This window comes from Dendropsophus ebraccatus, chromosome 5 (assembly GCF_027789765.1).
Source record: "Dendropsophus ebraccatus isolate aDenEbr1 chromosome 5, aDenEbr1.pat, whole genome shotgun sequence".
Taxonomy (NCBI): Eukaryota; Metazoa; Chordata; class Amphibia; order Anura; family Hylidae; genus Dendropsophus; species Dendropsophus ebraccatus.
The window spans coordinates 105,448,313-105,505,377 of record NC_091458.1 but is presented as its reverse complement, the minus strand read 5'-3'; the positions used below and the strand labels follow the sequence as shown (position 1 = coordinate 105,505,377).

Here is a 57,065-nt window from a genome sequence, read left to right as displayed (position 1 = left end):
GCGATTATCGTTCAAATTTTTACAATAAAGATCGCATTTGAGTCATAATCGGCTCATGTAAACAAAGCTAATGCTCAAGCGATGAGCGAGAAATCGTTCATCTTGGTCTTTCAACATATTCTTAAATCATTGTTGGTCGTTCGCTGAAAATTCTCAGATCGCTTCATTTAAACAGTCTTTCACATATTCACCCTATGTGTGAGATGGGCTTAAGCGATCTTAAAATGATCGCAGTAACAATTTTTTTGTCGCAATAACAAATCTTTTTGTCTGATTGCTGATCATTATAAAAATAAAATTGTGTCCTTAGAATTGTTAAACGACGTTAAAAGGACCATTAAAGGGGTAGTGCGGCGGTAAAAAATTTATTCACAGACTAACACACATTACAAACTTATACAACTTTGTAATGTATGTTATGTCTGTGAATGGCCCCCTTCCCCGTGTCCCACCACCCCCACCCGTGTACCCGGAAGTGTGGTGCGCTATACTCACCTGTCATGTGCCGACACCAGTCTTCGACCTTGATTCAGCGACATCTTCTCCGGGCGGACGGCGAACAGCTCCCACTGTTCCGAATGCCGGCCACCCTCTGCAGCGTCATCCGATGCTCAGCCGTGATTGGCTGAGCATAACTGTGCTCAGCCAATCGCGGCTGAGCACAGTTGTGACGCGGCGGAGGGGGGACGGGCGGCAGCGACTGAAGATGACGTTTGGCACAAGATGGCGGACGGCCCTCGACACGGATCAGGTAATGTGTAATGCACCACACTTCCGGGTACACGGGTGGGGGTGGGGGGACATGGGGAACGGGGCGATTCACAGACATAACATACATTACAAAGTTGTATAACTTTGTAATGTGTGTTAGTCTGTGAATAATTTCTGAGCGCCGCACTACCCCTTTAAGGGGTAAAAAGTGGTCTCAGTACTTGAACTCGCTCTATACATGGCTTCTGCAGGGTGCTATCGGCTTCTGCTGACTAGTGGTGCGTTTACACAGAGAGATTTATCTGACAGATTTTTGAAGCCAAAGCCAGGAGCAGACTATAAACGGGGAACAGGGCATAAAGGAAAGACAGATTTCTCCTATTTTCAAATCCATTCCTGGCTTTGGCTTCAAAAATCTGTCAGATAAATCTCTCTGTGTAAACACACCATAATAGCCAGCACAAAGCAATCTTTGCGCTGGCCATTTAACCAATCAGATGCTGCTGTAAAAACTGAGAGTGGCATTCGAATGGCTTTAGGCCGCCTTTACACAGAGAGATTTATCTGACAGATTTTTGAAGCCAAAGCCAGGAATGGATTTGAAAAGAGGATAAATCCCAACCTTTCCTTTATGACCTGTTCTCTGTTTATAGTCTGTTTCTGACTTTGGCTTCAAAAATCTGTCAGATAAAACTCTCTGTGTAAAAGCAGCCTTACAGATTGGTCTAGAGGTCAATGAGATGTGTAGGGGTGTCATTTTTTTTACATAGAATACTTTTCTTAGTTGTGTTGTTTATTATATATTTTTTTACACGCTTAGTAGTGAAAGCTGTCTGATAGATGGCCTAGTGTTAGCTGGTATAAAATGGCTAACACTAACTCCCACTTTATTAGCCCAGTTTGCCCAGTTCCCAATGGTAACAGTAATCCTTGAGCATCTTTGGTTCTCCTGGACTGGGTGGTAGTAGGCTGGAATTATTAGGCTGGGGAGGGACTACTAGGCGGCTGCTGCTTGTTTTTTTTTATAAATAATTTAGAAAAAACCTTATAGTATGCAGAATCTTGCCATATGCTGCTTACAGCCTGGCACACAAGGGGTTAAGTGAGGATGCATGCCATCAACACTTAATCTTCTGGGGGGCCATATAGATCACACGCTGTACCTATCCCAGCAGGGATGGGGTGAATTGCCCCTCCCCCCTTCTTAGCTGGGGTGAATCTTTATACTCACCACCGACATCTTCATTCTTCACCAGAGCCTGGCACATTGGACTCTGAGGGCCAGTTAACACTGAGCAAGATTGTCGGAATTCCGCTGCAGAATCCCGCCATGCTCAGTGTGCTGCTGTAAGTGAATGGAGAGGGCGCGCGCTCGTCCGCTGCCGCTGCTCTCCGCTCAATTACTATCATGTTAAATCTTTGAGAGGAATGGAAGCGGACGAGCGTGCGCTCTCCCATTCGCTCAAAGCAGGAGGTGTTTCCTCAGTGTGAACTGGCCCTAACTCTTCAAACGTGTCCTCAGCCAGTCAGCAACTGCAGATGGGACATTGCTGTAGCAGCTGATCAGCAGCTAAAGCAGTGTCTGTGCTCAGCCACTAATTGAAAGAAGGGCAGGGGGTAAGTTACCCCCCCCCCCCCAAGTGACAGGGTTCCCTTTAAAGTGACTGTACCACCAGGCCCAGGCTGAAGCACTGGAGGCGGGCCGACCCACCCTTAGTGGGAGGAAACCCCAGCCCCTCTATGATAGGGTTCCATTTATTTTAACGGAGTCATGTCATGGAGGGGCTGGAGTTTCTTCCCACTAAGGGTGGGTCGGCCCGCCTCCAGTGCTTCAGCCTGGGCCTAGTGGTACAGTCACTTTAAGACAGGTCTTCGAGCCTTTGATTTTTGTGTCTTTGCTTGTGTCTCAGTACCCTTGTTTGGTCAGACAACATACTTTCCTTATTTTGGCAAAACAATCCTGTGTAAACCCTGCCCATGCTTAATGGCTTTAGGTGTTTCCCGAAACTTTAAATCAAGTTTTTATATAAAGACATTTTTTTTAAACTCTAGGTAATTTTCTGATGATGTTCCCTTTAAGAAGTTGATGACACAGGACAAGCAATGCTTGTCATGGTGACATCAATTACGTATAGTGTGAGCTCAGGATGCGAGCCTGCTCTGTACACGGCACATCCCCATTGACCATGCTGGCTAATTAACTATTTAAATGCTGCCGTCAAAACTGACAGTGGCATTTAAATTTCATTAAAAAGCCTTCTCAGGTCATCTAGTGGAGGGGACATTGGCTGATCGTTGCCTTTCAGTGAATTTAAAAATCACTGTCCTCAGGCAGACTCTAGATGATGAGATGATAGTAGATAACACTGGTCAATGCTATGCAATGGCATAGCATTGACCAGTGTTAGCAATCTAATGTAATAGTCCCCTATCCAGTGCTACAAAAACATGGCCACTTTTGCACCACTCTTGTCTCCAGATCGGGTGGGGTTGCTTAATTGCAAACCACACCTGAACTGGACAAGAGTTGGCCAAAGTTTTTATTTTTGTAGTGCTGGTGTTAGGAATATGACTTTGCGCTCCTCGGTCTGTGCCGGGCGGTCGAGGAAGCGCTGAGTATGTCTGTGGTTCTGAATTGTGTTGTATTTGCCAGCCACACCCGCTTTTCCTGGCAGACTCCTGGCAGTGCATGGTTTACTGCTCTGCTTGATCTTCTCAGCTGAACTTGCTGCTGGGATCAGGGCTGGTCCAATCATCTGCTGGACTTAGGGCCCTTTTACACGGAAAGATTATCTGACAGATTATCTGCCAAAGATTTAAAGCCAAAGCCAGGAATGGACTATAAACAGAGATCAGGTAATAAAGTAAAGCCTGAGATTTCTCCTCTTTTCAAATCCATTCCTGGTTTTGGCTTCAAATCTTTGGCAGATAATCTGCCAGATAATCTTTCCGTGTGAAAGGGCCCTTAGTCTCTGATCCTAGATAAAAAGCAGCAAGTTTCTTTCTTCCCTGCTGACTATTAGGGTAAATTCACACGGGCCTCTCGCATAAAAAAAACGCAGCTAATCCACAATACATTTATTATTCTTATTATTATTAATACGTGTATTGCGGATTAGCTGCGTTTTTTTTTTATGCCAGACGCTTGTGTGAATTTACCCTTAGAGTTTATTCGCCTGCTCAGCTCCCTGTTTAGTTACTCTGATCTCTGTATTCTGGACCTTCTGCATCTGACCTCGACTATTCTCCTGTTTGCTGTTTTTGTACTACGCCACCCAACTGTTGCTGACCTGGTTTGTCTGACACCTCTTTATTGTGTTTGTTCGTCTGTCCATGCTTTGTGTGTCGCACCTAGTGTAGGGACCGACTCTGTGGTTGTCCAGGCCGTTTAGGGGCGTCCATGGCAAGTAGGCAGGGACAGTGGGTGGGGTCAGCTTAGGGCCCACTGTCCATCTCTTGTCAGACTGCCTTTGCCATACTGACCATAACAGCTGGATAACCCTTTTAATATATGGTACCCAGATAGGGGACGTATCAGATATTAAACTGTTAAGAACAGATACTACACTTGATCTTAGCCAAGAGTCTGAGAAGCGCTAATTTAGCAATTTCTCCCATCTACAAAGAATGCAAAGGTCTGTAACTTTTATCGTAGTTACACTTCAACTGTGAGGCATAAAATCTATTTTAAAAAAATACAGAAAATCATTGTTTGATTTTTAAATAATTTTTTAGCATTTTGTTGCATAAATTAAGTCTTTGATAGAGATGAGCGATACGGGTTTGGGTTTGAGCCCATCCGAACCTGAACGATCGGCATTTGATTAGCTGTGGCTGCTGAACTTGGATAAAGCTCTAAGGTTGTCTGGAAAACATGGATACAGCCAATGACTATATCCATGTTTTCCACATAGCCTTAGGGCTTTATCCAACTTCAGCAGCCACCGCTAATCAAATGCCGAAAGTTCGGGTTCGGATGGACTCGAGCATGCTCGAGGTTCGCTCATCTCTATTTATCACTCCTTTGTCAGTCATAGTCAGTGTTTTACAGTCAGTTCAGAGTGCAGAGCCCCCCCGGCAGCCGCCTATCCTGTTCAATGGGAAAGCTGGCTTTGGGTCAGATAAGGCCAAAAAAGAACTTTTTGGTATCTTGTTGGGAGTAAAAATGAGGAGTACAACCCCAAGAACACAGTCCCAACCGTGAAACATGGGGGTGGAAACATCATACTTTGGCAGTTCTTTTCTGCAAAAGGGACAGTACAACTACACCGTATTAAAGGGAGGGTGGATGGGCCATGTATTAAGAGAGTTTGGCCAACAACCTCCTTTTTTCTGTAACAACATTAAAGATGGGTCACGGCTGGGTCTTCTAGCATGACAATGACCTGAAACACACAGCCAGGGCAACTAAGGAGTGGCTCTGTATGTAGCATTTTAAGGTCCTGGAGTGTCCTAGCCAGTCTCCAGATCTGAACCCAATAGAAATTCTTTGGAGGGAGCCGAAACTGGATGTTGCCTAACAGCCCCAAAACCTGAAAGATCTGGAGATCTATATGATGGAGGGGGGCAAAATCCCTGCCGCAGGGTGCAGTCAGGAACTACAGGAAATGTCTGACCTAATTGCAAAGAAAGGATTTGGTACCAAATAATAAGTTCTTTTTTTTTCTATTGCATCAAAGACTAGAGATGAGCAAACCGGGTTCGGGTTCGAGTCCATTCGGCATTTGATTAGGGGTGGCTGCTGAACTTGGATAAAGCTCTAAGGTTGTCTGGAAAACATGGATACAGTCAATGACTATATCCATGATTTCCACATAGCCTTAGGGCTTTATCCAAGTTCAGAAGCCACCGCTAATCAAATGCCGAAAGTTCGGGTTCGGATCGACTCGAACATGCTCGAGGTTCGCTCATCTCTAGCTATAACCTTTGTCAAATTCAATGTTGAGATGCCATCTAGTGGTAAATAGTTACATGTATTTGCCAATTCCCAGGCTATTTTGTTGTGTTCATATTCAGTGTGACCTTGTTAGTGCAGTCAAAGAACAATTAATGTATAAAGTACACCTTTGGTTTAAGGAGAGATTGTTTAAAAAAAATCCTAGCAGTTTTTAGCGCATTGATCTAGGGGAGAGGTAGCATCTGGATGAAAATAGATAATTTATGTTTACCATTTGGCTTAGCGACTCCAGACATTAGAAATTTTTTTCTAGCTGCCCAGGTTGTTTTTTTTGTTGAAATGGAAACATCTAAAATGTTTCCATTATCTGATGGGGGAAAACAAAGGGGACTATACAAAGTTTTTCCAGTTGTTGGTACTGAATCTGTTAGGTGTGACAACTTGGAATAAAATACAGCAATAATAATTAAAGTATGAGGGAAATTTAAAGAAAAAGTGAATAGAGATTTGGAAGAGCAATTTTTATCAGGTTTATATGAAGCTGGTGTGAAATTGTGTCTTTTAAAATTTTGTTTTCACGTGAGGGAGGCGTGGTTTCATGTTAGCTGCTTTAGTGGCCAGATTTATCATGTGCGATGCTTTTAGTTTTTGCACAAAAAATTGTGCAGTGTATCACCCCTATACTGGTGTAGTTTATTTATTTTTTAACCAAAAAATTGCACAAGATTCATCAAGACCTGTACACCTAATGATAAATTTTGAGTAAGGTCTGTGAGTTCTTGTGCAGCACGGGAAAAAATGCGCAAGCGCAAAATAAATTGTGCACGTGGTGGATGTGCCTCAAAATGTTTTAGGGACTTGCTCCTATAAAGAAAAGAGTGTTCCTAATTCACCAGAACATTAAACAACTTATTCAGAAAGAACTGTCCAACCCAGAATTTCCAGAAAATCAGCCCTGCCCTTTAGGGACTCTGGATCCCTTAAGAATTCGATAGACAAGAGGGCTAAGGTTTACCTAAAAAAGGACTGGGAAGCCGCTACTGCTACATTAAAGGCCCTCATAGCAGCTACCTCAGATCAGATTCTTGATTCCTTTCCTCAGTGGTGTAGCTACCATAGAGGCAGGGTAGGTGGTTGCTATGGGGCCTGTGCAGGTGGGGGGGGGGGGGGGGGGGGAGGGAGAAGGTAAGAGCATGTGTCCTGCTTAACCCCTTATGTACAGCAGTGTGTAAGTGACCCGATGTTTACTTACATGCTACAACACAGAGATCTCTGCTTAACTGCACTGATAACCTCTGACCTCTGTTCTCCAGCTGGCAATCCAGTAGGAAAGGAAAATGTGCAGAGCTCCATGCAGACGTCAGGGGTTACCAGCAGTAAAGCATATATATATAAATGCGCAGTGCTTTGTGTTGTGCGTAGGGGAGGGGGGCCACTTAAAATTTTTGCTATGGCGCCCCGTGAATCCTAGCTACGCCCCTGCCTTTCTTACTATCAGTAATGCAGTCTGTTTTCTCTCCAAAGCATTTGCAGATTCCCTCAGACTCATGAGCCAGATCTGCAGCTCTCTTCACCTCTGTCTTTAGGACCTTATGGCTAAAATATTTTAATGGGGCTGTTACTTCTACATCAAAGTTACACGGTCCACTGTGAAAAAGAATGTCTGTTTGGGTCCTCTCTGGATTCAATTCTAGAGAACCTTAACAGATCTATGTATTCAGATCTTCTAGAGCATCCAGTGTACAACATACCTAGGACCCTCCTACTACAACAGCTACAAACACTACAACTCCCAGCATTTACTGACAGCCTGCAGCCCTCAGGATATGCTGGGATTTGTAGTATATATGAACAGATGATCTAACTGGTGCTGTAGAGAGGATTATTGCTGGATCTTCAGGTCTGATGGTTGTGACCCACAGATTGCATCCACCAGGAGCAGCTACATATCTATCACTTCCCCTTTCTATGTTATTGCCTTTTTTTTTTTAAGTTTGTTCTCTTAGTAACTACAGCTCACAGCATACCCTGAGAACTTGGGACTTGTAGTCCGACTGAAAACATGTTATTCACAAGGGAGTTGTCACAGATAAAGATAAATATCCAGGATAGAACTGCATGTTGCTTCTCACTGGTTCTTTATTGGTGGGCCCCCAGGAATATTTCCTCTGATGGGCCCCAGGTACCCCAATCTGTAACTGGTGAGGGTCTCAAAAGGTGGACCTTCAAAAGTAGTTCCCCAATGCATACATAATTATGTTGTAATATTGTTGCTGATAAATATTACCACCATACAGTGATCACATATTGCCTGTCTTCTGTCTTCTCCGGTCAGAGTTGTTTACTTTTCTTTTTTCTCTCCATTCAGCATGGGCCATCTTGAAGTATTCTCTTGCCCATGAATCCTCTCTCCAGAAACTGCCAAAGAAATTGTTTAGGCTGCTTGCTCCTTCACATATAATAGTTAGGTCCCCTGTGCTTCTATTTAGTAGTTAGGCCTCTCTGTGCCTCCATATAGTTCCCCTGTGCCTAAAAATAGTTCCCATATAGATCCCCTGTCCTTCCCCACACACACATAATAGGTATGCTCTGTACCCCCATATAGTACTAAGCCCCTCTCTGCATTCCCCATACAGCCTTTCCACCCTGTGCAGCCCCCAAATATGGTATTAGTCCCTCCAGGCAATCCCATACTGTATATTTTCCCCTGTTGCAGTTCCCCCTCCTGACCCCATTTATTCATGTATTATTGGACCCACCTTCTCTGCAGGCCACATATAGTATCAGTCCCTCCCCTGCAGCCCCAGTATAGAATCAGTCCTTCCCCATGCAGCCCCTATATAGTTTGAGAACCCCCTGAAATGTCCATGTTTTATTAGTCTCCCCCTGCAGCCCCCATAGAGTATCAATCTCCCATCCCCCTCCTGTGACCCCTATATAGTATCCATTTTCCCTGTAGTCACCATTTAATATCAGCCCCCTCCGGCAGCTCCTAATTAATCAGTCCCCATTTAATCAGTCCCCCCACAGACACCATTTAGTATTTGTCCCCCTTTTCCCATTTATTCAGTTATTCAGCACCCCCTCATGAAGCTGTTTAGTGTCAGCCCTCCAAGTCCCCATTTATTTGCCCACCATTTAGTTTCTCCCCCCACCCTCATGCAGCCACCATTTTGTGGGGAAAATGGAACAAAAAAAAATCACTCGTACTCACCTGTTTTTTTGCTGACTCCTGACTCTTCTGGCCTCTTCATCCTGCTCTTTGCCTCTCTGCTCCAATGCACATAAGGTCAGCATATTGTGCCGGAGCAGAGTGGCCTCTTGTTACTGCAGACATAAGGATGCTTGCAGTCACAAGAGTGATTGACAATGCGAGGCGCCAATGGCTTCTTGTGTTGTCAATCATGGCATCCTGTCTAGCTATAAGCAAGACTCCTTTTTTTTAAAGGGGGGGAGGGGTGATGTGCCTCATGTGCGGTTGCACTCCCCGAAGACCGGCCCTGATTCTTCAATGTTATTTTCTCATGAATACAGTAAATAAATTAGGTATCAAGGGATCATTTTAAATGGATTTCCAGATTTTATCAAGTGTTTTTCCATAGCAAAAAAAAAAAAGAAATCCACTGTATAACAGTACTTGAAATAGTGCAGGTTTTATTTTAGGTGACCTTAGGTTATCTTACCTTCCTCCTGGTCCCATGCTGTTAGTTGGTATAATCTTTGGCCTGGAGCACTGCCCCACCCCCACAGCGTCACCCAGCCCATCCGATTGATAAACAATGGAGTGGGCGGGCTGGATGATTCTGTGGGGACGGGGCAGTGCTCCTAACAGTTCCCGGCCTAAGATTACACCGACTAACAGCATGGGATCGGCGCAGAGGAAATATTATTATTATTATTATTATTATTATTATTATTGTAGTGAAACAAATAAAAATATAAAGTTATTTATAAAAGAAAAAAGTGCCACAAACACATATACAGTGTATAACATAAAGTATAGTATCTATTCTCATCATCAAGTGTTTTTCCATAGACAAGTTATTTTAAATTATCTTTTCATTTTCCTCCATTAAAGGGGAACCACCCACAGGTTAGACAAATCTAACCTGCTAATAGCCCCTGTAGGGCCAGGGACGATGAGGGGGTAGGTATTCCTCCTCGGCGCCGGTCCGATGCTGTTAGTTAGTGTAATCTTAGGGTCCTATTCCACGGGCCGAGGAGGGCCCGATCAACGATGTAAACGAGCGGCGATCTGCTTGTTTACTGGGCCTATTCCACGGCCCGATGATCGTTGAGCGAGGGCTGCAAGGACATCGATACCGATGTCCTTGCAGCATCATACATTACCTGTCCAGGCTTCTTCTCCGCGCTGTCTTCATCCCCGGGTCCCGCGCATTCTATCTTCAGAATGGCCGGTCAGCTAACAGACTGTCCCGGCCTGTGATTGGCTGAGCGCTCCGTCAGCTGACCGGCCATTCAGAAGATAGAGCGCGTGGGAGACGGGGAGGAAGACAGCGCGGAGGAGAAGACCTGCAGGTAATGTATGATGCTGCTGCTTGTCAAATCATCGGCTGATCGTTCTCTCTATTTCACCGAACGATAATCGTCCGAATCGGGCCAAATGGGGCCGATCCGGCTGATTATCATTACTGTGGAATAGGGCCCTTAGGCCGGAAACTGTTAGGAGCACTGCCCCATCCCCACAGCATCATCCGGCCCGCCCACTCCATTGATTATTAATAGGGTGGGCTGAGTGACACCGTGGGGGCGGGCAGGGCCGCCATCAGGGCAGTATTGGTGGTACAATTGTCAGGGGCCTGGGCCCAGACTATGACCAGAGGGGCCCGGCTTACCTGACAGCTGTACAGCCCACAGTTCCCTCCTGCCTGTCTACAATACACAGGCAGGAGGGTGTTACACACAGGCAGGGCCCCCTCTGCATTATCCCCGAGCCCCGCCCCCTCACTACCTTCCGTGCTTTCATCTCCTCTCCTCATTTTGGGACAGAGGAAGGGGAGGGGCCCAGAGCTGCTGTGAGAACCTGAAGAGAAGCTGAGAACTGCACCACATGGAGCCTCCCTGCATACAGAGGTGTGTGTGTGTGTCCATGTAATATATATGTGTGTGTGTGTGTGTGTGTGTGTGTCCATGTATGTATGCGTGTCCATGTAATATGTGTGTGTGTCCATGTAATATGTGTGTGTGTGTTAACATGGAGTTAAGTAAGTAATGTGCACAAGTGTGTATATCTGTGTAAAGTGTGACTGCATGTAATGTATACTGTATGTCTGTGTATGATATACAGTATGTAAAAGTGCACCTGTGTGTGTGTTAGTATGGATGTAAGTAATGCTGCGTTTACACGTAACGATAATTGGCCCGATCATACAATTAACGATGTCGGAGTAACGTTTTTTTTTTCATAACGAGCAGCGTTTAGACGGTACGATATATCGTACGGAAAATTCGTTGTGCGATCGTTTTGCGAACGTTTAAAGTGACACTGTCACCCCTTTTGTGCATTCTGACATCTCTACACAGGTGTAAAGGGTAAATTTAGCGTTTTCCATACCTTATTTCATATCATACGTCATGGTGCTTGTTCAAGTAAAAAGTGTCCTTTTATCAACTGCAGATTGTATTAAGTGGGCGTGACCTCACGGCATTATCGCCACTTAGCCCCGCCCACAACGGTACAGTTGGCCTTTCGGCCAGCCTGTTCCAATAGCCGGAGAGGGGGCGGGGCCAACTGTGGCGTTGTGGGCGGGGCTAAGTGGCGCTAATGCCACTTAACTCAATCTGCAGTTGATAAAAGATTACTTTCTACTTGAACAAGCACCATGACTTCTGATATAAAATAGGGTATGAAAACGCTAAATTTACCCTTTACACCTGTGTAGAGATGTCAAAATGCACAAAGGAGGTGACAGTGTCACTTTAAGCCTATCTCACACATTGGTTAAATCGGCGAACGACTGTTCACACGGAACGATTTGCGAATTTTTTGCGAACGACCATTTGATAACATGTTGAAAGATCAAAATGCGCGATGTATCGTTCGTCATATGATCATTCGCTGTGTTTACACGTACGATTATCGTTCGAATTTGATCGTTATCGCGCAAATTTGTACGATAATCGTTACGTGTAAACGCGCCATAAGTAATGTGCATAAGTGTGTACTGTATATCTGTGTAAAGTGTGACAGGCTATGGCACACTGAGGCAGGCAGGATTGAATTCCACCTGATTTACTCAGTGGGAACATACCCTTGGGGCCCTTTTACACAGAAAGCTTATTTGACAGATTATCTGCCAAAGATTTGAAGCCAAAGCCAGGACTGGATTTGAAAAGAGGAGAAATCTCAGGCTTTCCTTTATGACCTGATCTCTGTTTATAGTCCGTTTCTGGTTTTGGCTTCAAATCTTTGGCAGATAAAAGGGCCCTTAGGGTCCATTTCCACAGAAAGATTATCTAAATTATCTGCCAAAGATTTGAAGCCAAAGCCAGAAACAGACAATAAACAGAGATCAGGTCATAAAGGAAAGCCCGAGATTTCTCCTCTTTTCAATTCCATTCCTGGTTTTGGCTTCTGATCTTTGGCAGATAATCTGTCAGATAATCTTTCTGTGTAAATGGACCCTTATGCTAAATTTACACGGAGTGATAATCTGCCGAATCAGGCTGATTTGGCAGATTATCACCAACAATCAGCTGATGAAACGTTCATTTATTCCAGTTTAAAAATCATCGGCCGTCAGGTTACACCTAGTGATGCACGCCCTGCTGACAATGATTTTTAGGCTGGAATAAATGAAAATATCAGCCAGCTGATGAATGCGCAAAAAATCTAAATAAACCTTATGCACACCTGTCCGCGTTCCCGGTGTCCTTCTATCTTCTGCCTGGTGTCCTTCTATCTTCTGCCTCCTCCCAGCAGCCGCTGCCGCTGGAACTTCTCAGACGGTCTCTGAGGTGAAAGGCTGCTCAGCCAATCACTGACCAGAGTGGTCCAGTCTCGGCCAATGATTGGCTCAGCAGCTGTTATTTCAGAGAGAAGCTCCAGTGGCGGCTGCGGACAGAAGAAGCGTAGACAGGTGTGCTAAGGTTTATTATTTTACACTGGGGCAAGGACTGCTTAGACATCGCTAACGAATATATATATATATATATATATATATATATATATATATATATAGATATATATATAGATATATATTGATATATTGTGTTATGGCCAATAATCGTCCCGTGCAATAGAAGGCAATGATCAGCCGAAATGAACAATGTCGGCTGATCGTTGTTGGTGTTTGTCTTTCAACATGTTGAAATACAAATGACAAAGATAGCAGCGATCTGCTGCTGTCACACCGTGGAATAGGACCGCCACCATCCTCTATGGGCTGCCCAGACGATCTAGTGATCACCCGGGCAGCCCCACTGCACCTCCTCGCGGCCTCCCCTGTGTAATAGCGGCTGTGAGCAGAAAAAGAGGAGCAAGCGAGTGCTGACAGTGCTCGTTTGCTTCTCACAGTCACCCTGTGTGATAGGGGCTTTACAGTGCAACTGATTATGGGAGACAGGCTCCATTACAGTCTATGGAGCTTATTTCCTGTGATCAGCTGGACTGTGCCCTGAGCTGGGGAGGGAACCATGCTACTGTGCATTTTACTTGGCTATAGCTAAGGATTAGAGGGGGTTTAGACCCTGACCAGTCTAAACTTCATACATATTGAAAAAGTTAAAGGGGTACTCCTATCATAATTGATATTTAACTATTGTATTGCCCCACAAAAGTTATATGACATCTAAATATACTGCCTATACTGCTTCAAGACGCATAGTGCTATATTATCTGCACTCATTATCCGCAGTCTTGAACGCTATAGAAAAATGCTTTTGTCACGTCTTGCTGGCTAGGATCGGACACCATCTTGGGTCAGTGACGTGTCTGCTTGGTGGCCCTGGTCCTAGCGTTGGGGCATGTAAGAGACTAGAAGGCCGCCTTTTTCCTCCCCCACTTCCCATCTCTTGCGAGACTTGGTAACAGCAGATACAGAGCAAAGGGCCATCACAATCTTCTCAGTTACCAAGTCTGGCAAGAGATGGGAAGTGTAGGAGGAAAAAGGCGCCTCCTAGTCTCTTACATGCCCCAACGCTAGGACCAGGGCCACCAAGCCGACACGTCACTGACCCAAGATGGTGCCCGATCCTAGCCAGCAAGATGAGACAAAAGCATTTTTCTATAGAGTTCAAGACCTCCGATTGCGGTAAGTGCAGATAGTATAGCACTATGCGGCCAGAAGGGGTAGTGAGAGTATATTTAGATGTTATATAACTTTTATGTGGAAATACAATAAAATATGAATTTTGGCTGGAGTACCCCTTTAATTAAAATAACAGGCATTCCTAAAGGGTACCTGCCACAAAGTTCATGTCTTCGGAGTGGCGAGCAGACGTAGCTGCTGCTGGGAGTTTGAGCATCATGTTTTAGTTAATAGAGCTCATGCACAGAACTCGGCTGGTGTGGGACGTATCCAAAGCAACTGTTTCTGTACGCCACTCCGTAGACATCCGTTAAAGATAGATCACAAATTTTTGTGATTTTTGGTGTTGCTAATTGTTGGGTGGGGGGCCTGACACTTTGGATGTATTGGACCCCAAAATTCCTGATGGCGGCCCTGGGGGCGGGGCAGTGCTCCTAACAGTGCTGCAGGCCAAAGATTATACCAACTAACAGCACGGGACCAGCGTTGAGGAGGAAGGTAAGATACATACCTTCTTCCTCAGCGTCACGGGTGCTATAGGAGGCTATCAGCAGGTTAGATTCGTCTAACCTGCTCAAAGTTCCCCTTTAAAGAACCAGGAATTAAATACCGTTCACTCCTGTAATATTTGTTGTAAACAACGTATGGTACAATTCCTTTAAAACAGAAATATGTTTACATTTATGTGCAAGTATGTCGCTATGTAATTTGTTATTCTGTGTGACTAAGGATAATAACCCATTTACAATGAAGCAAAAAGCTGTTACATTGTAGGGATTAATCTGCCTGCAGATTTTCATTCAAAGGTTTCATATACACTTTTTGTCCCTTTGCCAGAAACTGAGCAGGTTACTCTGTAAACAAAGGATGGTTTACTTAGTGAATAAAAGATTAGCACTTGCATTCAGAAGGTAGAACCAAAGATTATGATGCTCTCTAATCAAGACAGATTTGCCAGACCAGGCAAAGGGGAAGGAGTTTTGTACAAGCTAGAAGATAGAAGAAGTTTAATGACACCAGATAGGTACTAAACATTGCACAGTACTTACTATGGCCTCCCTTCTGCAGCAAACATTATTTGAAATTCAGTGTCAAGCCCCTTCCCCAAGCAAAGATTTTCACCATCTTGTCATCACAAAAAATGAGGTAAGTGGGATTTGTATGGATTTGTATGTCTATATTTTGTTAATCACCTTTTGCCTGAGGTTTTACCTCAAAGACAGACCTGGCATCTCGCTTAAAAATGCCACCAATGTCCATTTGGAGGAGGGGAAAGCTTTTGTTACCCCCTGCTGTAGCTAGAACAAAGTTAGGGTGGCACTATGAAAGTACCATGCCAATTCCCTCCACACTGAAATTATGATAGGCATTATTACCCCTATAGTTTAGCGCTACATAAACTATTTGGTCTACTATATCATTATTTCACGAATAAAAAAAATAACATTATGTGTCATTCCTATCTTTACTAGATCACCTTAAGATCTTGGAAAATTTCTGCTCGGGCAGAGCACAGGAAAGTTCTACCAAGGGAAGTAAAGAGAACGCACATTGAATTTTTACAAGAAACAATGATGCACAGTAAGTTTGTCTCATATAAAGATACTGAATACAATCCTTTGAAATTGAAATTAAACTTGTCAATCCTTCTCTCCCCTGATATTATCTGTTGGAAGGAAGACGGGAAGCCTTTATTCAAATCATGCCAAAAATTGGTGGATTTGGCCAACAAATGTTTAATATGTATATGAGGCTTTAGTGGAATAGTCGGTTTAATTTTACAGGGACAAATTTTAGGTGTACAACCTAGAGAACATAACATAGCATATTCTGTGGGATACAATTGTTCAGTATTTGGTCTAATTTAGACTGTTGTGTTATGGGTCCATACATTTTTTTTCTAGCATGCTCCAATTTATGCCATAGTACAGAATGCTCCAAGAATGTGATAAAATAATCTGCAGACATTCCACACTGTACTGCCTGTTGCCTGCCATACAGGGTCTGTGTGTGAAGCTATGCCCTGTACATAACCCTTTACTCTAACTGCAGTATTATTACTATGACTATGGAATAGTGCTATCCTATCATAAAGATGAAGATAGGCTAATATAGTGAACACACAATGTGAAGACAAACACTTTTATGTCTTTGAATACAAAAACTATGCAAAGAGTTGTCATTAACCCCTTCAAGACCAAGCCTATTTGCACCTAAAAAACCAGGCTCATTTTTCAAAATCTGACCTGTCTCACTTTATGCTCTTATAGCTCAGTGATGCTTTAACGTATGCTAGCGATTCTGAGATTGTTTTTTCATCACATATGGCACTTTATATTAGTGGCAAAATTTGGTCACTACTTTGAAAAATTGAAAAAATTAGCATTTTATGAACTTTGAAATTCTCTGCTTCTAAAAAAGAAAGTCGTATCACATAAATTAGTTACTAAGTCACATTACCGATATGTCTTCTTTATTCTGGCTTCATTTCATAAACATATTTTACTTTTTTAGGGTGTTACGGGGCTTAGAAATTTATCAGCAAATTACCACATTTTCGTAAAAGTTTCCAAAACTGATTTTTTTAGGGACCAGTTCTTTTCTTAAGTTGATTTAGGAGGCTTGTATACTGGAAACCCCATAAGTGACCCCATTTTGGAAACTAGACACCTTAAAGAATTAATCTAGGGGTATAATGAGCATTTTAACCCTACAGGGGCTGGAGGAAAGTATTCACCATTAGGCCGTAAAAAAATGAAAAATTAAAATTTTCCAATAATATATACGTTTAGATTAAAGGTTCTCATTTTCAAAAGGAACATGAGAGAAAACGCACCCCAAAATTTGTAACGCAGGTTCTCTTGAGTACTACGGTACCCCATATGTGGGCGTAAACCACTGTATGGGCACACAGCGGGGCTCAGAAGGAAGGGAGCGCCATCTAGCATTTGCAGTGCCCCTGTAGTGTCAGCAGAGAGAAAACCCCCCATAAGTCACCCCATTTTGGAAAGTACACCCCTCAAGTAATTCATCTTGGGGTAGGATGAGCATTTTGACCCCACAGGTGTTAGAGGAAAGTATTCAAAATTAGACAGTAAAAATGAAAAACTCGAATTTTTCCAATAATATGTTCCTTTAGTTTGAATTTTCTCCATTTCACGAGGAACAGGAGAGAAAATTCACCCCAAAATCTGTAACGCAGGTTCTCCTGAGTAAAAAGGTACCTCATATGTGGGCATAAACCACTGTATGGTCACACAGCAGGGCTCAGAACGGAAGGAGTGCCAATTAGCTTTTTCAATGCAGATTTTGCTGAAGAAGTTTCTGAGCGCCAGGTGCGTTTGCAGTGCCCCTGTAGTGCCAGCGGAGTAAAATCTCGCCCATAGTCACCCCATTTTGGAAAGTACACCCCTCAAATAATTCATTTTGGGGTGTGGTGAGCATTTTGACCCCACAGGTATTAGAGGAAAGTATTCAAAAGTAGACAGTAAAAATGAAAAACTCGAATTTATCCAATAATATGTTCCTTTAGTTTAAAATTTCTCAATTTCACGAGGAACAAGAGAAAAAAAGTACCCCAAAATTTGTAACACAGGTTCTCCTGAGTAAAAAGGTACCTCATATGTCGGTATAAACCACTGTATGGGCACACAGCCGGGCTCAGAAGAGAAGGAGCGCCAATTAGCTTTTTCAATGCAGATTTTGCTGCAGAAGTTTCTGAGTGCCAGGTGCGTTTGCAGAGCCCCTGTAGTGCCAGCGGAGTAAAATCTCGCCATAAGTCACCCCATTTTGGAAAGTGCACCCCTCAAAGAATTCATTTTGGGGTGTGGTGAGCATTTTGACCCGAATATGAGACAGAAATTCAATCGCACTAAAAGCCTTCAGGCTGAATCACTCACTGTTGGGTCTCCACTGACCCTCCAATATACATATTTAGGAAAAAATAGTGAGGGTATATACGTGTAACACACGAGAGTACCTGAGTATAGTAAGGTGATAGTCTTCTTGTCGAGCGGGATACCCGTGTAGAAAGGAATCCAGACACTGGTGCTGCAATCAGATATGCTTCTTTATTTTTAGCAAGATACTCGGTACATTTTAGCTCACTGGCTGATCCACCTGGTGTCCTGCGGACGTTTCGGAGGATAAAGCTCCTCCTTCCTCATGCGCAAGGACGTAGGGGGTGGAAGGTCTAATATATGCACGTCAGTAACAAGATTACTACAGTTTCTCTATAGCCTATATTAGTGTTATAATTATATATACATAATGACTATTCATATATTATACGCATGATCATATAAGGAAGGAGAACGAAAACATCTATACTTTTACAAAAATACTTTAAAGCTACATGTTTCATTGAGACCCTTTGGGCTCAATGTCTCAAGTTCGGTTATCCAAAATACTTCACGGCGAAGGAGATGTCTGCGATTCTCCTCGCTATCATTACATATCTCAAGTTGTTCAATTACTTGCCACCGTAAGTCACAGATGTTATGTCGGTGTTCGGAGAAGTGTCGTGCCACTGTTGTTTCTCCGAAATCATTATTAAGATCTTCATAACTCTTTTCTTTTTCTTTCCTTGCTGTAAATCTCCTAATTGCAGATTTATGTTCGTTAAGTCTCAATTTAATCTGTCTGCTAGTTTGTCCCACATAACCCATACCGCATGGACATTTGAGCAAATATATCACATTGGCATCATTACAAGTATGAAAGCCTTTGATTGGGTATTTTTTACCTTTCATTGGGTGACATAATTCGCCACCTCTGATAATACTATTACAATGTTGGCATTTCATGCAAGCAAAGGTGCCCTTACGTGCTGCTGCTAAAAATGTCTGTCTGTCTTTTTTCTTTTTCTTTATGTCACTTCTAACCAGTCTGTTCCCTAGTGATTTATTTTTCCTGTAGCAGAAGGTAGGTTTTTCTTTAAATTCAGAGCCATATTTAGGATCGCTGCTTAACAGATTCCAGTGTTTCATAACTGCACGTTTGACTAGGTTAGAATGTCGATCATATGTCATACTGTATAGTAATTTATTTTCCTTTTTCTTCCTGTTACTTTTTTTACATCTCCTCACCTCTACTCTATTCAGTCTATCTATTTCTCTACTGATTCTCTCTAGATCACGTTTTTTATATCCTCTTTCTACAAATTTGTTTGTTAGTTTTTTTGCGTTTTTTCTGTATTCACTTCGAGAGCTAGAGATCCTTTTAGCTCTAATGTACTGGGATTTGGGGAGACTTTTAAAAACGTGTGGGGCATGCTGACTAGTTTTAAGTAATATGTTGTTCTTATCAGTAGGTTTAGAATATAATGTAGTTTCAAATCTATCATCACTCCTTTTGACCTCCACATCTAAGAAATGGATGACGTCTTTATTATGTTCTAAAGTGAATTTGATTGATGGGTGACATAGATTAATTTTTTCCACAAACTCTAAAAGAGCTTGCTCACTCTCTGTCCATATTAAGCAAACATCGTCCACATAGCGAACCCATCTGGACGATGTTGGCAAATTACTCATTACATATTGTTCTTCGAAATTATGCATGAAGATATTTGCAAGGCTGGGAGCCACGGAGGACCCCATCGAAACTCCATGCTTCTGCAAAAAAAACTCCTTGTCAAATCTGAAATAATTTTTTGATAAGACCAAATCTAACAGTCCCATTAGGAAACCGATCATGCTATTGCTTAGTTTACATAACTGCTCTCTGACGCAGGACAATCCCTCATCTTGGGGGATATTAGTATATAAACTTTGCACATCTAAGGTGCATAAAAATGTTACCCCTTCACTAGGGACAGTCTCCATTACATCCAAGAATTGTCCTGTGTCAGAGAGACAGCGATCCAGACCTCTGACAATTTCCTGTAAAAAAGAATCCATGTACACTGACAAGGACTGCAGCAATGACCCGGACCCAGACACGATGGGTCGGCCGGGTGGACTGCTGCAGTCCTTGTGGATCTTAGGCAACAAGTAAAGCACGGGTACCCGTGGAGAATCCACACAGAGAGCTTTCATTGTTCTTGTACTAATTACACCTGCTGTAGCTGCCTCCTCTACATATGTGTCAACAATTCTTTTAAATTCTCTTGTAGGGTCGCTTTTCAACTTAACATATACATTGGTATCAGATAATTGCCGCATTGCTTCTAGGAAGTAGGAGGTGCGGTTCTGAACTACAATCGCACCTCCCTTGTCCGCCCTTTTAATAATAATGGATGAATCCTCCTCAAGTCCACGTAGGGCTTCGTACTCCGCTTTAGTTCAATTTGCATGCACCTTCGGCACCTGATCCCAATGAGTACGCACGTCTTGTGCGACCATACGTTCAAACATAGATAGTGAGTCATTGTTCACATGAGGATCATATGCGCTTTTTTTAAATAATGTAAGTGGCACTACATCCAGTGGTGATGAAAAACTTCTTTCTTGTCTTTTCACATCATAAAAATGCATTTTCAACCTTAGTGTTCTACAGAATTTATATAGATCCACAAGAAAATCGAATTCTGATATATCCTTGGTAGGTACAAAGCCCAGTCCTTTATTTAACACTTTGATTTCTGTTGTGTTAAGTGGTCTATCGGAGATATTGACCACCAAATTTTCTGGTTTACACATGTTGGTTACTTTCTCTTTGTTTTTTCTTTTGATTTTTGTTTGGCTTTTAAACTTGTATCTCTCTGTGAGGTCCCCTCCTCCGATTGTACACTGCTTTCCGACTCCTCGTGGTGTCCTTGTTGTTGGGTTTCTTGCCTAAAAAACGTTGAGATTTTTTTATATCCTCCTTTATTTGTTTGGTGTCTCCCTATATTGGACGCATCGGTAGAATATTCACTTGATGTGTCTGATTTATCGCTTCGTAATTTTTCACGTCTGGCAAACCGCCTCTCCTCTGCCCAAGTGTAAACACGGTTTAACATGTAATCACGGGTATCCCGCTCGAGCATTTTGACCCCACTGGTATAAGAGGAAAGTATTCAAAAGTAGACAGTAAAAATGAAAAACTCGAATTTTTCCAATAATTTGTTCCTTTAGTTTGAAATTTCTCAATTTCACAAGGAACAGGAGAGAAAATTCACCGCAAAATCTGTAACGCAGGTTCTTCTGAGTAGAACGGTACCGCATATGTGGGTATAAACCACTGTATGGGCACACAGCCGGGCTCAGAAGGGAAGGAGCGCCAATTAGCATTTTCCGTGCAGTTTTTTCTGAAGAAGTTTCTGAGCGCCAGGTGCATTTGCAGCGCCCCTGTAATGTCTACAGAATAGACCCCCCCCCCCCCCAAAAGTCACCCCATTTTGGAAAGTACACCCCTCAAAGAATTCATCTTGGGGTAGGATGAGCATTTTGGCCCCACAGGTATTAGAGGAAAGTATTCAAAATTGGCCAGTAAAAATGAAAAACTAGAATTTTTCCAATAATATGTTGGTTTAGTTTGAAATTTCTAAATTTCACAAGGAACATGAGAGAAAACGTACCCCAAAATCTGTAACGCAGGTTCTCCCGAGTACAACGGTACCCCATATGTGGGCATAAACCACTGTATGGGCACACAGCAGGGCTCAGAAGGGAAGGAGTGCCAATTTGCTGGAGCAAAACAGTAGCTAGTAATAGTTATTAGAATAGCGCAGTTACTAAAATAAAATAAAAAAAATTAGATTACAGGTAATGTGGGGTGGTTCCGGGTAATTTGGAGGTGGTTACGGGCAGTCTGGGGTGGTTACAGGCAGTCTGAGGTGGTTACGGGTAATCTGGGGTGGTTACGGGTAATCTGAGGTGGATACCGTCAACATGGGGAGGTCACGGGCAACCTGCTGTGGTTACGGCAACCTGGGGTGGTTACAGGCAACCTGGGGTGGTTACAGGCAACTTGGGGTGGTTACAGGCAACCTGGGGTGAATACGGACAACCTGCTGTGGTTACGGACAACCTGCTGTGGTTACAAACAATCTAGGGTGGTTACAGGCAACCTGCTGTGGTTACGGGCAACGTGGGGTGGTTACAGACAGTCTGGGGTGGTTACAGACAATCTGGGGTGGTTACAGACAATCTGGGGTGGTTACAGGCAACCTGCTGTGGTTACGGATAAACTGAAGTGCTAATAGGTAATCTGAGGTGGGTACCTGTAATCTGGCGTGGTTGCGGGCAATCTGGAGGGGGTCACTGGCAATTTGGGGTGGTTAGAGGCAAGGTGCGGTGGTCAGAGGCAAGGTGCGGTGGTCAGGGGCAAGGTGCGGTGGTCAGAGGCGACGTGCGGTGGTCAGTGGCGACGTGCGGTGGTCAGAGGCGACGTGCGGTGGTCAGAGGCGACGTGCGGTGGTCAGAGGCGACGTGCGGTGGTCAGAGGCGACGTGCGGTGGTCAGAGGCGACGTGCGGTGGTCAGAGGCGACGTGCGGTGGTCAGAGGCGACGTGCGGTGGTCAGAGGCGACGTGCGGTGGTCAGAGGCGACGTGCGGTGGTCAGAGGCGACGTGCGGTGGTCAGAGGCGACCTGCGGTGGTCAGAGGCGACCTGCGGTGGTTGCGTGCAATCTGGGGGGTTACATGTAATCTGGCATGATTACGGGCAACCTGGGGTGGTTATGCGCAACCTGCGGTGGTTACGGGCAACCTGGAGGGGTTACAGACAATCTAGAATTGTTACGGATAGACTGAAGTGCTTATAGGTAATCTGGGGTGGGTACATGTAATTTGTGGTGGTTACGGACAATCTGGAGGGGGTCACTGGCAACGTGCGGTGGTTACGGGCAACGTGCTGTGGTTACGGTCAACGTGCTGTGGTTTCGGTCAATGTGCGGTGGTTGCGGTCAACGTGCGGTGGTTACGGGTAATCTGGGGGGTTACGTGCAATCTGACGTGATTACGGACAACCTGGGGTGGTTACGGGCTAGCTGCGGTAGTTACGGGTAATCTGGGGGGGTTAGGGGTAATTTGGGAGTAAACTGCAATTATTACTATAATAGAAAGTGTGTGTTTTATTTTTTTGTATGTTTGTCACTTTTTGTACTTTTCACATTCTTTTTCACTGTATTACTATGATTACTGTGATATTTTCTATCACAGTAATCATAGTTTAGTGACAAGCGGCACATGGCACAAGCGATCAGCGGTATATAGTATATACCGCTGATCGCTTGTACCGGGACCCCACAGGGGGGGTCCCCGATGACTGCCCCATGCTCTCTGCTACCTCCAGTGGCGGAGAGCATGGGGTTTTCATTCATTTTTACTAAGAGATCACTGTGAACAGACATTAGGGGAGGGGGGGTTAGATACCGGGGCACTAGGGGGGCTGGTCTGGGGTCTGATTTTAACTATTTCATCTCCCCCCACCGTGGATTCACGGTGGGGGGAGATGAAATATAGCGGCGGCACCGGCCCATTAGTGACCGCCGTTTCGCCGTATCTCCGGTGCCTCACTCAGATGAGAGCGGGATCGCTGTCCCTGCAGCGATCCCGTTCTCATCACAAACCCCCGTCAAAGCAGGAACGTATATGTACATTCCTACTGCACGGGGCATGTGCAATAGGAACGTATATATACAAATGGCTGATGTGAAGGGGTTAAAATACTTTCAAACATGTGTGGGGCATCAATCCTATTCAAAAAGGCTTACTGGGTTAGTTAAATTGACCCAAATACACCTCTCAAAAAAATAAAGGGAACACTCAGAGGGACATTTATGAACAACAGCAACTTAATCAGACCCACCCCTAATTCCCCTGCTGGCTTCACTAAAAGGCACTTTCCTTTTAGTGAAGCCGGCCTGACCTTCGTCTGCCATAAAGCGCGCACAGAAATCCACGCCTGCTCCTGAGCAAGTGCAAATTTCTGCCATGATTTACGCTTGATTCGGGGACCAATCAGTGCGCTGAGTGGGACATCAGGATGCCGGGAGCCCCCAAAACAAGCCGTAGCGTGGACAGGTACATGTATACACTGGGCCACCGTGGGTTTACGGGGGCGGCGTTTACATACTCTGCAGCGGAATGAAAATTTCACTGCGAGTATGTAATCCTATTCAGAATGACAGTTATGGCTGCGTGAAATCCACTGCGGATCAGTTACGTGTGAACCCACCCTTACACTGTACAAAAGATTCTGTTTCTGAAAATGTTGACTGGTGTCTTCAGGTCACGTGTAAATTGTTTTGTTTGTCATCTGAATTGATATAATCTTTTGTTTTAGTGCCAAGCACAACACACTTTCATTGAGCATTTGACAAGTGAATCATGGAGTTCGGTATATTACATTAGCCATGTATCTCTAGTGTACGTGTTACCATAGTGCGATAACTAAAGCACAAAATTACAACATCAGTGACTCAAATTTCTTCTGAAGTATTCATACCCCCCTGTGCTATAATAAATTCAAAAGTAGTTGTACATTGTTTATTCAAGAAAATATGTTCTTCTTGTCTATTGTATCCAAATGGTCTAACTAATGGCAAACAGTAAAACATTCAGACAAGCCTGGGCATTGCTTGGCAGGCTCCCTGCATGTGCAGTTACAGTAATCATCAGGTACTGTTTAGGAAGTAATAACCATACGTTACTTTTAAACATATCTATACACTATTCATTCAAAACATTAAAACTACCTAGTACTTGCCTATATAGTGCAGTTGAATGCCCCTCAGATGAGCGAACATGCTCGTCTGAGCTTGCTACTCGTTCGAGTATTAGGGTACTCGATGGTACTTGTTACTCGGATGAGCATCTCGCGATACTCGAGAAAATCTCATCATCTGTTTCCTGTAAGTTTGGGCGCAATTTCTCAGCCAATTAACATGCAGGAGACATCCTGCGATCACGTGGGACCCATACATGTCGATAGCAGCGATTGGTTGGCTAGATCAGATGGCCCTGCCATATAAGAATCTCGGCCGCCAAGGCTCGGCTCACATGCATGCGGTAAGAGAATAGGGACAGAGCTGTTGTTTGTCAGGGAGAGCGTTAGGAAGAGAATTAGCGCTCCAGTAGGCAGGGAATACTAGACAAAGAACCCAACAGCCCTTTTAAGGGCTTAAAATCTTTATTTATTTTTTTATTACTCCAGACTGCTGGCTTGGACTTGCAGTGCAGCTACCACGATTTTAGCAGCACACTGCGGTGATCGTCTGCTGGCAGAAAGGGGCCAGCAGGTGTTGCATACAGACCCCTAAGAAGTCCACAGTACTATTATATCTTTTTGTGGCTGGTGCTGCTGCTGTTGTACATTATATTGCTGTGATTTGTAGTACAGCTGCATAGAACCTCACTGCTCATTGTCCTGTGTAACAGGTGGCATAGACCATATACCACCACCACGTACACACAGACTATACGACAGCCTCCAAAAAACTGGTGTGACCAGTGTAAGTTCTTATTTTTTAGTGCTGCCATATCTAATCTCGCTGCTTATTGCCCTTTGTAATGCTAACTTTACACGGAGCGATTATCGGGCGAATTTTTGCGATAACGATCGAATTCGAACGATAATCGTATGTGTAAACGCGGCGAACGATCGAAAAATCGTTAATTTTGATCTTTTAACATGTTCATAAATCGTCGTTCGTAGTTCGCAAAAAATTCGCCGATCGCTCCGTGTAAACAGTCGTCGCGCAATAGTCCCGCCGCCCGCAGCCCCGCTCCCCGCTCATCCGCAGCCCCCTGCGACGGCTCGATTGCTACCCCCGCCGCCGCTCTGATTGCCACCCCAGCCGCCGCCCTGATTGCCACCCCCGCCGCCCCGATCGCCACCCCCACCCGCCGCCGTTGCCGGACCTGCGGCCGGGGGGCGATCGGAGCGGCGGGGGTAGCGATCGGAGCGGCGGGGGTGGCGATCGGGGCGGTGCAGGGGGCTGCGGTTGAGCGAGGGGGGGGCGGGCTGCGGGCGCGCGATTGCAAAACGATTTTTCCGTACGATATATCGGACCGTCTAAACGCTGATTGTTATAAAAAAAAAAACGTTACTTCGAAATCGTTAATCGTACGATCGGGCCAATAATCGCCTCGTGTTTAGCCAAAGCCAGGAATGGATTTGAAAAGAGGAGAAATCTCAGTCATTCATTTATGACCCGTTCCCTGTTTATGGTCTGTTCCTGGCTTTGGCTTAAAAAATCTGTCAGATAAATCTGCCTGTGTAAACGCACCATAAGAGGGTGGCATCCACTATATACCTCTATTTACCAACAGATTGTATACCACAGCCTCCAAAAAACTATTGTGACCAGTGTGTACTCTTATTTCTTAGTGCTGCCATATCCAATCTCACTGCTAATTGCCCTGTGTAAGAGGGTGGCATCCACTACATACCTCCATTTACCAACAGATTGTATACCACAGCCTCCAAAAAACTAGTGTGACCAGTGTATGTTCTTATTTTTTAGTGCTGCCATATCCAATCTCACTGCTAATTGCCCTCTGTAAGAGGGTGGCATCCACTATATACCTCCATTTACCAACATATTGTGTACCACAACCTCCAAAAAACTAGTGTGAACAGTATATGTTCTTATTTTTTAGTGCTGCCATACCAAATCTCATTGCTAATTGCCCTGTCTAAGAGGGTGGCATCCACTATATACCTGCACTTACACACCCAGACTCTATAAGACTACCTCCAAAAGTAGTCTGAGTAATATATTTTCTTGGCTTGCTGTGATCTTTAGTGCAGCTATCTCAGTCTTGACTGTGCAGTGTCCATAAAATGGTGAACCCCAGGGGTAAGGGTCGAGGACGAGGGCATGGGGTTCCAAGTGATGCAGCGGGCAAAGGCCGTGGTTCAGGGCAGGGTGACACAGCAACACCTGTTGAGGGAGCAGTGGCACACCGCAGACATTCACTCTTTAGCTTCTCAGGGTACACTGCTATTGAAACCGCAGCAGTGTAAACAGGTGATCACGTGGATAGCGAATAATGTGTCCAGTAACTTATCCACCAGCCAGTCTTCCATGCAGTCCACCCACGCTACCCAAGGGAGTGAAACCCTTGCTCCAGCAGCTCAGCCTCCTTCCCCACAGCCTGGCCCCTCTAGGGAAAGGAGCGATTCAGATCCCCCACCATGCTCCCAGGAACTCTTTTCTGGACCCTTTCCTGAGTCTGAGCAACCGGAGCAGTCAATCTGTCCCGATGCCCAAACTATGTAGCTCACGCAGTCAGTGGGTGATAAAAGTGGGGACTTGCACGCAAGGTTTGAAGAGGTGTCTGATGATGATAATGAGACCCAGTTGTCAGACAGTGAGGTTGTTGTCATGGATGTAACTGAAAGTGGGGAGCAGAGTGAGGAATTGGAGGAAGAGCTGTCCCCTCAGTCCCCCGCCCAGGCCCCAGGCACGAGCGCTACAGATAACATTATCCGTTCCCTGACCAATGCGGTCAGTGACAAGGTCCACCTAACCACGGACATGTGGACAAGTGCTGGCGGGCACGGACATTATATCTCCCTGAAGGCACATTGGGTAAACTTGGTGGAGGCTGAGACGGAGTCTGACCCTGGTTCCGCTCATGTGCTGCCCACACCGAGGATTACGGGGCCTACCTCGGTCTCTCATGATTAGTATACCTTTTTCTCCTCCTCTTCTTCCTTCTCCTCTCTATTACCCTCCATGAGCACGTCGCCTCCATTTCGTAGGGCTAGCTGCATCAGCACTGTGGTGGGAAAGCGCCAACAGGCGGTGTTGAAACTGCTGAGCTTAGGTGACAAGAGGCACACGGCCCAGGAGCTGTTGCAGGGCATCACGGCGCAGACAGGTCTTTGGCTCGCGCCACGGAACCAGGCATGGTTGTGTGTGACAACTGGCGGAACCTGGTGGCGGCTCTGCAACTCGGCAGCCTCACACATGTACCATGCCTGGCCCACATGTTCAACCTAGTTGTGCAGCGGTTCCTTAAGACCTATCCCAATTTGGCTGACTTGCTCACCAAGGTGCGGCGCATCTGTGCGCATTTCCGCAAGTCAACCACAGATGCTGCCACCCTTAGGGCAGTGCAAAGGTGCTTGCAACTGCTAGCTCACCGACTGCTGAGTGACGTGCCCACGCAGTGGAATTCCACCTTCCAGATAGCCAGGGTTTACCAGCAATGCAGAGCCATTGTGGAATGCCAGATGTCAACCCCGGTAAGAAGCTGTAGTCCGGTCAGTCAGCTTTCTCAAATCTACAGTGAGGAGTGAACGTGGATGTCTACTATCTGTCAGGTACTGGGCCCCTTTGAGGAGTCAACACAGAAGGACAGCAGCGATGCAGCCATCATCAGCCTCACTATCCAGCTGCTGTGTCTGCTTCAAACCTCCCTGCTCAGCCTGAAGTCTGAGACTTTGCCTTCGTCTCAGGAGATGGGGGAAGAACATCCGCCACTAGATAGCCAGCCCACCCTGACGTCTGTTTCTCAGCATGAAGTAGAGGAGGAGGAAGAGGAGCAGACTGCTGCCACGACTAAAGAGGGTACTTATGCTCAATCCTTAGCTGTTGAGCGTGTATGGCCTGAAGGGGAGGATTTGGTGGAGGAGGAGGAAATTGAGAGTCAGCCTATTGAGGAGAGGGATTTCTTGCATGTTGGGACCCTGGCACACATGGCTGACTTTATGTTAGGCTGTCTTTCCCGTGACCCTCGGGTTAAAAAAGTTTTTGACAACACCGATTACTGGGTGTTCACCCAACTTGACCATCGGTACAAACAGAACTTTTCCACTCTCATTCCTGCCGAGGAACGCAGTATGAGAGTGAATCAATATGAAAAGGCCCTGGTGCAGAAGCGGAAAATTTACTTCCCATATGACACTACTAGCGCCAGAGGACATAGTTCTGTTGGCCAAAAAGCGGTGGAGAGGAGGGGTGGAGCAGGCAGCTTGTCAAGGGGCAGGCGAACACTCTTCAAGGCCTTTGACAGTTTCACGGCACCCCAGCAAGACTATGTCAACTGTCCCCAGCCTAGACAGAGTTGGGGGGAGGCCTTCAGAAAGATGGTGAGGGAGTACCTTGCTGACCATACCAACGTCCTTCCCGATCACTCTGCCTCATACAACTATTGGGTTGCAAAGCTGGATACGTGGTCCGAACTGGTGCTTTACGCCTTGGAGGTGCTGGGCTGCCCTGCCGCTAGCGTGTTGTCAGAGCAGGTCGTCAGTGCAGCTGGTGGCATCATCACTGATAAGGCTGATGTTTATAAAAATGAACAAAGCCTGGATTTTACCTGAATTCAACTGTCCACCCGGGGAAAGCAGCTCAACTTAAGGATTCTTGGTATATAATCTCCTCCTCTTCCTTCAATTTTCAGCCCACAGCCAATTCTTGTTCCACCATGCTGTGTCTGGCATAATTTTTGGGAGGCTCACCTGTTACCGCTTCTACCTAGGTCACTCTGTCATCACCGCTATGCTGTTTCTGGCCTAATTTTTGGGAGGCTCACTTTTAATGGTTCTCTGGGTCCTCACTAGGGATGTCACGATACCAGAATTTTGAGTTCAATACCAATACCAGCTTTCTTATTTCGATACTCGATACTAATTCGATACTAAATAAAGTTTGAAAAAAATATGTAAAAATACAAATATAATATTTTTTTTTGAAAAAAGGGAACAGGGATTATTAGAACCTTTTATAATGATTTTTTTTTTAAATTTAAACTTTTTTTAACACTTTTTTAATTCCCCTCTACCACGCAGCATACCTTCCTGTGCACAACAACTCCCAGTATAACTTCTTATGCACTACAACTCCCAGCATACCTTCTTGTGGCGATTTGTAGTGCACAAGCAGGTATGCTGGGAGTTGTAGTACACAAGGAGGTATGCTGGGACTTGTAGTACACAAAGAGGTATGCTAGGATGTTGTGTCGGGAGGCTGCTGCTGCACAAATGCAACTTTCAGCATACCTCTTTGTGCACTACAACCCTCAGCATACCTCCTTGTGCACAACAAATCTCAGCATACCTCCTTGTGCACTACAACCCTCAGCATACCTCCTTGTGCACTACAAATCTCAGCATACCTCCTTGTGCACTACAACCCTCAGCATACCTCCTTGTGCACTACAAATCTCCAGCATACCTCCTTGTGTACAACTCCCCACAAGAAGGTGTGCTGGGAGTTGTAGTTCACAAGAAGATATGCTGGGAGTTGTAGTGCACAAGAAGGTATGCTGGGAGTTGTAGTGCATAAGGAGGTATGTTGAGGGTTGTAATGCACAAGGAGGTATGCTGGGAGTGGCAGTTGTACAGCAGCAACCTCCTGACACAACTTCCAGCAGCACAACTTCTTGTGCACTACAACCCCCAGCATACCTCATTGTGCACAAAGAGATATGCTGGGGGTTGTAGTGCACAAGCAGGTATGCTTCTGGGAGTTGTAGTGCATTAGCAGCCTCCTGACACAACAACTCCCAGCAGCATACCTCCTTGTGCATAACAACTCCCAGCATACCTGCTTGTGCACTGCAACTCCCCACAAGAAGGTATGTTGGGAGTTGTGGTGGACAGAGGTATGCTGGGAGTTGTTGTGTCAGGAGGCTGCTAATTCACTACAACTCCCAGCAGCATACCTCCTTGTGCACTACAACCCCCAGCATACCTCTTTGTGCCCAAGGAGGTATGCTGGGAGTTGTAGTGCACAAGAAGGTGTGTTTCTGGAAGTTGTAGTGCATTAGCAGCCTCCTGACACAACAACTCCCAGCATACCTCCTTGTGTTAAACAACTCCCCACAAGAAGGTATGCTGGGAGTTGCTGTGCCACTGTACCGGACGGCCCAAAGGAAAGGGGGGGGGGGCGCAGTATTGTGGACACTGGAGGGTGTGACACTGCGAGGGACCGCAACAGCGGGAACTGGCGTGTACGGGGGACCCGGCTGCAGCAGCGGGTCCTGAGTGTGTGGGGGGGGGAATAGTTAAATGACTGCCGCTCGCGAGGTCGCGGGCCGCAGTCATTAGCAGTGGCGGCCGCTCCATATGCAGAAGACTCCTGCTGCATATGGAGCGGCTCAGGAGGGGTTAAATGCCGCCGTCATGTGTGACAGCAGCATCTACCCTGTAAAATAGCCGACACTAGCGATCGCTATGTGCCGGCTATTTAAATTTTGCGCAGCCGGGAGCGGAGAGCACGCGGGTGGAGGAGGGGACACCAGGGGGCAGGGGGCGGCACACAGAGAACATGGTCGACGCTCAGATAGCCGCCGTCCGTGTTCTCTGCGCTATACCTTATGTTAAGCTGCGTTATTAGGCAGTTTAACATAAAGTATCGATACCAGAAAATCCTGGTACCGAACGGTTTTTCTGCCCGAAATATCGATAGTAGTATCGATATTTCGGTGCATCGTGCATCACTAGTCCTCACTGCCATGCTGTGTCTAGCATAATTTTTGGGAGGCTCACTTGCTACCTCACTCACTTTTAATGGTTCTCTGGGTCCTCACTGCCATGCTGTGTCTAGCATCATTTTTGGAGGGCTCACTTGCTACCTCACTCACTTTTAATGGTTCTCTGGGTCTTCACTGCCATGCTGTGTCTAGCATCATTTTTGGGAGGCTCACTTTCCACCTCACTCCCTTTTAATGGTTCTCTGGGTCCTCACTACCATGCTGTGTCTGGCCTAATTTTTGGGAGGCTCACTTGCTACCTCACTCACTTTTAATGGTTCTCTCTGTCCTCACTGCCATGCTGTGTCTAGCATAATTTTTGGGAGGCTCACTTGCTATCTCACTCACTTTTAATTGTTCTCTGTGTCCTTACTGCCATGCTGTGTCTAGCATAATTTTTGGGAGGCTCACTTGCTACCTCACTCCCTTTTAATGGTTCTCTGTGTCCTCACTACTATGCTGTGTCTGGCCTAATTTTTGGGAGGCTCACTTGCTACCTCACTCACTTTTAATGGTTCTCTGTGTCCTCACTGCCATGCTGTGTCAGGCTAAATTTTGTGGTAGTTCATATGCTACCTCTGTTTTAATGGTTCACTGAGTTCTCACCGCCATACTGTGTCAGGCTAAATTTTGGGTTGCTTCATATGCTAACTCTGTTTTAATGGTTCACTGTGTTCTAACCGCCATGCTGTGTCAGGCTAAGTTTTTGGGTGGTTCATATGCCTACCTGTTTTAACCAGGCTGTTGCCCAGAATTTTGCGTAATGCTGCGATTAGGCAGCCTCAGAGGCATCAATGCATGCTGCCTCTGCTGTTTCCTGTCCATTTCCATGGTGTTTCCATAATTTTTTGAGGTTGACAAGTTTTCTCACGACCTTCCCTCTGCCGAGCTTGAGTCCCCTGCAAAAATGCTCGAGTTTCCCATTGACTTCAATGGGGTTCATTGCCCGAAACTAGCACCCGAGTATCGGGAAATATTCATCTCTTCATTCATTTTAGTACTCGCTCATCACTAGTTCTGACCTGTCAAGGCATGGGCTTCGTAAGACCTCTAAAGGTGAGTTTCCTTTGTCAAATAATTACACACAAGCCTGAGATCACCAAATGCAATGCCAAAAATTGGTTACAGTGGTGTAAAACATGACACTATTGGACTCCAGAGCAGTAAAGATGTGTTTTCCAGAGGAATGAAGCATGTTCAACTATCTAGAGGTCTGATGTACGAATGTGGGTTTGACAGGTGTCTGGAGAATTGTACCCTCCATAATAAAAAGTACCTGCTGTAATTTAGAGGGCCTAGGCGTATAGTGATCAACTAATTTTCTTTGTTCTTTAAAGTCTAAATAGGTCAACCCCATTTAAAGGGTCTTTTGACATGACTATTTTTTAGTAAATTCTTGTATTTTTAATTGAACAAAATTGTCAACTACATGTTGTCATCCCCCTAGTCTATAGGGGTCTGACTTTGTCAGCACTGATCAGACATTGTCTGTGTACAGAGAATTTTATTTTTTTTACACAGTAATTAGTAGTCTCCTGGGGGACTTTTATATACACAGCATTGATCTCCCATTGAGATCGGTGCTCTATTGGTCTGGTCTGCTGCACACCAGATCATCAGAATACCGAGCCAGGATCGGTGTCATTCCGACGCTGAGGCCCAGCCAGGTAATTTAGATGGATCGCCCCTCCGCGATCACATTGTGGCGGGCGATCTCTCCACTAGACACAAGGCTTGTGGGATAAATAGCAGTTTAAATGCAGCTGTCAGCCATGACAGCTGCATCTAAAGGGCTCATTAGCGGGCGCGGCGATCGGACCACGGCAGCTAATAGCTTGGATCCCGGGCTATTAATAGCACCTGGGATCGCGGCGGTTCAGAGTGAGGTCGCTGTGCGGCCCTGCTCTGGACTCCCCTACCTGGCCGAAAACATAGTTACGTCCTTGGTCGTGAAGGGGTTAACTATCCAGCACATGTGTAGTGTTCAAACGAGTGATGAATGCCAGGGGCATTCCTAATGGTGAAGAGGGTGGGAGGAAGGATGGACAGGTGGTGCAAGCCTAGGGCATAGACACTATAGGCCAGTGCTTCTCAAACTTTTTCTACTGGAGCCTCACCCAAAAGACCAAGGCAATGCCTGGGCCTCACCAGACTGATCAAGAGGGTGCCTGGGCCTCACCATCTCTGCAAAAGTCCATTTAAAAGCTGAAAATAATGCTGGGGCTACCTCTCACCCATCTCCCAAGCTCTATATACTAATAAAGCAAGTACAAAAAAGTTAATATTGTTGCTAAAATTTATTTTTTTGCAAACAGCAAAAGGTCTGTGCAGATTATAATCACTTTTGTGAAAACTGGCTCCTCAGCTGGGCCTCACCAACAACTAGGGGGTGCCTCACTGGTGCATTACCTGCCACATGAACCGCAGGACAGATATTGGATTAAAAACAGCTATCCGAAGGTACAAGCGGTTATGTGGGGGGGGGGGGGGGGGCAGATTGTGGGTAGAGAGTCGTTTTAAAACAAGCATGGTTGAAGTATGAACAGTCTTCTTGGATGGATAGTCTTGCATGCACCAATGTGCAAAAAGTACATTGGTGGGTCACAGCAAGGGTAACCTTTAAACAGTACCATATTCATTTTTAATTTATTAAGAACATGCTTCTTTATCTTAAAATGTTTGCTTGTCTCAGTTTCATGTTAAATTATTAACAGTGTTGCTTTTTTAACAATCTAGGACCATTAGAAAAGATCTTTGGCAAGGACACAATGGAATATATATTAAATTTGTGCAGAGGACATTTTGATTTCATTGTTCGGATACCCGATAGCCTCAAGATACGGATCTTATCTTTTCTTGATACACAAGACATTAAGCAGCTGTCAGAAACCTGCAAAGCTTTCCAGAAGGTAAGCTCAAAGCTGATGTTGGTCTTCAAAAGGTCATGTTCTAATAAGTGCAAACGGTTTCCTTCCAGACTCCTCCTTGCATGGTTCTGAACAATAACTCTACTAGGTACTATACCTGCCTCAGTAAGGAAGTTTATTTTCTCCATGTCCTAGATGTTATTTAGTGTTTGGAGTTTGATATTTACTGTTTGCTATTTAGTGTTTTGGAGTATGATAGCAAGCATGATTTCCTACATTTTAAATGGGAAAAGTATAGCTATCCTTGTAGAATCTTGGGGGATAATACTTTCGGTGCTTAAAGGAGTACTCCGGTGATTTTTTTCAAGCTTAATTAACACACTGTATATAACTTTGTAATGTGTGTTAATAAGCTATCTGGCCCCATTCCCCTCCCTGGAAGAGAAATAAAGCATACATACCAAATAACTGTTGACCCCATCCTCTTCTCCCAGGCACCATCTTGGGTCGATGTCCTTAGAGCAGGGGGCGGGCCTGGTCTTCTTCCTCTTCAGCGTCTTCCACATCATTGAATGGGAGCAGCCCTGACTGGCTGAGCAAGCTAGAAGCCATGTGATGCGCTCTAGCAAATGAAAAGGCTCACGGTGCGCATGCGCACCAGCAACCTTTTCCCATTCACTGCTCCGCAACCCGTAAGTGAGGGAGATTTGAGGACGGCGGACGGAGATGACGGGGACGCTGCCAGTGGAAGATTCAAGTAGCGATCGTCACCAGAGGGATGGTAAGTATATAAGCTGTGTGTGTTTGTGGTTTTTTTTTGTTTGTTTGGTCTGCCAGAGTTCTCCTTTAAAGGGTTATTCTAGGTGGGAACTAAAATTGCGCTGTGTGGGGAAAAACATAAAACAAATACTTACCTTCCTCGCTCCCACCACCATTTCCATTCTCAAACAATAGTGCCCCATCTCACCTTCTGTGTGAGAATGTTTGCCAACCCCAAACACAGCAGATTTACTATCTTAGGTGAGTTTTAAGTACCTTAAAGTGACTCTGTACCCACAATCTGAAAACCCCCACCCCCAAACCGCTTGTAACTTCAGATAGCTGCTTTTAATCCAAGATCTGTCCTGGGGTCCATTTGGCAGGTGATGGAGTTATTGTCCTTAAAAACAACTTTTAAACTGGCAGCCCCGTGCCCTACCGGAGTGGCCTAGATTGTGTATGAATTAGGCTGGCTCCATCCCTCCTCCCTGCCCTCCTCATCATTAGGAATGCTCCAGGCAGATTGCCTGCTATTCGTCAGCTGTGTCAGCCCGGCACATGGGCTGGATCGTTAAGACACCTGTGCAAATGTTCAGCATGGAGAAAATGTTCCAGTGGCATTCCTAATGATGAAGAGGGTGGGGAGGAGGAAAGGAGGGATGGTGCAAAGGTTAGGGCACACATATTCTAAGCCACGGCCATAGGGCACGGCGCTGTAAGTTTAAAAGTTGTTCTTTAGGACAATAACTACATCACCCGCTGAACGGACCCCAGGACAGATCTAGGATTAAAAGCAGCTATCCGAAGGTACAAGTGGTTTCGGGGGGTCAGATTGTGGGTGCAGAGTCGCTTTAAACCCTTCAGGACCAGGCTGATTTCGGGATTGGATAGCAAGCTCATTTTACAAGTCTAAAATGTCACTTATGTTATAATTACTGTGGGGTGCTTTTAGTTATCCAAGTGATTTTTAAATTCATTTTTTATGACCCATCAGGTAATATAATCGGGAACTATGTAACTCCTCGCCTTGGTCACAACTGAGTATACACTACCATTCAAAAGTTTGGGATCACCCAAACAATTTTGTGTTTTCCATGAAAAGTCACACTAATTCACCACCATACGTTGTGAAATGAATAGTAAATAGAGTCAAGACATTGACAAGGTTAGAAATAATGATTTGTATTTGAAATAACATTGTTTTTACATCAAACTTTGCTTTCATCAAAGAATCCACCTTTTTCAGCAATTACAGCATTGCACACCTTTGGCATTCTAGCTATTAATCTGTTGAGGTAAGCTGGAGAAATTGCACCCCACGCTTCTAGAAGCAGCTCCCACAAGTTGGATTGGTTGGATGGGCACTTCTGGCGTACCATACGGTCAAGCTGCTCCCACAACAGCTCAATGGGGTTCAGATCTGGTGACTGCACTGGCCACTCCATTACCGATAGAATACCAGCTGCCTGCTTCTGCTGTAAATAGTTCTTGCACAATTTGGAGGTGTGTTTAGGGTCATTGTCCTGTTGTAGGGTGGAATTGGCTCCAATCAAGCGCTGTCCACTGGGTATGGCATGGCGTTGCAAAATTGAGTGATAGCCTTCCTTATTCAGAATCCCTTTTACCCTGTACAAATCTCCCACCATAAGGGGCGGGGGGTGCCGTGATTGAGCCCGGCGGGGGGCACCAAAGCAACCCAAGACCATCACATTACCTCCACCATGCTTAACAGATGGTGTCAGGCATTCTTCCAGCATCTTTTCATTTGTTCTGCGTCTCACAAACGTTCTTCTTTGTGATCCAAACACCTCAAACTTGGATTCATCCGTCCACAACACTTTTTTCCAGTCTTCCTCTGTCCAATGTCTGTGTTCTTTTGCCCATCTTAATCTTTTTCTTTTATTGGCCAGTCTCAGATATGGCTTTTTCTTTGCCACTCTGCCCTGAAGCCCAAAATCCTGCAGCCACCTCTTCACTGTAGATGTTGACTCTGGTGTTTTGCGGGTACTATTTAATGAAGATGCCAGTTGGGGACCTGTGAGGCGTCTGTTTCTCAAACGAGAGACTCTAATGTGCTTATCTTCTTGCTTAGTTGTGCAACGCGGCCTCCCACTTCTTTTTCTACTCTGGTTAGAGCCTGTTTGTGCTGTCCTCTGAAGAGAGTAGTACACACCGTTGTAGGAAATCTTCAATTTCTTAGCAATTTCTCGCATGGAATAGCCTTCATTTCTAAGAACAAGAATAGACTGTCGAGTTTCAGATGGAAGTTCTCTTTTTCTGGCCATTTTGAGCGTTTAATTGACCCCAAAAATGTGATGCTCCAGAAACATAATCTGCTCAAAGGAAGGTCAGTTTTGTAGCTTCTGTAACGAGCTAGAATGTTTTCAGATGTGTGAACATGATTGCACAAGGGATTTCTTATCATCAATTAGCCTTCTGAGCCAATGAGCAAACACATTGTACCATTAGAACACTGGAGTGATAGTTGCTGGAAATGGGCCTCTATACACCTATGTAGATATTGTATAGAGTGTATTTGTTTAAAGTTAGGACTCGTTTAAAGTTATCTTCATTAACAAGTACAGTGCTTTTCCTTTAAAAATAAGGATATTTCAATGTGACCCCAAACTTTTGAACGGTAGTGTATATATATACTGAGTTGTGACCAAGGCGTGGAAAGCGCCAAAACGCGTAAACTGTTTTTTGCATTCCTGTTTTGTGAAGATTTTTCTAATAAAGAAATTGCATTTTACCCGAAGAATGGGTGCTGGACATTTTTCATATTCCAATCTTCTGTTCCCCTCTGCATTATCTTCATATTCCCTAATTGCCCCTATGCTAATTCGGGGCTTAAGAGCATTTGGGGCGTCGCTCGTCGGTCCAGAGCACCCTCCCGTGTGCCGCCCATTATGCATATATGAATATGCATCGTGGGCGGCCCAAAGCACCCCCTCAACCCACCCAGACCCCCTCCCTGTGCTGCCCAGCCCACCGCCTACTGTGTCGCTCACTATGCATATATGAATATGCATAGTGGGCAGCACGGGAGGGGACGGGCTTGGCAGCATGGGGCACCTCCTTGACCCGCCCAGCCCGTCCCCTCCCATGCCGCCCACTATGCATATATGAATATGCATAGTGGGCCGCATGGGAGGGGACGGGCTGGGTGGGTCAAGGGGTGCTCTGGGCCGCCCACTATGCATATTCATATATGCTTAGTGGCTGGCATGGGGAGGAGGCTGGCTGAGCGGACCGAGCCGGTGCTCCGGACTGACGGGTGCTGCCCCAAATGCTCTCAAGCCCCGAATTAGCATAGAGGCAATTAAGGAATATGAAGATAATGCAGAGGTGAACACAAGAATTGTTAACAGCCCTGCACTGATAAGTAAACAGCTTCTGGGGCATATCAGCAGGTTCATTGGGCAGAACCTGCTGATAGTGCCACTTTAACATACTCGCAGGGGAATGAAAAATCCACTGCGAGTATGTAAACCCATACAAAATGACAGGACACAGGATCGCAGCGGATTTCGCTGCAGAACTAATAATGTACATGTGAAACTGACCTAAAAGCATCAAATCCACAGCAACTAATCTGCCGCAGACTTGGGCTATGTTCACACTACGTAAAACAATGTAATGTAATGTTACTACGGCCATTGAATGCACACTACGTATCAGATACCGGCTGTTGTATATACGTCCCTGTGAAAAATGAACATGTCAATTATTTCCGGCCGGTAATACTGCAATAACGGCCGTGGATTTCAATGCGGCCGCGAATGTAAAACTTATATCTGCCGAATTAAACTTGATTTTGATGTAAAATATTTTCTGAGTGGTTTCTTGGGCTGGGCGCAGTATTTAAAGTAAATGACCCGTTTCAGCCTGCTTAAGAAAATGCTAGGAAGCAAAATTAAACAACGGCCGTAGTTTCACGACTAGCCCGTACGCTCGTAATTCCACGGCCGCAGTTCCGGTCGCAAAAGTCCGGCCGTTATTTTACGTAGTGTGAACATAGCCTTGCAGTGCGGGAGCATGATCTTCCAGTTACTAAAACATTTTGACTCTGTAAAGTATTTCTCACCACTGAACTGGGACCTTTAGTACACATAATGTACTCTTAGGCACCTCACAAACAGCGCTGCCTTCTGAATGGAAAAGGTGTCACTGCAGAGATCATATGACCAACCTCCCAGTTTAGGCTTCGAATGGATTGGTGTGGCAGCCTGAAGGCGAAGATGTCATATGAATTCCACAGCAACACCTCTTCTTTTGGGTAAGCATCAGTGCTTGTGTACACAAGTACAGTGGGGGGCATTTATCAAGTACACTGATATTAAATAAAATGCTGTCCCCATTCACGCCTAAATCCGCCAGGACCTGCACCTGTTGCAAGGCAGGCACAGAAATCTACACCTGCTTCGGAGCAGGTATGAATATCAGCCATGAATTATGCATGTTTGCAGGAATAAACCATGATACATCAGGCTCAGGAGGAGGCCATGCCCCCCTGTCCACCCATCAGGCGAGTAGGGCAGATGCAGTGAAAAAGGCGCAGATTTTTCCGCAAACTGGGTGGCGCTATTAAAGGGGTATTCCCCCCAAAATTATTTTTGCATTAATACATTGCCCACCCCTAGCTTTCCATCTTTCCAATATCAATTTATTATGGATTCTGCACAGTTTTGCTGTTATCTAGGTGCCCCCACCCCCACGGATTGCAGAGAATCATCAGCTCTCAGTCCACTCCGACACGCTCCCTGCTCCTGGCCCGCACCCTCCGAGACGGCATCACGTGTCCTCCTTCTCTTCAATGGGCCTGGTTAGCGCTTCTAACTGAGCCAAACTGAAGTGAAGGAGGACACTGCTGGGGGTGGCTGATGTTAGAGGGAGACAGTGATCAGTGCAGCTGTCACTGTGTCCCTCTCTAACAGCAGCCACCCCCGTCACCCATACCGTATCCGTCCCCCGCCCCGCTGCAGTCACCTGCGGCGATGCTTACCGGCGGCACCCCCTGCGGCTCACTCGCGCCGGGATCAATTGCGGCACCCATCCTTGGTCACTCCATCTACCCATCCTTGGTCACTCGCGGCACCCATCCGTCACCCAAGGCTGTCACTGGCGCCGATCGCCTGCGCCACCCCCGCGGGTTATCTCTACCTACAGCATCTAAGCTTACCAGCGGCACCTTCTCCGCTGGGATCAATAAAGGCACGCGTCCATCACCCACGGCTCACTTGCGCCTCTGGGTAAGGTCACTTCACCTCCAGCAACAGTATCTAAGCTTACCGGCGGCACATCAGCCGATAGACATCAGCATACCAAAACGGGGAGAATCCAAAAATCGTGACTGTCAAGCTGTATCCAGGATGATTGGGATATAAGATTGTATTGGACCATTGGGGGCGGCTGTGATAATAATGATGCAGTACTGTCATTGTATTTTCTGTTCTTATAAGTGGAGTGCAGAGATATAGCTAGCCTAATGGTGCATTTACACAGAGAGATTTATCCGACAGATAAAACAGGAGCCAAAGCCAGGAAAGGATTTAAAAAGAGGAGAAATCTCTGTCTTTCCTTTAGGACCTGTTCTCTGTTTATAGTCTGTTCCTGGCGTTGGCTTCAAAAATCTGCCAAATTAATCTTTCTGTGTAAACACACCAATACTGACATTTATATGGAGTGGTTTCTATATTTTTACAGCTGTGCAGTACTGAAGAATTCTGGGAAAAAATGAAACCAAGAACAGAAATAAGTGTCAGTGCTGTTAACAGAAAAAGCAGTTCAGCTTCTGTGAAGGCAAAATCGCTCAGTCAGAAGGTTCAAGGTCCAGTGTGGATGCGAAGAAGAAGAAACACATTATTTTAGTCAAATAGAAAACAAGATCTGGCTGTATTAGCTGGAGTTTATTTAAACTCTGCTGTGGAGACTGATACTTATACACTCATATTGCGCTCCTTTTAAGCTGCCTCTTGACTTATCTTACACTGACACTTCCTGCCATCCTATTACTACGATTTATTGTGCATATTCACCTTTGACTAAGATTTGGCAAATTTTATACTGTTTCCTGACACTCCCCAGACTGACATTAGGACCAGGTTTATACACCGTAAAATAAAAGTCAAATGACTGTAATTTTTATTGAAAATTGTGTGAATTGATAAAAACTTCTGTATTTTCCAAAAGCAGGTCTTAAATAATGTGCATGCCCATTATTTGGACAGTCGTAATCAATTACAGCCATTATTCTATATGGTGTGTGAAACGCTGGCCAATTGGCTCCATTACAGCCAATTTTTACTTCAGTGGAGTGCGTTATATTGAAAATACGGTCGTATTTTTACCTCAATTAGGGTCACATCTTACATTCATTTTATGGTGCGTGAACATAGCCTAAGGCTTTGTTCACACACAGTAAAATAGGTATAAACAAATTATTAGATTTGTATCTAATAATAAGCTACATTAAAGTCTTTAGGAAAATGTCAGTCTGTGCACACATTTTTTTTACAATGTCTATGGTTCTACGATTTTTTTTACTATGTCTGTCTGATGGCTGTTTTTTCATTGACTTAATGCAGCACATTATTAGATATCAAATACGACTTTGTTTTTTTTACCAATTGTACTGTATTTTGCTTTTATTTTATGGTGTGGTTATTATTTTAGCTGTGACCTAAAATAGATCTGTCAGCTGCATCTTGTAGGATGTTTCTATGAAGCATGGAGAAACATTTTGAAAACTAATTGAACATTATCTGAATCCTTCAATTCAGTCTTTGTAGTCCCTGGGATTTTATATGTGTATTTTTTCTTATGCATGATTTATGATGAGTTTAATGTGTGTTTTATTATGAGTATTAGAAAAGTAAAAGACTTAATTCCATGTATGTGACCTGTGTATTCTAGACAGACCCTGCACAGCAGGTATACAAGTAGAAATGGTGGCTGCTTTCACAATGTGGAGGATCCATGCACAGGCGAATTCCGGTTAGGAGTTGTTTGTATATGCAGATAAACTGCATAATGGCTATGTTTTGCTATGTGTATGTGTATTAATTACATCACATTATTATGACCACTTCCTACCTCCCACATACTGTAGGCATCTTGAAAATGTAAGGTGTGTGACAGCCTTACACACAATTCCTCATTTCCGTGTGAGAGAGGAACGTCACCTACAATGGTGCAACCGACATGCTACAATGGAGCAGTTCACTGCCAAAATTAGGCATGTGTATAAATCAACAATTCGGCAAACCCTACTGGTCACTGCATATCAGTCATTGAACAGATGGCATTGGCATGTCAGGCAATAACCATTAGAAAACAAACACCATTCAACAATTACTGGAAGAATACAATCTGGTGGTGGCAGAATTATAGTCGGGGGGATTTTTTGTGGCATTCTCTGGGCCCACTTCTTCATGTGGGAGCACTTACCCATCCTTGCAGATCACACGCATCCATACATGCTGACTATCTTTGCTGGGGTGAATGGGATCTTTCCGGAAGATATTACTAGAGATGAGCAAATCACCCGAAGTGAAACGCTTCATTTGATCGGCAAGCGGCTCATCACCCACCTGCCTTTTAAAGGGGTTATCCAGCGTGGGGGCACTTTTTGGGGGGACCGGGGAGGAGGTGGCTGAAATAAAAGACGTCCACTTACCTCCCCGATTCCAGCGGCGGGTCACTCATCGCGGCCCTCCGGTATCTGACGCCGCCCGAGACGCTACGTCTAAGGGCCGCTCAGCCACTCAGTAAAGGAGGCGGGATCTGAGCGGACTTCAAACGGATCCCGCCTCCTTCACTGAGTCCCCCAAAAAAAGTGCCCCCACGCTGGAGCACCCCTTTAACTCTGCTCTGCTGCCCCTCCCCAGGGGTTGGGAAAAGATGGATCCAGTCCTGGGAAACTTCTCCCAGTTTCCCAGGACTGGATCCAGCTTTTCCCAACACCTGGGGTGGAGTGTCAGGGAGCGGAAAACAGTTGAAAGGCAGGTGGCTCATAAGCCACTTGCCGATCAAACTAAGCGCTTCGTTAGGTGATAAGTGCCTGTTTTCCTCATCTCTACATATTACGTTACATGGTTGCAAATGTCTGACATTGATTGGAAATGCATGACCAAGCTTCAAAGTATTACCCTAGTTCCCTAATTCCGCAGACTTGAACCCAATTGAGGTTTGACCACCTCAATCATTGTTCTTGTGCTAAAAATCCTCCACCACCCACCCTCCAATCTGGACCAACAGTTACTCTAGATATTATGGTCCTTTTACATGGAGCGATAACTCACCCAATTGAACGTTTAAGGATTTCAAGGTAACAATGTGTTTTTTATCACGATCAGCATTTAGTCGTAACGATATATCGTTGGCAAAAATCGTTATTGGGACCCTTTTTAAGCCCATTTAACACATAGGGTGAATCGGTGAAAGACTGTTTAGATAAAGCGATCTGCTAATTTTAAGTGATTGCCCAACGATTATTTAAGAACATGTGGAAAGAACAAGATGAACGATTTCTCGCTCGTCGCTTGATCGTTCACTGTGTTTACACAAGCTGATTATCGCTCAAATGCGATCGTTATCGTGAAAATCCTAACGATAATCGCTCCGTGTAAAAGGACCATTAGCTGGTGATAATAACAATGTGTCTTAACCATATATATTTATCAAAAATCTCCACACCAAAGTCTTTTGATCCAGCATAAAATTGCACTCCATGTTTTTTTAGGGGTATTCATATTTTTAGCTCAATGCCTAGGGTTATGACTCTTAGTTCTATTTCAGCTAGCTGGTTGCGCATGCTCTGTTGCAGCACTAGGAGTTAACTATAAAACTTCAGTTAATGGAAATTGGAACTAAAATTTGAATAGCCCCATGGCTGTATCAGTATAGTCCTGCAAAGATTTAAACGTGTTTGGCTCTCCCAGCATCATATTGATACATGATGTCAAGAGGGCTGTGAGTCCATTACACAGCTTCACACTCTGTAGGGTCTCTAGATTATGGAGTGTGAGAATAAGCCCTAAGTGACTGCAATTCAGCACTTTTGGATTCATGTTAGTGATGAGGGAATTGGCCAAATTCAAACACTTGGCATTTGACTTCTGGTGGGTAAAGAAGTTGGATGCAGCCCTAGGAGTCCTGGAAAACAGGGATACAGCCATAGGTGGCATCATGTTTTCCTGCCATCCGTAGGGTGAATCCACATCTCCAGCCGCTGGGAGTCAAATGCAGAGCGTTCAGGATTGTCTGAACCCAAATGTTTGGCAAGTTCGCTCACCGCTAATTCACATTTTGTTTGTAACTCTGCACATGTGCACTCCCCCTTTATGTGTATTTTTAGATTTCTAGTTGCAGGAGAGGAAATGTAGCTTTCAGGGCAAGTTTACATGAAGCAAAAGTGGCAGAAACCCACTCCGCTTTCGTCGCTCTCCACTCAAAGAATTGAGACCCCAACTGATTTAGACCCCCTAATTGAGACCCCAACTGATCAAAACTTTGACATCTGTGTGATATGTCAAAAAATATATCAACCAATCACAATGCAGCCTTACTTCAAATTCTTTTTAAATATGAAAGCTGTGATTCATTGCTATGAACAGTTTTTCTTTTAGACTGAGACCTGAAATTAATTTACTATGAAAAAGCTTGAAAGAGTTTTATATGTTTCTCATGATTTGTTTTGTTTCCATAAGTGTTCCATAAGTTCCATGCGTGAAACATCACGCATAATTCAAAAGTGTATTTTACTACATTATACATTCCAAGGCTATGTTCTCACACAGTATTTTTGCTCACTATTTTGCAACCAAAACCAGGAGTGTATTGAAAACACAGAAAGGCTATGTTCACACACTGCTGAAATTTAGTGGATGGCCGTCATTTTATTTAGTAACAGTCGTTGTTTTGAAATAAACGCCATGATTTGCCATTAAATGTTGGGCATCCACTCAATTTCAACAGTGTGTGAACCTAGCCTTTCTGTGTTTTCAATCCACACCTGGTTTTGCTTGCAAAATACAAACAAATACTTAGCAAAATACTGTGCGGGAACATAGCCCTAAAATGTTAAAAACCTTACTGCAGAAAACAATATGCATACATCAACTGTTAACAACACATTAGTACAGTATTATTTTATTCTATTGCACACAGAAACATGGGAAATGCTGCATGTATCACTAACCTTGACAAAGTGTACAATTAAAAACATTGATACAACCTTACTGTATTAAAATGTCTTCTAGCTTTTGACATTGAGTAAAAATAATAAATACTGCTCAAAACTACTCTTAGTGTTCTCTCCTCATAAGACATAGCTATGAACTAAGTAAATGGGCTATGGTACAATTTATTAAGCGCTCTTTGGCACAAAACCGGTTAAGAGAAAGTATGCAACATTTTTTTCTACTTTCTATTTCCAGGGGAAGAATGAGGCAGGCAACATGTGGTTTGGCTTCAGCTTTCTTTTGTCCATAGTCAAAAGTCAGAGCATTTGCATAAATACTGTTCTTCCGGGACCTATGTTTTACCCAGCATCTTCACTCTTCTCTGAGCTTCTTCCAGATATGTTGTCTGCATCATTCTTTATGTAAGGTGGTTCCTCAAAATATTTATTTGTAAATCCTGTAGTTATGCGACTGCGAGCTCCTGGCTGGTACAGCTGCATGGCCGGGCGATCCTGTTGAGGTAACACAGTTACTATGATACAATAGCTGGCAATATCAAAACCATAACTATTTTTGATTGTTTGTTTACCGCCACCTATATTAGATGCCAAAATGCACTGCTGAAGTAAAGCTTTACATTTACTCATCATTTATTATAATTTATCACAAGTGACTTCTTACCCCAGAAAAAGGAACTAGAATATTCGCTAGTAGGTGTCTCACTTCAATGCAAACTGCTGTTCACTGCCTGTTGATGGGGAATTCTGTCTCTGGCAGCAGAGAGACAAAGAACACAAGAAAGAGGGGTGGGACTAAGCTAGTGCTATGCAGGGGAGAAAGAGATTATGGGGTGAATTTACGTCAGGGAAAAGGCCCTGATTTTTGCACAAACTAATGCCCTACTTACCTGATGGGCAGGCAGGGGGCGTGGTAAATCAGAAAGGAGGCATTGCCTCCTTCCGCACACGATTTATACTTGCTAGTAGACATAAATCATGGCAAAAACCAACACCAGCTCTTGACCTGGTGTGGATCTATGCAATTGTCAAGCGGCAGCCTCAGATTCGCCGGATTTACTAAGAGGCGTACTTGTGTGGGGCATAGGGGGGGGGAGGTCTTTATGTTAGACTGGCATACTTGATAAATTGTAAGATTAAGGCTTTCGTCTACTCTCCAGCCAGTTCTGGGCAGCCTTGTGTGGCTTATCGACAACCTAACTACTTGGACCAGGGCTGCTTAACCCCTGCCTAACCGTGACACTGTTACTGTTTCTTTTCTGTTAACATAGAATGTTAAAAAGCCAGTGCATCAATAACCCTTTTCTTCCCCCACATACCATTCAAGATGCTGTTCTGTACACCAACTTCCAGTACAGTGCCAGCCTGTGCCATGGCCCCTTTTCAGCACTATGTCATGGCATAGTAGAGAGGAGTAGGTGCTGTTTCATGATTGGCCAGAGAAGGGAAAACTAGTCTAATTGTGCCCCCTGAAATGCAGCACTAAAATTATATTATTACTACTCTGTCACCACTCAAAATCTAACAAAACTATGCAGGTTTAAAGACCTAAACATATGGTTTTCAGGCATTAGCACAAATTTACAATGCATGAAAGCATGACAGCACAATTACCTAAAATGGGAACTATAATGTGCTTGTAGCACAAAATATGTGGCGAACATCAGTGTTACCAGTTTTTTGAGGATCAGCATGTTTAGGTCTTCTGTATGCAGACTCCTAGCCAGAAGCATAACTTGAAGCTGGTGGGCATGTGCAAAATCTGTCATAAGGCTGCTCAACTATAATACTTCATTTATATTACTGGCTTCCTCAAAGCAAAGAGAGACTTTATGGGCCTCCAAAGGCTCCTAGGCCCAGGTGCAACCGTACCTCTGTACAGCTATAACTATACCCTTGTCCTTACCTTATGGTAGCTGCACATATTCATTAAGAGATTCTGTTAGTAGGATTATGCTGCCTTATTTAAGGGGAGCATAAACTAGTGACAGAGAAGCTGAACAGAATGATGTATCACTTACATTGGTCTTTGAAGCTGATTCAGAGATATCCTTCTGAATAACAATAACTAATCCTTTGCATTATGTGCATGTGCTCAGTAGTCTGTGATATTTATAAGTACCAGCTCCCTCTGCCCACCAGTCACTGATTGGTCATTGTCTATCTATGCCGTCTATAGGCAACTGGCTGTCAATCAGCAGCTGGACAGCGGAGGGAGGGGTGTGGCACAAAGCACAAAGGCAGCATAAACCTAGTAACAGATTACTGTTAAAGGGAACCCGTCACCATAAAAATGCTACCTAAGTTATCAGCATCATGCTATAGAGTGGGAAGAACTGAGCAGATTGATATATAACTTTGTGGGAAAAGAGTGAGTATAACTTGTAACTTATTGATTGAAATCTCTGACTTTTCCATGCTAAAGAGTCCAGTCCATAGAGTTTCCACTACACTCCTTATCACAGAATGATCAAAGATTTCAGACAACATGTAACAAGTTATACTGAATCTTTTCCCTGCTCAATCTGCTCAGTTCTCCCTGCTCTATAACATGATGGCGATAGATTAGATAGCATTGCCTTGGTGACAGGTTCCCTTTAATGACACCGGGTATAAGCAATTACAGGATCAGGGCACTGTAACTGGCAGATGTCACCAAGGTAAGAACCCTTTCACTGGAATGTAGATCCTCAGTCACAATCATTTAACAGACTTAAAAAAATGCAGTCAGCCTTATAGAAGTGAACTTTTCACCAGCAGGGAAACAATGCCAACTGGTGGATAACAGTATACATACAGATACTTCTCTCAATCACTCATCTTTTTTGCATACTTGATTTATCTCGCTACTATTCTAATATGGGTGTCAGCTAAAAATAAAAAAGTTTAAAAGGCACATTTTGGAGTTCAGAAAGCTAATTTCTATAAATGTATTATAATAATAATGTTTTAAAACAGGAATTTTTTTAAATAATATTTTTGTTGCCATTCAATGACCAAGAAAAAATGTTTTTTGAATGCTCCTCCTAGTGTAATATATGAAAATATTTGCAAATAAAATATATATCCAATGTCCAAAGCAAACAATAAAATTGATGTTTTTCTTCACATTATTTTTAAGGTTTTCTCTGGTTTTGATCATGATGAGCACATTTTCACTACTACTCACCATCATGTATATGTTTGGCTTAGTTCAACGAAATCAATGCAACAGAAACTGAATGCAATAACATCCAGAAAAGATGCTACATGGAAATGATCAATATGCTTAATTGTATGGTATTTAAAAATGTGCTTCTTTATGCTTCATACTTGGTGCATAAAGAACACTCTTTATAGGGGGGCATATTTAGCTAATGAAAAATGATCCTAAAAGAATAAAAGAACCTTATTTCTTATGCGCTCCTTTTTGGATGCCATGTCATCACACTTGTCCTCTTTACCCAGTTTGTCTACAGCTTCCGCTGCATAGCTGTTGTTGTGGCTCCCTTTCTTGGTCCGATCTTGGCTGTATCCCTTTCCCCACTTCTGGTCATCTTCATTCCTTCTAAGAAACTTGTCAAACTCATAGTGGTTTCTCGGTTTTCTGCCATCGTCCATTCGGTGATACCTTTGTCGTTCTTGATCTTTATCCCTATATCTCCTTTCCATATCTCTCTGCTCCTTGTCACTGTCATTTTGTGTCCTGCAACAAGATATTGACCATTATTCCTTAAACTGACTAGTAACTTTCTAAAAATTTGTCTAGCTACTAGCTGGAGTACTAGCTAGAGTTATGTTTTAACAATTTAATCTCCAACCTGCCAAACCTTATCCCCTAGACGACCCATGACGTACAGTTACATCATGGATGTTTGTCACCAGATGACCCTTGACATAACAGTATGTCATAGGTCTCTAAGGTGCTATTAAGTGCATCACCGTTAATGACCGATCGCGCTGCAGCCTGTCATTAACCCCTTAAACGCCACAATCGCAGCTCCTGTCACTTACCGATCGGGAACCCCCTAGTGTGACAGTGGCGGTCCCAATCGCTCTCATGGACCACCAGAGGTCTTTTACCTTCTTCTGTGCGGTCCAATCGGCGCTCTGCTCATTAAGTCTGCCACAGGCAGGCTCAATCAGCAGAGCGCCTATTACACTGATCAATGCTATGCCTATGGCATAGCAATGATCGGTGTATGCAATCTAACAATTGGATTTAAAAGTCCCCCAAGGGGACTTAAAATGTGTAAAAAAACAAAAACAAGGAAAATTATTTTAAAAATACCCCAAAGCCCCTCCCCCAATAAAAACTAGAGATTATGGCGCAAAAAATGACACAGTCCCATAGGTGAAAACTGTTATAAGCATCACAATAGGTCCATTTTATTAATAATTATTTGAAGAAAAAAAAAAAAGGATTTCATAAAAATAAATAAATAACAATAATAACATTAGAAAATCTGTGTAAGGCTGCGTTCACACTACGTATATTTCAGTCAGTATATTTCAGTCATTATTGCAACCAAAACCAGGAGTGGATTAAAAACACAGAAAGGATCTGTTCACACAATGTTGAAATTGAGTGGATGGCCGCCATATAATGGTAAAGAACTGCCATTATTTCAATACAACAGCCGTTGTTTTAAAATAACAGCAAATATTTGCCATTAAATGGCAGCCATCCACTCAATTTCAACATTGTGTGGACAGATCCTTTCTGTGTTTTTAATCCACTCCTGGTTTTGGTTGCAATACTGACTGAAATATACGTAGTGTGAATGCAGCCTAAACCTGCATATGGTTGTGTTCGGACTGACCTATAGAATAATTGTATCATGTTGCTTTTACCATATAGTGCATTAATGTACAGACCATCAAACCTTTCAGAAATGTTATGCTTTCAGATTTTTGTTAAAAACAAGGTAATGTTTTGTAGCCTTACTTTTCCTTGAGTTCTTTCACAAAGTTTTCAAATGTTCTCCCTTTATTGTTCCCAGGTGATTTTTCCCATTTAGGTTCTTCATGGTCAATTTCATCAACTTTCTCCTTTTGTTTCTCACTAGTAATATCGTCTCCCCTATCAGGTTTTTTTAGGAGCTAAGTGTAAAAAATACATATAACATATCTAGATAAGTGAAGAAAAGAAAAGAACAGCGGTACATGAGAAAATACACTGAAAATGAACTAAAGCAACAGGTACTGGTAGAGAAGAAGATTCTATACATTAAATATATATATTTCTACAAAATATAACTTGCAGATAACACTGTATCTAGCAGTCAGCATTACACCTGCTAATGCATTAGTTCTCAGCTGTCAGTTTTCCAATGCAGGAATAGAAGAGGTTGTGTAATTCTAAGTAAAAAATGATCTATCATTAAATAGAAGCCATAATACCAGCAGTAACACCACTTTAGAAAACATGCACAAGGCATTCATGTAAAACATTAAATAGATTGATTGTCAACAGTTAGAATAGTGGGTTTATTTCGGCATAAGCGCCAGGTCACACAGAGTAAAATCGGTGGAATTCAGTGGCAGAGCTCTCCGCCGTAGAATCCCACCTATCCTATTGCCACTCTCTGCTCAAAGAATTAATGGGCGGCAAGGTGGGAAGGAGGTGTGGCAGGTGTAAATCATGCCAAAAAAATATCTGCGCTTGCCGTTCTGCAGGCCCAGGTCAGGCTGGATTCACTAAGAGGCATGCGCTTTTTATTGAATCCGGCAGGGTAATGGGGGGGCTGGGACTAACTTAAGACCGGCGTACAAGTACGCCAGTCTTCATATATGTCCCCCTCTATGTTCAAATCTATCATTTACTTTATTCATGTTTGTACTTGACTTTATGTCACGATCATATCTTATCATATATTTAGTATTCAGTGCTCTGGAACTGCAATATGCTAATATTATATGGTCACATTTACTTAAATGGCTGTCACATTCTGGCCGCATGCAGCTGAGAGCCAGTGTGTTTTCACCTTAGTATATTGTTTTAGCTCTCTTCAAAATGCACTGCTTAAAGGAAAGAGTGGTCAGGATCTCATATACAGTACTTGCATGATGATGATTTAGAAATTAGATACATCATGGACTCGTTGGAGCCTAAAATTTGCTGGAGATCTATCAGCAGGTTAGGGAATCCTACACTACTCATAACTTTAATACTGTGCGCAGTTATTGATTGATAATATTGATAACATTGATATTTAAATGAGGCCATTTTGTACACTGGGGGGCACTGATACGTCCACCTGCCCACTCCTTTTACCTTGCCTGCTCATGAATACTGAGCCATGAGGCCACGTGGTCTGTGATACTGTTTTGTTCTACTATATATTAGTCATGCAATGTATGACATCTTACTCTACACACTCATACCTTAATACGTATTTCTTTTTCACACAATTTCTTTTGCTTGTCTGCTTCTTTACGTTTACGTCTTTCTTCTTCTCGCCTTTTTCTTTTTTCTTCCTCTCTCAATCTCTTTTTTTCCAGCTCCCGTCTCCTCCTCTCCTCCCTTTTTTCTTCTCGTATTCTCTAGAGACAGATAAAAACTGATTGAACATGTGAGCTCTATAAAGAAAAACTGTGTTTTTCCATAATGTTGTAACCCTGGGTTTCACGATTCCAGTGCTGTTTTATTTTGTTTCGGTACACTATCTACACTTTTCCCCAACCTCGATTTCAAAAATGGCTTTAAATGTTAGGCTTAGGAAGCTGTGAATGTGATTCACATGCCCCTGAGCCCACTGACACCATTTCTGATTTATGTCTCCACAGCCCCGTATTCCCCCCCCCCCCCCCCCAAACTCTCTGTACAGTGAACCAAACTCTCTGTACAGTGGTATTAAAAAAAAAAACACAATTTTAATACTGGCTATAGTTTCTCTTTAAATTACTCCTATTCTGGCATTCATGTGTCATACCTGTTTCTCCAACTTCCGATTTTTGATGAATTCCAGAAGTGGAGTTGTTCTTCTAGCTGGAAATCAAAAATTGTAATAGTAGTTAACAAACCATGCTTCATAACGCTGAAAATAAGTTAATTATAACAGTGCATAATGGTATACATATGAGATTTCAAAAAAATAAGTTGTCATGACTGTACAAACCAATGAGCTCCTTTGTTTTTGCTTCAATTTCTCCCAAGAGAGTCTCTGGATTTGCACACATTTTTTCTTCCTCTGCACAGTAGTTCTCCAAAAATTTCTTGTATTCCAAATCTGTACAATAAAAAAAAAAAAAAAAAACAGTTTCTAGATTGCTGGCACTTTACTGAGCTTTTTCAGTAAAAGGCTAAAGCCTTTTACTAATTATTTACTACTATACTATTTTTTCTCATCACATCCGTACTCCATCCGATCTGTTACAGTATGTTTGTCTGTATAACATATAGGCATTAGAATTGTTTCACCCCTTACAAAGAAGTCTCTTCTCAATCTGGACAATAAAGGGTCTTCTGGTTTTATGGTATTGTTTAATTTCAATGATAATTAGCACAGATCTTTTATTATACATATTTTAACAGTATTAGAAAGCAGCAAACCTTTAAAGGAAAATGCTCACCATCTGCAATGCTTCCGGTTTTTGTGTCTTTTTTCTTCAGTTTCTTTTTTGATATTTTCTGAAAGGGCGCAAATTCCACAACAGCTGGATACTCCTGGCCTGCGGAGGAGCATTATAGGTGTCATTAGCACAGCAGCATTTTGTCAAATAATTTAAAGGCAACCAATCACTGCCAAAATTCCCAGGAAGCTAACTGTACTGGGTAATGAAGCCCCCTGCACTTTTTCCAAATGTGTAACTGACACCTATGAGCTCTGCAAATATCCCCCAAAAATAAAGTTTTTTAAATGTCCTGTGCCAAATACAAATTACCCTAAACTAGTCATGTGGGCATTCCTCAGTTCCAAACTAGTCATGGATGGCAAGCTGCAGTTGGCTGCAAATTCGCCTCTCTGGGAGTGTTTGCACTCAGGCATGGCCCCTGCAGCATTGAGAATGGCTCCTGCATTGAGAATCATGCTAAGAGGGCACGGACGCTCCCAGAGAGGCGGGATTTCAGCCAACTCGAGTGCACCATCTATGACTAGTTCGGCACTGAGGACCGCCCACATGACTAGTTGAGGGACTTCATTATGCTGTAGGTATAGCTTCCTGGGTATTTTGGTAGTGACTGGCTCCCTTTTAAAACTTCTGTCTAGTCTAAAGGTATGTCTGCAACCCCAGAATTTATTGGAATATAAAAAGTTTATTTACCATTTGTAAATGGTACATTGATTACCTATCCTCAGCTATTCAGCAGAGCAGCAACTCCAGCATCTACACAATGAATATAGTGGGAAGCAAATGACTCTGTTCATTGTGTAGTGCTGTGGTACTGCAGCTTAGCTCCCATTGAAGTGAATGAGAGCTGAAGCTGCAGTAATTTGGCACTGCACAATCTGCCTCTGGCCCGTAAACTGGGTATAAGGTAGGGCCAGAGTTTTACCAAACTGATCAGTTGAGGTACCAGGTGTCAGCACCCCACTGATCAGACATTGGTAGCCTATCCTGATAATCGGCCATCAATGTAAAAGCCCCAGAAAACCTCCTTTAGTTTACATATCATTAATAGAGATGTCCCATATTTTTTCAAGATGGAAAGACTACAGTTCTGTGGTATGCCCTGAGAGTTTTGTTGTGTTTACCTACCTACCTCAAAAGGTAGGAAGCAGAAATAAATTCAAGTATTTGCAATGAAAACTGTTTACGTACCTGTCACAAAGTTCGCCAACCCAATTGGCGGTAAATTTCACTCTATGGCTGAAAGTTCAGGTGTCTATCCCATTCTAATCGAATTGGGGTCATGCGAATTGTTGTCACAGCGTGGCTGTATGTATGGAACTTCCATCCGCAGAGTGTAATTCGGCCTTAAAATAATATTTTTTACCCTGTTTCCCGAAAATAAGACATCCCCTGAAAATAAGACCTAGTAGAGATTATGCTGAATTGCTAAATAAAAGGCCTCCCCCAAAAGTAGGACAGAGGAAAGTTTTTGTTTGAAAGCATGCCCGCCGAACAGAACACCTTGGCATGGTGGCATGGTGATTCTATAAAGCCCGATGCTATTGTCCCCTACCTTCACCATCTGTTGCAGAGCAGCTGCATGCAGGACACCTGCCACTAGCCTTCCGTGGCCGTCACTTGTAAATGTGCAGGCAAAGCATCAAGAGGCCTGTCGCCTGCCGCCATCCCTGTTGTCCCCTACCACCAGATGTAGAACGTTACATAGTCTGCAGCCATAATACCGTACGCTGTCCCTGTGTGCTGTACAATTGTGCTGTGGTGAGCCCCCCCTGGTGGCTGGAAGCCGACATACTGTACGCTCTGTCCCTGCTTTGCATTTGACGTATGAATTCTTCTTCATGGAAAAATAGGACATTGCCTGAAAATAAGACCTAGCTCATTTTTGGGAGCAAAAATTAATATAGGACACTGTCTTATTTTCAGGGAAACATGTCAAAACTGTTTCTGTAAAAAAAATTTCATGTTCACAAGTTCAGGATTTTATGACTAAATCATCATCAAATCAAGGCACATTCCACATCTAAGGTAAATGAAGGCCATAATTCATACCCCATTTACATGCAGTGCAATCAATCTATATAGAATATGCTGAATGGTCTATATTCTGAACAGAAAAGCAATCTTAAAATTTTGGCAATGGACCCTCTAGAAATAGAAATGTAGGATTCAATCTAAGGGCCCTATTCCATGGGCCGACTGGAGGAGCAAACGAGCGCTGTCAGCACTCGTTTGCTCGTCGTTCCCTGCTCACTGCCGCCGTGAGTTCTGGGGGTCCAGGGTGGGTGATCGCTAGATCGTCCGGGCAGCCCATAGCATACAGCAGCGTCTGCTAACGACGCTTCTATTCCACGGAGCGACGGCAGCAGATCACTGCTATATGAGTCGTGTGTTTTTGAACATGTTGAAAAACAAACGACTGCAACAATCAGCCGACAAGAACGAGTACGGACGATAATCGTTCCGTAGAATAGGGCCTTAAGTCATGTGAACATACCCTAACACAAACACCACTAAATCAGATCTGAGATGATTGCTGACTGAAGGCAAAAAAGTTTAATATAACATTAGCCAATAAAAAATGCCAAAATCGGCTAAAAAATGTTGCAGCCAGCTGTAGATGTTAGCTGTAAGTCAGTAGAGAAACATTTTCTGCTCTTCACTAAATCATAGCAGGCAGTTTTTTCCCTCCCAAAAATTGTGTCTGAGGGGAGTCTCAGGGGAGAAACCCTCTGGCATGTGGAAGAGTCTGCAGGGTAGAAAATATCTTGTATTGTCTTGTGCTTTGATTTACTTCGTATACTAATCTTTTCAGCTAATAATGTCACACTATATATGCCAATATAAACAAGAATATATAGCTTCAAGCAAGAGATAGACCACTTCTTACCTTTGCTGTCAATGAAAATAAATCCATCAAATCGATCTCTGAAAAGAATGATGTCATCTGGGTTTCTAAAGTTAATATAAGCTCTTGAGAAGAGGTGTGGGTACAGGCTTAAAAAAAAAAAAAAAAAAAAAAGAAAAAGCATAATGCATACGTAATTATTAGGCATTCCAGCAGTCTCCTACTTTGTAAAATGTTTTTGGTTTTTTTTTTATTAAAAGGGTACTGCAGCAATTTTTTTTCTTACAAATTCATTGGTGTTAAGAGATTTGAAATTTACTTCTACTTAAAAAAAAGTCAAGTCTTACAGTACTTATCAGCTGCTGTATGTCCTACAGGAAGTAGTGCATTCTTTCCAGTCTGACACAGTGCTCTCTGCTGCCATCTCTGTCCATGACAGGAACTGTCCAGAGCAGTAGCAAGAATACACCACTTCCTGCAGGACTTGCAGCTGATAAGAACTAGAAGATTTGAGATTTTTGAATAGAAGTAAATTACAAATTTTTGGAGCTTTCTGGAGCCAGTTGATTTTCTGGAGTATCCCTTTAATTATTTTGGTACAATAATAACTTTGGCATGTATTCCCATATGCATCAGTAGCAGCAAATTACTGTTTTGTTTTTTTAAAACACTGCTGTGTAGACAAAAATGGATTGAAATTAGTGATGCACGATGCACTAAAATATCCATACTTTTATCGATACTCTGGGGCAAAAATTCCCTAGTATTCAATACTTTATGTTAATCTGCTCTTCCCCCTAGTAAATGACTATACAATACACTATGCTATCCCCACCAGAGCATTGCCCTGCAGTAAGTCTTGTGAACGTCGGGTCACGTGTGTCACGTGATCGGCCAATGTTAGAAGATCCTTACTAAGAAAAGAAACTAGCTGCTGCTGCTTAGAGGAGGGGAGGGCTGCCATGTAGGGTCACGTATCCATGGACACACTGCTGTTGGGGGGATGGGCTCAAAGAGGGTCTTTAGGGGATGGGGACAGGCACACACCAATTAGGGGTGCTTGTGACAGACTCCACTGAGCCCCTGCCATGTTCTCTGTGTGCCGCTTCCCCTTGCACAGATCCAAAGATCAGACTATTTATATTGAATTTAAAAAAGAAAAGTCCCTAGAGGGGAATTAAAAAGAGTAAAAAAAAAGTTTTGAACATTAAAAAAAGCTCCCATAATAAAAGTTCTAATAATCCAAACCTTTTACAAAAAAAAAGAAACATATTTAGAATCATCGCATGAGTAACTGCACCTTCCCCATCTCGCACGGTAAACAGTGTACGCACCAAAACAAAGCCAAAGTCCAATTTGCCGATTTTTGGTAACATCACATGCCAAAAATTGTTTTCTTATAAAAAAGTGATTAAAACATCACATATATACAAACATGGTACCAATCATGTGGGGCAAAAAAAAATGACCCTCACACAGCCCTATGGGCTAAAGGATAAACGAAATATGTGAGTCAGCACAGAGCAATTTTAGGCACATTTATTTAAAAAAAAAAATAACTTTTTTGAGTTTTAAAATAAAATAAAAGAAACCTAAATTGTATGT

The 57,065-nt window shown here is 43.7% G+C and overlaps 2 protein-coding genes and 1 pseudogene across 3 annotated transcripts in view; 1 reads left to right on the top strand and 2 right to left on the bottom strand.

The window, feature by feature from the left end:
- Nucleotides 1-4,197: 4,197 nt before the first annotated feature.
- On the bottom strand, nt 4,198-4,309 carry LOC138794295 (U2 spliceosomal RNA; annotated as a pseudogene).
- A 10,342-nt stretch (nt 4,310-14,651) lies between these two features.
- LOC138792879 (F-box only protein 36-like) lies at nt 14,652-41,378 on the top strand. The gene is made up of 4 exons (XM_069970911.1): nt 14,652-15,024; nt 15,351-15,459; nt 33,968-34,140; nt 40,564-41,378. Exons 1-4 carry the CDS (start codon nt 14,929-14,931, stop codon nt 40,726-40,728), a joined length of 543 nt encoding a protein of 180 aa, XP_069827012.1. The 5' UTR covers nt 14,652-14,928; the 3' UTR covers nt 40,729-41,378.
- A 3,829-nt stretch (nt 41,379-45,207) lies between these two features.
- The window catches only part of UPF3A (UPF3A regulator of nonsense mediated mRNA decay), a 19,119-nt gene continuing 7,261 nt past the window's right edge, over nt 45,208-57,065 (bottom strand). Inside the window, exons 3-10 of one of the 2 annotated variants that reach the window (XM_069970904.1) lie at nt 55,503-55,609; nt 52,613-52,711; nt 52,159-52,269; nt 51,973-52,028; nt 51,425-51,583; nt 49,986-50,140; nt 48,446-48,743; nt 45,208-45,553 (exon numbers count right to left, since the gene is read on the bottom strand). In XM_069970904.1, the coding sequence (XP_069827005.1) occupies nt 45,401-45,553; nt 48,446-48,743; nt 49,986-50,140; nt 51,425-51,583; nt 51,973-52,028; nt 52,159-52,269; nt 52,613-52,711; nt 55,503-55,609 (1,138 nt within the window). In that variant the 3' untranslated portion in view covers nt 45,208-45,400. The remainder of the gene's footprint in view (nt 45,554-48,445; nt 48,744-49,985; nt 50,141-51,424; nt 51,584-51,972; nt 52,029-52,158; nt 52,270-52,612; nt 52,712-55,502; nt 55,610-57,065) is intronic. The other variant, XM_069970905.1, reaches the window with a different exon arrangement.

Excerpts from the sequence above, each read along its gene's own strand:
- LOC138792879 (XM_069970911.1), top strand. The coding sequence starts at position 14,929 with ATGGCCTCCCTTCTGCAGCAAACATTATTTGAAATTCAGTGTCAAGCC. Across the intron at positions 15,460-33,967 it reads ACAAGAAACAATGATGCACA|GACCATTAGAAAAGATCTTT; the intron begins GTAAGTTTGTCT and ends TTAACAATCTAG. Across the intron at positions 34,141-40,563 it reads CCTGCAAAGCTTTCCAGAAG|CTGTGCAGTACTGAAGAATT; the intron begins GTAAGCTCAAAG and ends ATATTTTTACAG.